Source organism: Ciconia boyciana, chromosome 3 (genome assembly GCF_034638445.1).
Source record: "Ciconia boyciana chromosome 3, ASM3463844v1, whole genome shotgun sequence".
Taxonomy (NCBI): domain Eukaryota; kingdom Metazoa; phylum Chordata; class Aves; order Ciconiiformes; family Ciconiidae; genus Ciconia; species Ciconia boyciana.
The window spans coordinates 20,274,921-20,335,868 of NC_132936.1; the positions used below are offsets into that span (position 1 = coordinate 20,274,921).

Consider the following 60,948-nt stretch of genomic DNA (forward strand, 5'->3'; position numbering starts at 1 on the left):
TCAGTTAAATGAGAGCAACCTGATCTCACCAACCTGATCTCCTTCTATGACAAGGTGACCCACCTAGTGGATGAGGGAAAGGCTGTGGATGTTGTCTATCTAGACTTCAGTAAAGCCTTTGACATGGTTTCCCACAGCATTCTCCTGGAGAAACTGGCTGCTCATGGCTTGGACGGGTGTACTCTTCGCTGGGTAAAGAACTGGCTGGATGGCCAGGCCCAAAGGGTGGTGGTGAATGGAGTTAAATCCAGTTGGCGGCTGGTCACAAGCGGTGTTCCCCAGGGCTCTGTGTTGGGGCCAGTTCTGTTTAATATCTTTATCAATGATCTGGATGAAGGGATCGAGTGCACCCTCAGGAAGTTTGCAGATGACACCAAGTTGTGCGGGAGTGTTGATCTGCTTGAGGGTAGGAAGGCTCTACAGAGGGACCTGGACAGGCTGGATCGATGGGCTGAGGTCAATTGTATGAGGTTCAACAAGGCCAAGTGCAAGGTCCTGCACTTGGGCCACAGCAACCCTATGCAACGCTACAGGCTTGGGGAAGAGTGGCTGGAAAGCTGTCTGGTGGAAAAGGACCTGGGGGTGTTGGTTGACAGCCGGCTGAATATGAGCCAGCAGTGTGCCCAGGTGGCCAAGAAAGCCAATGGCATCCTGGCTTGTATCAAAAATAGCATGACCAGCAGTACTAGGGAAGTGATCGTCCCCCTGCACTTGGCACTGGTGAGGCCGCACCTGGAATACTGTGTTCAGTTTTGGGCCCCTCACTACAAGAGAGACATTGAGGTGCTGGAGAGTGTCCAGAGAAGGGCAACGAAGCTGGTGAAGGGTCTAGAGCAGAATTCTTATGAGGAGTGGCTGAGGGAACTGGGGTTGTTTAGCCTGGAGAAAAGGAGGCTGAAGGGAGACCTTATTGCTCTCTACAACTACCTGAAAGGAGGTCGTAGCGAGGTGGGGGTCGGTCTCTTCTCCCAACTAACAAGTGATAGGATGAGAGCAAATGGCCTCGAGTTGCACCAGGGGAGGTTTAGACTGGATATTAGGAAATTTTACTTCACTGAAAGGGTTATCAAGCATTGGAACAGGCTGCCCAGGGAAGTGGTTGAGTCACCATCCCTGGAGGTATTTAAAAGATGTTTGGATGAGGTGCTTAGGAACATGGTATAGTGGTGGACTTGGTAATGTTAGGTTGACTGTTGGACTTGATGATCTTAAAGGTCTTTTCCAACCTGTACAATTCTGTGATTCTGTGAAATGCAGGCAGCTATTTATACTGTAATAAACGGAACAATTTTTTCCCCAACATTTAATATCATAGCTAAATTGTAAGTTGCATCAAGCAAAGGATTTATGTTGGTCTACATTAAAAGAAGCTGAGAATATTCATTTCAGTATGTTAAATTTTGCTTTCAATTCCAAAGTATTATAAATTCACCATAACCATGCTGACGTCAGTGAGAGTTTTATATATCCAAATTTTATAGGAATAGTTTACTTAAATAATGAAGCCTATCAGAGTTAAGGTGAAATTTTCAATTTCTTCTTCAAAAGAGGCCATCAGAAGAAGGAGGTATCCAAAGAAGGTTTTGCACTATTATTTACCCTGTAATGAAAGAAAACGGTAATTGAGGGACAAAACATCTCATTTGATTCACAGAAATAATTTTCAGCCATATTGTTATGCCTGAGTTCTGATTACAGATTAGTACCTTTCAGAAGTTGTTATTATGGCAGTAATGAGCCAGCAATTGAACTAAATTTGTAATCAAAAATCAGAAAGTTGTGTAATCATAATCAAGCCTTGTACAAATTCTTTCTGCACTAGAAGAACAGCCACAGGCCAGAGGAAATATGTCTTAGAAAGCATCTGAGCATTTTCACTAGTGTATTCACTGTAAAACCTACTTTACAGTCACTTTCACAAGTGTAAATGAGAGAAAAAACATTGTAAAATAAGGTTCTTTGTTTTCAGACCTATATTACATGTTACTGTACTTGGTGTAATGTGAGGCCTACATATCTTATCACTTCATTACGTGAAAAAGAAAAACACAAATGCAAAGATTTTTACTTGTACTTTAGATTTGGAGCTTATCAGAAATTTCCCAGCAGCAGCCAGAAAATAATGGATTTGACAGGATCAAAGCATTCTGCAGGGATATGCCAGTTATGTTGCAACCTTTGAAGAAAATCTACTCATTTTTGGCCACTCTGCCCCCTGCCCATCTCCTGGGTGCTTGGCTGCTAAAGCCCTTTATCTAGCCAATTTCTGCATTGCTTAATCCCTTGAGCTCTTTGGGGTTTTTATAAGCAGTCTGGTTGGCAGAGTTCTTGGCCACCATCCCAGCTCATAAAGGAGCTGGTAAGGCTTACCAGTTCCCTTGGCAGCTGGAAATCAAGATAGTACAACAACAAAGATGAACTCTCTAGAGCTACTGCCTCACTCTGCAGCCAGCTGGCTCCAGCATGCCACAGACTGCACCAAACATGCTAACTAAACAGTCTCCTAAGCTGTCTGAGCTACGTGGGTAACCAGTTCCTTAATAACGCAGCTCTCTGGATATTCCCAGTAGCTTCCTTTATCAGCTCTTCATCTTCCTGGCAACACTGCTACCCAGAAGCTGTTTTACTAGGGAGCTGGTAAAGCCAGGGGTTCATGAGATGGACAAAAATTCGAAAAATGCATTTTAATTTTACCTTTTGTTTCTCCTAGAAATTCTGCCTCATACGAATTGTTGTGCTTCTGAAATTTTGTCTCAGTGATGGATTTATTTTTTAAATTCAAAAAAGTTCATTGCAGGGGCTTTCCATTCCTCTGGCCAACTGGAGGTTGGCTTTGATGTCGATAATTGTCAAATTTCATTGTTTCTCTCATTTTCACCTCATAATTCTCAAAGGATATGCCTACACTCCAAAATATATTTAGCTGTTTTCCTTGTCCAAAGAATAAGAATCCTGCTGATGTCATTATCAAAAACAAAGGGGGATGTAGGAGCAAGAATACAAATATGTTTTAAATAATTAGCACATCCTCTATTGAAGTTTGCTCCCCACAGTCTGCTCAGTTTGACAGTTGAAGTGAGCGGTGAAGGAATAGAGGTTAAATGCTCATAAACTTTCACACCATCTACCATTTCAAAGACTTGACTACCACATTGGTCATGATTTCTATATCTTATTGGTCCACCCTCTAGAGCCATTCATTCTTCCTCTATGTACTTAACGGTTTGATTTTCTTTGGGGAACTTTTGTTTCTTGCCATATTGGATAACAGCTAGAGGTTCCAAGCTTGCAGTGGAGCTCCAGCGTGACACATAATCTTCAGGAGAGGGAGACAGCTTGTCCTACCTCTGCATATAGAGAATACACAGAGTTCAACCCATCTCACCTGGAGAGCTGAGATCCAGGAATAACAAGCACGAGAGGTAAAGGAACATCAGTACAAAATCCTAAAACTGATTGCCAACTGTACAATTGCCAACTTCTGTGTAATACCATGATTACTTTTTCTCTCCTCTACCCCACTAGATTTATTTGTTTTTTATAAAATGCAAATTCTCCAGTCTTGGGCAAGCTGAGCGTCAGCCTACTGTACCTTTAATAGATTTTCTGATGGAGCAAAAAGCTCACCTGTTGTAAACAATGCCTATTAAAAAGAAGAAACCAGAAATTTAATACTTTGTGAAAACTTGTGTCAAACAAAAAAAAAGTATCTACATGTCAGCTTCCATTTACAACCAAGCTCTGTTTCCTTTAAAAAAATCACCTTTTTGTGCCTTGTGTTCTTGATCTATAAAAGTGAACGACTCCTGAAGAGTTTATAGAGGAAATGATAATGTCTGCCAGTGCATGTGCATAGCCACGTGTGAAGTTAGCCTTGCTTTGAGCAGGGGCTTGGACCCGGTGACCTCCAAAGGTCAGTCCAACCTCCTCTGCAATTCTGCATCTCACTGCCAAGGCCACTCAGTGCATAGCATGTCTGCTATCACAAAAACAGCCTGCCTCATAACTTGTGTAATGGGGCCATTGCAGGAACAGGGGGGTGAAATGGCCTCTGATCTCCAGACTGAATGATGGGCTGGTAAGAACATTACCAGTCAGCCTCTTCTCCTCGTTTCTCTGACAGAAACTGCTGTCATTATCCCAGCATCAAGAGAGCCGGATGCGTTTCCACACTTCAGTCACCCCATTTCAGTGTATTAACCCCATCCACTGTAATGAGAGAATTGTGTTAATATGCAAGGTGTGACCAGGAGTGGGTGAAGTGCAGCAACCTGTCCCATTTTGCCTCTTCTGCTAAGTGGTGGCAAAGTCTGTCAGAAAAATAGGGCAGGCAGAAGTAACATTGGAAATTGCTGCAGCTAAATCTGTCAGAGCCTTTCCACAGGTTTTTGAATATAGATAGGAAGGGTAATTTCCAGCCTGCGGTCCCAAAGCTGCATGCATGTTTTCTCATGGTCATCAGCTTCTGCATGTGTAATTCCTACTTCTAATACTTTCAGTTATTTCACATGACATTTGCAAGCAGTTCAGTTCCAAGATACACTTCTGCCTACAACAGCAGCCACCTGGCCTTTCTCTGGCGGATACCAGCTAGTTTGAATTCTCCTCCTTTTGATTTATAAATGATTCAGTAATGCATCATTAAAACAATCTTCTAATTACAACTGATTTTAAAGAATACAGTCTCTCTTCTTTCATGCAAATGGATAAGTGTGAGGTTTCATAACACAAAGCAATTCAGCAGGATGTTTTTTAATCTTTTCATTAATAATCTGTCTCACTTATAGTACAGAATTCCATTCATTCCAAAGGCACCCAAAACCAGATTATGCTACTGACCTATAGCAGTATGGTGACCTATAGCAGTATATGGTGAAGCATAAGGAGGAAAGGAGAGGGTTTTGCCAAACAAAATGTAACTTCCTTTTTATGAGCTCTACTGTAGACTGTCCATGCCCACCCTCAGAAGACAGGAACCTCATTTCCAAGCTTTCAAAAGATGCAATATATATTTCAATTACTTATATTAGCAGAATTTCAACCTGTACATCTCCTAAAACTCCTGAGAACTACTACTTTTAGGAAAGAACTTTAATTAAAGCAAAAGACTATACTGAAAAGTTTCAGTATAAAAGATCAGTTTTATTCTGATCTTTATCACAGGCTTGAAATGATATGGCTTATAAATCTGATGATTTCTTTGTGCCTTAGTTCCTCCCACATGTAAAATCAGATCATTACATAATGTGCAGGGATGTTGAGAACCTTAATTTTTAGAGTCTGTGAAACACTTTTTGATCTTCACCAGGAAACAGAAGTTTACTTTTTTTCCTGAATCTTCACATTCTAAGTCATTCAGATATAGAAAGTCAGATAAATACTGAGTTTATTCTGCTTTGAGATTAGCTGACAGTTAAAGATCATTTGTTTATCAAGTCCATGATTTTTTCTCTGCCCTTTCAGCAGCCAATGAAACTAATATGCCTGGAATTAGTTATTAGTTTCAAAAAATAATTTACACATGTACTCTTTTACCATCTACATGCTTTACAACATGCATATATTGAAAAACATAAAAGGCATGTACTAGGTGACACAGAATTGTAGAATTTAATGTTTTAAAAAGTTATACTTCCCTCTAGGATGTAAGGCTGATATGTACTTATGTTTTTATTGCTGAGTCATATTATCAAAATATACTCTTACCACAATTACAATTTTCACTAGTCAGGGTGATTCCCAGGGGCCTTGACAGGATAGGAAGTGCTGAGCTAGGGCTGCAGGGCAAACGGGGCCGTGATCCATGTCCTGCATGATTTAGACTCTAAGACAGCCCAGGTTTACTCTAGAAAATGTTTTTGTGCTGGTGTAGGACACCATTGTCTGTGTCAGGGACAGAAGCAATAGACACAGGGAATTGCTGTCATCTTTCTTCAGTCAGAGACTTAGTAATTTACTTCCATGGGTTTGAGCATCAGTTGTCAGAACACTGTTTTAGAGGACAACATAAAACTAAAGCGATGAGCATGGGAGGGTCCATGTGGAGGTTGTGGAGCCCACTGAAGCCTTCTAAGAAAAAAGTATCCTGTCTTACCTCTGCCTATTCTTTTGGCTGAGTCCAACAGTTGATGCCATCCATCACTTACTTCCTGAGCAGGAGGACATATGGTAGTGTGGGAAAAGGAGTAGAGCAGCGGCAGAGGAAGAAGAAATAATATGGTCATACTCACAGTCCTGAAACAGGGAAGCAACATCCAAATAGACTAGGAAGAGGGATGAGCTACAGTAGATACTATAAAGGTCTGTGGATTTGTGAGGAGCAGGTGCAATATGGAAAGGACTGACTCTTCATGGTCTCTTCCCATACAAGTACCAACAGCTATCAGATAAAGCTAGCTGGAGTCATGCTCAATACAAGCAAATGTTGTGAAACACTACTTGAAACATTTACAAGATTTCTTTGAAATTACTTTAGAAAACAAATGTTTAAGTTGGAACAAATAATTCTAGTGGAAATACCCTTATATTTCTGTGAAATGTAATTTAGCCTCTCCAAAATATTACTTAGAAACATTTTAAAAAAATATACTTTACGCCTGTTTCCACTCCAGTATCCGCTACAGACAGTCTGTTAAGAGATCAAAGTTAGGAAAATATTACGGAGATCCCAAAGCAAAGTTATACATCTGAGAAGCAAGTAATCACTGGACTTAATATTGATTCTAAAAGGCCAGTCATTGAGAGCTGATGTTTCCTTATTTTGGAGTGATATTGTATGTGTGTGGGTATAATACTTTCTGCAGTGTAAACATGTATGGCTCTTTATATCTTAATATTGCAGCAGTTAGCCTAACATGCTCACAGTGAGATTTCATTCAGGGCACATACTCCTGGCTGCGTTTGGCCTGTGTTGCACCATGCCAGAAGCACAGCACAGCACTAGCGCTTGCATTACCAGCCACAGGGGACGCACCCTGTTATTACTTGATTTGCCTTTGGTGCTGAGCCAGCCCAAAGGTGCCCGAGCTACAAACAAGAGCTGCAAGGGATTTGGATAGGAAAATCAACAAATTCCTCATAGCTACTGGAAGTCAGCATAATTGTGCATCCTGGATGCTGGGCAGGCATAGGTAGGCGGCCAGATTAGCATGCAGCTGACTGAGAAGAAGACTCAAAATCCTTTTTGCACAGTTTTGCTTCACACTCATTATCAAGCACTGTCTATGTCACGCTACAGTCTGCCAGGAAAAGAAGTCATAGCATCGTGGCAGCACAGAAATACGGGCCTGGAAGGGACCAGAAGAAACTATATAGCCCAGTGGCTTCCAAGGGGCGAGGTGTGCCAGTCATGACAATCTCTTATGGACCTTTTGTGTTCCCAGCCACCACTGCTGGAAGTGGCAATTAAGGGGCAAGCAGAAAACAGCAGCAGCGTAGGCTGGTGTGGGCAGGGCAGGACGGCAGCAAAAAAGAAAGAGCAGGGGCTGGGAGGCAGGCAGGGCAGCAGCAGGAGTCAGAAGCGGTAGGGCACAGAAGAGGCAAAGGCAGCAGCAGGGAGGTTTAGCTACAGCAGTATTAGGAATCACTAGTTTAGTCCATCCCTCTGCACAGGGGCCGAATCCAGTTTATCTTGCTTTTAAAACAAGCCCAAAAGAATTTTTTGCATTTAATGAGGGAATATTTCCAGTGAAGAACATGGAAATACTATAATGATGATGATGATGATGATGATAATAATAATAATAATAATAAAGATACCACTGCTTCACTAGAAAACCTGTTTTAGAGCTTAACTGTCCCTTTTGTTAGATTTTTCCTGGTATCTAAACCAAATATTGTTGGCTTCACATTTAGCCTGTTTTTTCATGCCATGTCTTCAGCGGGCATTGGAAATAATCAGTTATCATCTCCTTCATAAAGAGCCTTTACATCCTGCACCATACACTTCCTTACTTAACTCTCTTCTAGATTAAATAGAGCTCTTAGTCTTACTTCACAAGTCACATTTTCCAACTGTTGATCAGTTTTGTCACTTCACCTTTGGATTCCCAACATTTTGGCCATATCCACTGCTCAGGAGTGAGCCCAGTATTCCAGCTGAGACCCCACCTACACAAGGGAAAACAAAGTAACTCCTTTCCATGTCTTTGTGTATGAGTATATCCTAGAACAAAATGTCTCGATAAACCATCAAATCTTCAAATCTTTTGCAGTTTAGGACTGACCTTAACCCTGAAATCTCCCAATCTTTTCTGCCTTTCACATTTTTGGGGGCATTCAGTCACTTTTTCTTATGTACAATACTTTTCCCGTTCTGTTATTGTATTTCATTGGTTGATATCAGGCATTTTTCCACTGAGTGAAAATCAATTTTAAACATGATCCTGTGTCCCACAGTTCTTGAAATCCTCCTTACTCTTTCATTATATCGTTCAAAACATCAGTATATATACTGAGTAGAATTGTGTTCAGGATAAACCTCACACAACTCTGACTTGAAATGCCCTCTCATTTTTACCCCAAAGCACTGATAATGTTTCTTTGAAAGCAGTTTTTTAAGCAGTGCACTTACTTTCTGGAAATTAATCAAGCTATTCCCTGTTTGGCATGTGAGCATCAAGAAATACCACATCTTACTGGTTTTCTACATCTACCAGATCAGCAAAGAAGTCAAAAATATAAAGATGGATTTGACATGATTTGTTCTTGACAAATCCACAATGACTCTCTCCATCACTTTATTATCTACTTGTTGCCTTTACTTAATTGTTTAACCACTTGCTCTGGTATCCCAGTTAAGCTGCCCAATGTGTAACTTCCTTTTTTCTTTTTTTTTTTAAATACAGGTACTATGTGAAAACTTCTCTAGGGCTCTGAGACCTCTTGATCCTCCATAAGCACCTGAAGACAATCACTAACAGTTCAGCAATTGCTTTGGCAACTTTCTTAAGTATTCTGCATCAAATTTCACCTGACCCTGCTGACTAGAACATTTCTAACTCATCTAAATATTCTTTAACCTGCCCTTTCTCTCTTCTGGCCTGTAATTCTCTTCCCCTGTTAAAATTAATTGCACCAAAGATCTGATTGTAATTAACCTTGAGACAGTAAATCTTTCAGCCTTTCCTATTTCATCACAGCAGACAAAAGCTTTTTCCATCAGATTAAAAAGAAATACGATATCTATATAGTACCAACACCTCAGTAAAGCATTGTCATGATGCACCACCAGGCATTTGTCCTCTGAGTAGTCCAAATGCAGTTGTGTTCTCCAATGATGCTGCTGGATTTGCAGGCCTGACCCCTATCTCTGCTGATTAACACTGATTGTTGTGCCAGGACCACACGATGCCTCCACACCCCTCCACAATGGCATTTTTCGCAAGTGGACACTTAAAAGGGCAGAGATACCACACACACAGAGTGTTGTAGGAGATTCTTTGCAGCATATGCCTCCCCTAGCAGCCTAAACCCTTTCAGAAAGGCCACCAAACCCAGATTTTGTTTCACAAAAAAAAAAAAAAAAGACAGGATTTTTTGTCTCTTTTGCATTAAAAAGCTGTTTATGTTATAAATATGTTTATGCTCTGAACATACCTTTCACTAAGGAAAGGCCCTTTGGGGTCTTCCTGTCCAAAAGAGAAACAGCACTATGCTTGCAAGACTTTCTGCCATGAGCACGTCATAACTCCTCCAGAGATCATTTCTTCTCACCCCCATGAGCTATCTTGTCCTGAGAGCTTCAGAGGCTTGCCCTCAGATCTTCCCATCTCCCCATCTGAGTTCTTGCAGTCTCCATGCAAAAGGAAGCTTTTTCTTTTTCCTCTGTCTCCTAGCTCACAGATTTAGATGAAGGGTTGAGGACCAGCTTATAAAAACCCTGTACAGTCCTAGCTAGAGCTGGATTACTGGAAGATGTTTGATTTTACATTTATAAGCAGGAAGTCTGTAACCTTTTTAACACATTCAATACAGTATGTTCCCATCCGGGTTACGGAGCACACCCACGGTGCCTCTCTGTCGAGCTTTTGCTGCTGAAACTGGTCAAGCAAGACACTCTGTGCATGGAAGTCACTGAAATGGTCTCGGCCATGGCTGTGCTTGTGGTTTCTTCTTTCTGCTGCCCATTGTCTCTCCTGGAGGTGCTATTTATTGCTTTGCAGCACAGACTAGGAAAGGCACGCATCACAGGTGGCAGGGAAGGAAGAAACAATGCCAGGCAACTATTATTCTCTCTCTCTCATGCAAGAAAGAGAGGTAAGAAGAAATTCAGCTTGCCTCTAACATAGTGATCATAACTGCCAGCTTGGGAAGGGGAGAAAGTTCTTTTCTGCAGACAGAGCACTGATTTTTTTTCCTGAGTGACTCATGAGTCAGTACCACACTGGGCTGCGTGATAGAAGGGGCATCTGGATCCACCATGTGACAAAAAGTCACTTGTGGCAGGTCATGCTCTTCTAGTGGAGGTCAAATCTCCTTCACAACCTCATATAGCCTCTCTTCATAACCTGACATGACAAGCACAGCTGGTCAGCAAGGGAAACATCTGAGTGGCAGCTCTACATAATGGGGATTTTGGGGTGGAAGCTCCTGAGATTTGATGGGTGGGATTCATCTGATCAGACAGAAATGTCTGCATTTTAGCTTGTCACCTTGGTCTCACCTTAGGGCAATGGAAAGAAATGAGAAGTCAGAACAAGGAACACTCCCATCCCAATTTAGACATCTAAAATAGGACAGATGAATCATACCCTGAATGCACTTATTTCTCCCCACAGACTGTAAAGAGAGACAGTGTGACTAGCTCAGAGGCAGATATCTACAGTGCTGATGTTTAAAACTAGAGGAGACAACTCTTACCCAGAAAACCTGAGCCGAGGGTTCTGGCAAACCAGCAGCAGTCAGAGGAGCAAGGGGATCTGGACACCGCAATTTAAAACTCTCCGTTTAGGTGTTGGCCTATGTGCATGGAGCATAAGCTCTCAGAGCCGGCAGAAATCTCCTGTCAAAGCTGTCGGTGGTAATTAGCAGGAGGCTAAACTGATCATCATGATGGGCTCAATTCAGCTGCCTCACACAGAGGCACCTAGTGCCCTTTGAGGCACCCCAAGACATTCAGCAAATTTATCCACTGTCCTCTGTTCAAGGGATGCAAAAATTTGACCTTAGCTAGGCAAAACATATACCAGGCTAGGTTGTCTACAGTACTGGTGCTCCTAGCACAGTAAACCCTATACACTGTCACTTACAGCAGGTGAACCATCCTCTATTAGGAGACTGGCAATGAAGTCAGGGATTGAGAACATGCAAAGAAACCTGTAAGAATAAGCTAAAAAACAGTACCTAATTTGAAGAAACCGTTTTAAAAAATCAGTTCAGGGTAATTAAGGGTAAAAAAGGCTCACCAAAAGCTACAAAAGTAAGGAACTGCCCAGTTAATTATGCCCCATGATTGCTTTCTCTCAATCCTTTTTACATGAAATATTACTTTCTTCTTTTCTAGACTAATTTCATACATAATACCTTAGTTAATATTTATTTCCACTGTGTGTTTGTCTTTGATGTCTTTTCATTTTCATTACATACCTAGCCATAAACCTAGTCTGCATAATCATTATCATACTCTTTAAGATCTTTAAAAATTTCATAACAGGTTTAAATATTCCTCTCTGTAGTCTTATGACAAATGATTTTTCCCTGTCTGCTCACTATTAAAAAAGGATTTCTGTGAAAGCACTGATCTGTAGCCTCCAATCACACATATACATTACTTGTTTAAACAGCAGAGAAGGCCGGTTTTTTGCCTATATCCCATCTCAGCATAAACAGGGTAAAGAGTAAGGGAAGCAAAATACAGCCCGTAGGAAAAGGCATAAAACATTGTATAAATGCAAACATAAAGCATGCAGCATGCATCCAGCAGAAAAGGTGGGATGCACAGGACTCTGTATTGCCCGACTCTGCCAATGCCCATTCTGCTCCCAGGAGAGCCAGGACAATGCTGAGTGGTTTTGAAAATTCTGTCTTCATCCCTGGTTAGTCATCTCGACAAGGGCGGAAAAAGGCATGGGATCAGTGTGGGATTAAGTAAAAAAAGATCAAACATCACTTACAGTCAAATCACAGCAAAGCTGATTCAAAGAGACATGTATGGAAAATGTTCTCTTCTAGGATAAGAGGTAATCTAATGGTCCCTTTTCCCTGCAGCCAGCATACCATCAACTGGACATCACAGAACAGATGAGTTGTTGTTCTGTGAGCAATGGGGCTGAGAAAGGCTGGTTTCCTACAGTATCTGCCACTATTATCTCAAGTCTTCAGTGCCTAAAAAGGACAATTTCTAATCAAATCTTTTCCTGCGGTTAGGATTTTGTGTATTCTGTCTCCAAGATGACTCTTTGGTGTTTAACAACAGATGAGTTCACACTGCAGCCATTTCCTGAGGAGGGACTGAGGGAAATCTTTGTTCATTACCCACTTACATCTTTACACAAAATGTTTAAAAACTTCAGATCCCTGAGACCTCCTGTCACACCTGGCTGAAAATGGCGAAAAGGTTCAAAAGTTATTAGGAGGAAATACGGCATGCAATCACATTCGCCTCGTTCTTCGAAAACCGGGCTAACACTGGTGATAGGAGCAGCCAATACCTGAGGCAGGCACAGCTAGATAATGATTTGCAAGTGGCACCAGAAATGGAGATTTGGGCCCGTGTAAAAGTGGCCAAAGGTAAGGCCCACAAAGCACGAGAGCCGGTATCCCTGGTGTCAGCTAATAGTGGACATGCCACAGTACAGCCTGCTGTCAGCAAACCCAGGCCCTGCTGTATCTGACCTATAAGGTCAATGGGCACTGACTTCTCATCTGTTAGCAGCCAGCCCATTTCAGTTTAATTTAAAATCATGAAGCAGATTTGTCTCATGGGTTAGATTTGTTGATCTTCAATTTACTCTAAAGCAAAAACTGTCCAGACTTAAAGGAGATTCATCTTAGTTAATAGTATAAAACATATTTTCAAAAATCCATTTTAAATTGCTTATGATTCAAAACAACTGCACAGGCAAATCAATTTCCAAGATAATACAGTACGGAATATATAACAAAAGTATATAATTAACTTCCCTTGTGGGTCTGATGAGATACAAAAGGAAGAGAAGCTTTAAGAAGAAAACTGACACTGTGGAGACCAGGACAGTAGTCGCAAAGAGTATTTTTTAAAAAGTGATGTTATCATTAAGTGTTAGGCATGGTGTCAACACATCAGCTGTAATGCATTTATGCTTTTGCAGTGCAAGGTTAAGGGATCCAGAATTTATCTTCCACTTTCAGGAGCTTCTGAATGGTAAGACATAGCCAAAAATCAGCACAAAAAAGGAATTGCCTACATCAAGGTCAGCTATAGACTTTCTGCTAATCCAGCTGGGGATATTTAGAAGAGATATTGAACTTTACCTAAATAATTCACAAGTTCCTTATATTACATTTTTTTTATCTAGAGGACAAGGGAAGTGATGCTGGGGAAGAAGCAGGGAATGGGATTAAATAAAACAAGCTGGTATGTATATGTGCAGGGCACTTTGTAATAAGGAAGTTAGTCTTTTGCATTTTTATACCTTCTTTTATTTCAGTGTGTACTACAACACAGTGAACTGAACATATTGCTCTATTTCCCTCTTGCAGAATGTTTGTCTGTCCTTATCATTCCAATCCTACTAAAGAATGAAGCAGGAACAAAGTTGGATTTGTGGCTCTTTAGATATGCAACAAATCTTTTCTTCACTAGATGGCACCCGTCTACTCCTATGAATCAATGTTGAGTATGGCAAAAAGCAAAGGTTTAATTTTCAAAGAATAATATAAAATGATAGAGGACTTATTCTTTATGTTGAATGCTTTTACTGCTTCTTTGTTTTCTGCATCATACCCCTTGTGTACTTTCAAGGGTAAAGTTTCACAACATACATCTACTTCAACTATGTTACATTCAATATTTGTGTCACAACTCATTACAGCCCGGAAATTTGCATGAGAAATGTATCCATTACACCAGATCAGACTTTGAATAACAGTGGTCAGAATAAATTATAAACATCAAAATACCTCTCTCTCTCTTTCTTTCTGAAATAAGCATAAATATAGCATTTATGAAGATACTGTGCCAAATCCTCAGCAGGTATAAATCAATTTGGCTTCACTGAAGCTGATTGATGCCAGGTGAAGATCTGCACCTGCAATTTAGATGCTGGCCTGCAGAGCACAGCTTGACTTGTTTTCTTTTTCTTAACTCCAAGGCATGATAATTGAACTCATTTGGGCACACTTCTCACTTCTTAGTCAAAACTCCCACCTGGGTATTGGACTTAAAATCAGTGCACATCTCTTTGTTATAAATCAAAATAATCTTTTCACAAAGAAGAGAAGAAAGCTGACTAAAGACTTCAGAGCTGGGAAATCAGTTGTTCAATACCACATCAGTGGTTGCGCTCAATATCATGATAACTCTAATGCAAGCAGAAGAAAACTACTGCTCGGCTCCATCATTTTGCCCCTTACTGCCACTAGATGACAGTACGGTAACGCACGTATCGTTCAGCTGCACACCAGACCTTCCATTGCTGAATTCTTGCCAGTATTCACACTTTTATATGTAAAGAATATACAGAAAGGCATCAATACTACATAGCTAGCCTTTGACTAGCAGTGCTTAATTATATCCCCAGTGATTTCATATATTAATACACCCAAAGAGTAGTGGCTGCTATTATTTGGCCATAGACCCGAACTGCGCTTTATTTAGACACAGACATTATGCTAAACTGGTCACCTCCCTCTGTTTTTGTAGCTACCCATCCAGAGCTATACTGAGACATTTTGATGGAAAGGGCAGGATAATTATGTTTCCCTAGCAGGAAGCAGGAGGATGGCTGGAGGTAACATTTACATTCCGCCTCATGGGCGTCCCACTCACTGCCGGTTCTGCACATCCACTCGCCGCTTCTCCCACCTTTTCCATTTCATGCTCTCCCTCTTGAGAGGGCTTCCCTCCTCATCCAATTGAAAAGCTCCCGGCTAGGAGGAGACAGGCATCCAGAAAACCACCTTGAGCACACAGCTATCATCCTCTCCACAAACCCCTTCTCTCCCAATTCACATAATTTGTACTCTCCTAACACAGTAAAATTAAAAACAAACTGTTCTTTCTCTCAGCTGCTTTGTAAAGTAAATAGTCAAAACCCTCCACCGCGCATTTTTTTCCCTAAGTAAATCATAAGACTCTGGTTTCTTTTTACCCACAATAGCAAGGTCAGTTTTCCTCTCAGTAGGCTGGACTGCCTCTCCCCAGCCAGGAATATGCACCCCAGGGAATGGGTTGAGTAGCCAGCTCCAGTCCTGCACAATACCTCTCACATCACAGGCAGTTTCACAGACACACTTTCATTTCACGGAGCCTTTCCAGGTCCCCCCGGTGGACAAAACAAACATCTCTTGCTCCGTAATCTGTGGCAGACAGGTTGAGCGACATGGACCTGTTGGCACCAGAAGGCAAGCCAAAAACTGAAAACCAGGATCTCCAGAGAAAAGAGATTGACCCTTGGGACAAATCCATGCACACATTTATCTACGGAGCTAAGTGAGCAGAATGCTTGAAAATAAAGGCTAAGGGGAAGCAGTCCAGAAAGTGCAAGGGGTAGAGTCGTATATAATCAGTATTTGCATTGTAGGGTAATTTTCTACTCTAGGATTTGATTCAGCCACCAGCATCACAAGTCACGGAGTTTCCCCTAAAAACTACACATGGATGTAGACCTAGGGGAAACCTCCAATTTCTGCTTTACTGGAAATTTGGTTACTTTGACATCTTTTTGTTTTAGTTCAGGATGAAAGTATATTTGTAAGATTTTCATATTTAAAAATGCTTGTATTTGTTTTATCTTATTTAATAATTGGACACTTATAATAGTGCATAAACTGCTAGGTATATGGCATAATACTTAAATGAATCATTTTCATAATCAGTAAGAATATATTCTACTTTATGTTGGTTGAACTATCTATTGCTTTGTATTCAGAGTGTTTACAGTGTCATAGCAGTCCCAGAAGGAGAAACCGATTCAAGCATCAAACTCTTTCAGTATGGCAAACAACAGAACTCTCAAAAAGATAACTTGTTCCCATTGGAAATAAAGACACAAAGAATAAAGTAACATATTTCAAGCATTATAGTGAACACTGTTACTGACATGGTGTAAAACATATTAACAATAAAATAAAAATTAATTCCCTTTATGGATCAAGACGAAGCTTCAGAACTCAGAAATGAAATTCTGAAAAATTCCAAAAGGAAACATCTTGAAAAATGTCTACTTCATAACTTCTTTGTCCATCCTGAACCTTCATCATATTTTACAATAAAAATGGTTTTAATTTCATCTTATTTCACTTTTCATCAAAAACTGTAACAAAAAAAGTCCAACCAGCTGCTATTTTGTAAGGCATATTTGAACTGGCATTTCCTGAGCTTATGAAAAACGAAGCACTCCATTTTACTTATATGAATAAGGATGCTCTATATGCTATGTATAAATATTAATTTTTTACAGTTCTTCTCTGTGACATAAGACAGTTTAAAACTCACAGCCAGGTAGAAGTTCTGCTGCTAACCTGCAACCTGTCACAAAACCATATTTTCAGGGATAATCACGTCAGCTGTCAGGGCACAGCGAGGACCAACTGGTCCATGAGGGATGGCGAAGCAGGAGCCGAGCAGGATAACAAGGCAGGTGGGAGCATCACCTTCCACCAAGGAGCCAGGATGCGGAGTGGCAAATCCTGTGAAGCGGCGATCGGGGTCAGACATTGTCCGGTGCTCTGCCGGGACATCCACAGCGACGCAGGGCTCTCACTGGCAATGCAGCTCCCCTTGGACTCAGCCAGCTAAATGCTTTACCTTTGCCAAGTCATCTCCTAGAAGGGGGACGCACGTCTGGCCCTGACATCAGTAATACAACAACACAGCCTTCGCAGCTAAAGGTGTGGAACATAGTTGAATGAAATATGCATTTATGTGAAGAAGTCATTCAAGAGCATGCATGGGTGACTATATAAAAAAAGCCCTGTTATTGTTGCCTTCTTAAAATGTACCAATATGCCCCTTAATTAAGAATAAAATAAATAAGGGCTATGGGGAAATATTTATGAGGAAAAATCATCCATCAAAAGTAAAGGAGATAAGAACAGTCTGGGAAACCTCAGTGCATGCTTGCCAGACAGACGTGTTCCAAAGGCTTCTGTAGAGCCACACAAGATGAGTAATGATATTACAATGCAGATTTTAATGCACATGGAAAATACCCCAAATAAAACTAACTTATCATTTGATTTTTTCCTAAAACAATAGCTCCAAATTCCCCTGAGAGTAATGGAAATCTTACCATGCACATCAGCAGGCTTCGTGCAGGCTGAGCGCTACATGCAACATTGATTTCTGCCTCCAGCAAGGGTCCACCTATGGGGGCCAGCAACTGGAGGGTGAAAGAAATGATGAAGGGCTCATTCATTTCCAATCCCTCCATCATTTCTTGCCCAGTTCCTCGCAGGCACAAATATCAGATATGCAGTCTTTGCTCCTTGCAGGACAGCTAGAGACCTTACACACTAGCCTTGTTCCCCTTGCCCAAATGGTGAAATAAGGACTGTTGCAGCCTTATGCAGAATGTACAGGGTTCTGACGATACAACTGATGTCCTTTATATCTCGTATATCAAAAATGCATCCTAAAGAACACGAAAACTGGGGGAAATAAATGTTTTTTCCATTGCCTTTATTTTTCATCTTAAATTTTAATAGAAACTGGGACTCCTTAAATGCTCTACACATCAAGGCAATCTTTATAAACATGGTGTGACTTCCAGCTAAAATAGGAGCATCTGGCATCTGAAAAAGCTTCCCACCTCCTCAAAAGGCCTCTCTTCATGTTTCTGAGGAAATCGAACATTACAACAGAGACTTGCAAAACCTGGGTGAAAAATAAACAGTTAGCAACTTCAGCACATACATAATGAGGGAGCTCCAGATATCTGCAACTCAGATTTGGACTGGTTTAATATAGCTACAATGATTTGACAAAAGTATGTTGGAAATTTAAATAGTTTCTGAGGCTTTCTATAGCAGGCAGGAAACAATCATGATATTCAAAAGGCGCTATTCTAAACAAACAAACTGCTCCACTGGAATTGTTAGCTCCCTGCAAATTCTGTAAAGAGTCTTTGAATATTAGTGTAGAACCATATTCACATGATTTAATAGATTTCAATATACAGTTGGAAGAACACCTAAAATATAGGTATCATACCTACCTTTATTAGAAAGAAAGTAAAGCAATCAAAGGACTGTTCGTTCCTTAGAGTGATTGCTCTGGAGCTGGGCTGATAATTCAAATTATATAGGAATTTGCTACTGATCTTCAAAATTAATAGCAAACATATATATATATAATGGATTCAAATTCACGGAGTAAATATAGCAAGCAAAATTGCTTGTTTTCTTAGGTATATAATAATAGCATCGCATCAAATATTGTCAGGCTCTGTGGATATGAACAGAATTGTATGGTCATTGATTGTTTATATACCATGGCACTGCAGAGTTGCTATGAGTTGGTCTTGCCTTGCTGTAGGGAAATCTCTGGGACCACATGCCACATCCGCTGTGGATATCCTGTAGATTAATCTCCCGTAATGATCAGATATGTATTTTGATTACTATGTTATACAAAAGATCATTTCTCCTTAAAAATAATCTTAAAACACTGTGCAAGGTATTCCTGAAAAAACACAGTCAGAGATTTTGCAGTCATCTTTCTATGCCTAACAGCAAGATAAGATGTCATGCACTGGCTCTTAGGAAGATCCAAAGTAATTCATCATTTCCTTTGTGAAATTATGTTGCTGGTTTTTTAAATATACATCTCATTTTCCACCACATGCAATTGTAAATTTGGTACATAAATTATTTGTGCAAAATCACTTATTACTGCTATATACATAATCAGGAAAATTTTGGAAACTTTTGCTGTTTTTCAGGGGGTCATCCTTACAATCTGAGTAAACATGGAAGCTGTTTTCCTACCAAAAGGAACTACTAGCTAAACCATTTTTATGAGATTCATTGTCTACTTATGAAGCCTGCCTTAAATTGTGGCGGGCCGGTATTTTGTTTGTTTTGTAACAAGATGCACCAAGATCATCTTATACAAATGTGAAATGTGTTTACTTTAAGAAATTATTTGGGGCCTGAAATAGTTCATGCACTGAATCATTCTCAACTAAAGAATGCAGAAAACCAAAATCTTACTTTTACCTTTAGCCAACCCCAAAACACCCATCTGGCAGGGATCCCTCTTTCAGTACTAAATTATAAGAACTTTGTCCTTCCTCAGCACTAAAACTCAGTTTACTTAAGTGCCTCCTTGTCAAACATCTGTGAACAGTTTAGTAAAGAAACCTTACAAAATTGGTAGGACTCCTGACTTGGTTTGCTTTGGCTGTTTTTCAAAAGAAAGTTGTAACACCTTCACATCCAAAAAACTTACAGTAATATTTGTACTTATTAACTGGAGTATACAAAATATTTGCCTTGTTGCTGAAATATCCCTGTGGCACTACAAGCAATTAACATTTATAACTACAAATTTTGCTAAGATAAAAGAATATCAGGAATCTACTTCTTCAGAAATAATCACTCTAACAACTAGAGGCCAAATTCTGCCTTCCCTTACAGTCATGCAATTGCATTTGTTAACGGTTGTGAGGGCAGAATTTAGCCCCAAACCACATTTTTATCTAAATACATATATTTTCCTACAGAAAAAACAAGCTATGTCTTATCACTGCTCTTCCCTTCTGAAGGGTAAATACTGATATTTGAAATACCTAAATTGTATTTACAGCTGTAATTTACAACACTGATGCCACATACTTGCAAAATATCACTTGTACTCTATAAACATGGAGTAACTTGTACAATCGTCTTAAAAACTTTTCTTAAAATAAAGAAAGAGCAGACAAGCTTAGACATTTTCTTTGTCAAATTCACACACAAAATACATGGTAATATGACACGCAACATCATTCCACCCTCCAGACGCCACCATCTCCACACAGTCCTCCTCGTCATAAGCATTGTTGGGCTCCCCACTGCGCCATTTGTTGAAGGTCTGCATGGGCGATCGGTCAGAATAGACAAAATTTCCCTCTTTCTCTAGGTCGTTAATCCCAATGAAAACTCTGGTGAGCCCGGCTTGGTTGATGTACGAGGCGATCAGATTGTTGGCAGTCTCGTCCTTGGGCATGCTCAGCGTCCCTCCTCTTCCGTGGCAGTAGAGCTGGGCTTCCTTGTATCTTTTCTCTTCCTTCACCAGCAGATATATCTTATTATCTGTCTCACGCACACCAGCAACAGCTGCGGGGGAGGGCAGTGCTGAAAAGTGAGCACTCGCATTTCTATAAACCAACTTACTGTACACCCCAAAATAGCTTCACAAATCAGATGCGGGACGGTGACGCTCTCTACGAGCAATTACACCGGTAAAACGAGGCAACAAGAAAGGACAATATTTATATGAAATTAACCTACCATTTTTTATGAATTTTAGTTCCGTTGTCAGCTGGGCCACTTGGATATCCATTTCACCTATAGCCTTCCTTAGCTGGCTGCACTCACAGGGGATGCCTGTGAAATGATACAGATACACCAAAATCAAAAAGCTATCTAATTTCAATAATTATCTGAACAATTTTATGAAAAGGCCCAGCGGGGCAGCCCTGGAGAGGGCTGTCTTGCAAATAACAGACAGAAACCTAGAGCCTTTGCTACCCTGCTCCATCGTATGGCTCGCATGAGTGTCTGGGCCTATGCAGAACAGTTCGGTTCACTTTTCACAAAGCTTCAGCCCTGCATGATTAGTGCTAACCTAAACACAGACAGATATTCCCTGAAAATAAAACCCAGAATTTTTTTTAACTAAAAACATTTGTCAAAATTTCCCATTTTGAGTAAAATTATTCTCTTCACTCTTCTCCAAAGAGCACTTTTTCCACAGCAAAAATCTGCACAGCACCTTGTTCGCCTGTTCCTCGTGAGGAACATAAAACACAGCAGATCCAAAAGTCTAATATTCCAACCATGTAATGCACATAATTATCTGCAAAATGTAGTTCTGTACTTTTGAAAGTACAGAATTTACAGTTCTTCTTCCAATAAAATGAGACAATAGAAAACCATCTATTAACCCAAATTGATATTGGTTTGACAAAGATAATCTGAATACTAAAAGGATAATTGTTACATCTATGAGCTAAAAACTCAAAACGAGGATCAATTACAGTTTCCAGTTCTGTGTGTAATTATTCAAATCTGCATTTGACTACCCAATAACTCAGCTTAGGTGTCTAAGTCAGTCTAAGCACAGGGTACTTACACTGCAAAACTGTGCTTGATGACTAGGTACATGATACTCTGGCTCAAGAATTAGAGTGACAAATTATGTTTTCATGAGAAAATGAGTTGGTGCACCTCTAGTGCACCCTGCCAGGAAGGGATGAATTGGGTAAAATCTGAATCTGCCACTTTTGTAAGGCTTACACTTCGTATTCCAGGCTTTTGCCTTTTTCTCTGGAAGATCTGTATTCCTGGTAATCTCCTGCTCCTGTAACAATAATCCATGGAAGGGCAGGAGCTTCCAACGTGCTCATTTGTGTTGGCTGGAAGCCAGAGTGGGATATGCAGAGATGTCCCTTTGCACTGGTGATGAATGATACGGACAATTGCACTTCAGTTCCCGCTAGTCTTCTGGCATGATCACGCATCTGAGGAGCTCCGAGACATTGTTTCAACAAATACACTACAAGTCCAGCAACTACTGCAGCTTCAATAATTTTAAGTAATTTGAAAATATTACAGTGAAATATTACAGTGTCTATACAAATATTTAATTTTTCATTATTTCCCCCAGTATGTAAACAGACATGTATTTTTGGTGATGATGCATGCATTTTGTAAAATCCTTCACATACACAAGGTGTGTCATGGATTACCTGGGTCACCATTAGGACCTGGTGGTCCTATGTCACCATTATCTCCTTTTTCACCTAAGGACATGAAAAAGAATATAAATTTAAGGCAGCTTTTTTGGTCAACAGTTCATTTAGCACTATTTAGCACATTTTTTCTGCCCAAGCAAAAATAAAGATTTTTCTGTCCTAGTCATTCCACAACAAAGACCAACCAAAGCTATGAAACTTGAACACAAAAGAATATGTACCAATATCCATTTTTTGACATTCATTAACTTCACAGAACCAATCAGTTCAGGTGTTGTAGAGGGAAAAGGGCTCGATATGCTACACTGGTGCCTAAATCTAGATTCATAATCCAGATGCTTAAGTAAACATTGGTCCAAATAACTTAACCAAAGTCACATAGAGCCCATGGAGTAGGCAAGATTAGAATCCAAGTCTTCTGGCTCTCAAAAGTCTGCCAAAATACAGTGCATCTTCCCATCTGCTTTTCTTAACTGTCCACCTTTGTGTGATGGTGCACAAAGTTCTTTATTTAGCCTTAAACCAAGATTCTCACCCTGGTAAATATACAGCTGTCAGAGCAAAAGGTAACTGGTTGAGAGACCTCAGTCATCTGGCTGACTATGGTGTGAGAAACTCCCTATTATGGTAAACTCTGAGACTTGTTAACCTTTTCAAGCCCCTAAACTTTTCTCAAACATAAATGATCACAGATTTTTCATCTGAAACACAAATGGAGAAACAATTGAACCAAGCATACCTTTTGAACCAATAGGACCAATTTTTCCATGCCGTCCCATGCTGCCTTTCTGTCCTTTGTCTCCCATTTCTCCTATACATAACAGAAAGACGAAAGACACAAAGTAGCAATGTAGTCCGATTCATTCAGATTCTAGCACGCTTGCAACATCAGTTTTTATAATGAGCAAAAACACACTGTATCCTCAGTGTTCATTGAACTCCAGAGGTACAGCTCACTCTTTGTGAAGAACTTGCGTATAACAACCTAGACAGTGATTTAATCTTTGCAAAGCAATTGACATTAATGAGGCATGCAGATGTAAATGAAAATGGATCTTGGCTGAGAGCCACTGGAAAAGCTTTTGCAAACTTCTCTCAGATGATCATGCCAGAATTATGTTGAAAATGAGGGGAGATTGCATTCAAACATGAATCAGTGGATTAAAATTATCATGGAGTCGAGAATCACAGAATCATATAGGTTGGAAAAGACCTTTAAGATCATCAAGTCCAACCGTAAACCTAACACTACCAAATCCACCACTACACCATGTCCCTAAGCACCTCATCCAAACGTCTTTTAAATACCTCCAGGGATGGTGACTCAACCACTTCCCTGGGCAGCCTGTTCCAATGCTTGATAACCCTTTCAGTGAAGTAAAATTTCCTAATATCCAGTCTAAACCTCCCCTGGCACAACGTGAGGCCATTTCCTCTTGTCCTATCACTTGTTACCTGGGAGAAGAGACCGACCCCCACCTCGCTACAACCTCCTTTCAGGTAGCTGTAGAGAGCGATAAGGTCTCCCCTCAGCCTCTGCTCCTCCAGGCTAAACAGCCCCAGTTCCCTCAGCCGCTCCTCACAGGACTTGTTCTCCAGACCCTTCACCAGCTTCGTTGCCCTTCTCTGGACACGCTCCAGCACCTCAATGTCTCTCTTGTAGTGGGGGGCCCAAAACTGAACACAGTATTCCAGGTGCGGCCTCACCAGTGCTGAGTACAGGGGCACGATCACTTCCCTAGTCCTGCTGGCCACACTATTCCTGATACAAGCCAGGATGCTATTGGCTTTCTTGGCCACCTGGGCACACTGCTGGCTCATATTCAGCCAGCTGTCAACCAACACCCCCAGGTCCTTCTCTGCTGGGCAGCTTTCCAGCCACTCTTCCCCAAGCCTGTAGTGTCGCATGGGGAGAAGACCTAAAGGATCCGAGCACAACTGACGGTTTCATCTAATACAGTAGCTCCCCTGTAACTGAGGGCTGAATCTGGGCTTAATGGCTTATTTATACAATATAAAAACTGTGGAATTTTGCATTTGGAGATTACATTAATGAAAAATGAAAGTTAATGGAAATCTTACATAGACATATATACATATACAGACACATACACATGTTCATACGAAGTCTGACTCAAACCAGCGATGTTGAATGTTACTAATTTTAAAGACAGTTCTACAGTATACTTCAAAGTGCAGCTGTAGCAAAGGAGCTGCTAAAAAGTAATTTTCCTCAGCTGTGTTTTTACAAATAAAAGGCAACTATCCACCTCTTAAGGTCAATTGAAATTGTTAACAAATCTGCATGAACCAGCCACTGTCACCTATCTGTGTCCATGAGGCATACCCAGAAATCTAATGTAAGACAGCTTGATTCACTTACTTTGTCTGACTTTGACCTCTTTTCTATTAGTTGTACTTTCCTGTGTGATGCAAAGTGAGTATTAGAATGGCTTCAGGGGAAACAGAATTTGCACTGGAACAGGCAGTTTCTTTGCCATCACTGTCTTCACAAACCAAGCTGAAGCACTGTTACTAATAAAATGTGTGCCACAGTCCAAGTATTGATGTCATTGATCTGAGCTCCTCCAGAGCTCAAATAAAACAGATAAAATATGCCTGTTACATCATACATTTTTTATGGATGGCATTTCTCAAAAATTATGAATAATAATTATCTTAATGGTGTGAATCTGAGAGAAGAACTTTAGCCTATAATAGCAAAGCCTTATTCAACCCCATGTCTACAGAGCTCATCTACAAGTTTAGGGGATCAGCAGTTGAAATTAGTAAGCACTAGTCACCTCATAGGGTAAATACAGGAGGCTTACACATGACTAAAGGTTTTGGCTTAAACCAAGCTGTTTATAGTCAATAAACTCTACATAGTCTAAGCTTGTCAGATTATTATTTCTAAATGATACTTTGGTTCTGGCATTGGTTTAGAGACGATCCTCTGATTTGTTTTAGGTAGACTTTCTAAGACCTATGAAATGAGACCTGTCATTTTGTTACACTCACTCTGTAGTGAATGTGGCAGAGTTTGTCTGATGCTGCAGTTCCTATGGCCCGAGGAGCCTCAGGAAATAATACTGCATCTCAGTCTACATTGGTGATACCCTTTCCTGGGTGCAACACCTGAGCAAATCAATGCTCTGCCATCAGATTGAGGCCTCTCTGTATCATGATTTCAAGGAGAAATGTGGTCTGGAGGCAGCACAGCTGTACAGCTATGTCATATAAGATAGGTTTCCCACTGTACCACACAATATTAATGGAGAGTGGGTATGGAGGGACTACAGGGATGAGAAGCCAAATGCCTTCTGAGGCTCCCATCCTGCAGAAACCCAAGACTGAGACTGCTTTAGGAAATACTGATGCAGTTTTTTCAATGATTGTTGAAAAAATTGTTTCTTTGCTCAAAGCAACATCTGTTATGCACTGTTTGGCTACACAGGAGCAAGGAATCAATAAGACAAGTTAAGAGGAAAATCTACCACAGGGATCCAGCAACTGAACTTGTGTAAGTTGTCACAGCTCAGCCTCGGTTGTGGATCTATGACACCCGAAGAACTGTTGCCCTCTGTTGTTACTGCAACTGAACAGACAGTCACATATTTCCTCTATATATTTTTAAAAGCTGGATAATTTTATGACCCATTTCATCATTACCTTTAACTTAAAAGTGTAATCAGTAACAACTTTCAGAATATAAGCTGATCACCACTGGGCTAAGATGTCCTCTGTATTACTCCATGAAGTCTCAAGCAACTGTCGCTTGATGGCATGAGTCAGGAAGAAATAATTTCCTCTGAACTGAGAGAAGCCAAAAATGTATGGTTCGTGGTCTAATTAATTACTGGCAAGTCCTACAATCAATGATTTCCATTATTTCCAACAAGGATCAAATTCAATTAGGAAATTTTACCAGAAACCAAAAATATTTTTCTTTTATGCTATATATTCCTACTGGAAGAATGGAAGTAATCCACTCAGCCAGCTGAAGATCTACTTTCTGGAATATAGCTTCACTTTCAGAAGAGATTCATGGCTTGCCTTAAAGATGCAATCCGTTGTGCTGTGCAGGTTATAAAGATACTGATGCTACCATTAGATATTTATCCAATATAGATAGTATATTGAGAGGGTATTTCCTTGAAAATCTCTAAAGTATCAGCTTGTAATGAGTTTATCAAGTTGCTCTGGAAGTGACCTTTCTTGCTTTGGATATTTATGAATTGGGATTACCATAACAGATTGTTAGATGTTTGAATACTTTCTCTTTTCAGGCTGCTACACCTGAAATGAAATAAACACATAGATCTAACGCATAAATAAAATATAATATATAAGATGACTTCACTTTCTTTCTCATAAATACTGCCCAGAAAACGAACTACTCAGTAATAGCCAGTAAAAGCTACGTGATCTGCTCAGAAGTGAAAGTGTTTTATCTCAAACAATGAAGACATACATTAAGTCTCCTGTGCTCATTAAAAGAACTGTTTGGATTTGGTTTTCTCTTACAGTGACTAACCCCTGCTTCTACTCCAGGGGCTTGCTTATTCTGCTTCTTCTGCAGAATAAATCACAAGGTTTCAAGAGAGACCCATCTGCCTTGAGGGTTTCAAAAGTTTTAATACCTTCTGTAAAGTCCTTTTTAGTGGCCCTATGATTGCCAAAAATGCAGTCTAAAGAGTCTTAATGAAATCAGGAAGTGAGAGCTGGAAAAAAATGAGGACAATGAAAGAAATTAAGTCTCCATAGACCAAAAGTAGGAAATCTAACAGAAAGTTTGAATGGAGAATATGAAGCAAGTCATCTGTCATCTTTCAGATGAAGGTGGTATATACTGGAACCAATTATAGAAGACTTAAAGGATTTTGGAAGGAACTGAAGAGAAGGAAACTAAATGATCTTCTTGGTGGCCTTTTCAGGCCCACAAACAAGAGAAGAAATAAAATACAGGAGATGAATAGTGGGCTGCACAACCAGTGAAAAAATGAGGGCTTTGGCTCTGTGCAACACTATAAATGGGGATCTTCATACAGTATGGCCAATATCTTCAGACAGAATTAATTGGAACAGACAAGAAGGTATAAAACTATTTAAAAAAAGAAAAAGGTGTCAAAAAGACAAATCCAGCAGAAACACAAACTCACCATGTCACAGACAAATTGAGTTGAATTGTGTCAAAGGGAAGAGAGCAGTAGTTTACTTCCCAAACTTAAGGATTTGAAGACAAATCAGATAGAAATTCTTCATGATTTGACATAGCAGACATCACGGACACCTACCTAAAAACGAAAGTAGAAGTGTACCAAACCAGACCAAAGGCCACTTGAATCTAGTGCCATCTTTGACAGCAATCTGCAGAGGATACTCAGAAAAAGAACGTAAGATACAGACCAAGCTTACAATGTCTTTCCCCCAGTATACCTCCTTAGTCTTGCAGCAGTCAGTATTTCCAAGGCAAAATTTAGCCTGCCTTGAATGAGAAAAGTATTTTTAAATAATATAATGATGTTATGGTATGGTAGTAATCTACATTCGGGACAGTTAACTTTTAAAACTAGTGGCAACTGGAAATCAGAAAATTCTGAATATACCAATAGACTACGGTACTGCTTTACGCCAAATAATCTGAATTATCCACACCATTGCAGGTTGGTGATCGGCCAAGGAACAGTGGTTACAACACAGTTACATCTTATATGAACAAAGAGTGGATAATCCCAGGTGGCATTTTATGTAGTTGGGGCAAATTAATTTCACCCAGCATTAGCCACCTGAAAGTTGGGTTTTTAGTCTAAGCTATTTATCTAAGCCCCCTTGGTAGGCAATGGAGGAATAAACACCTCTCAGCAGTGATCCATCCAACTCATGTTAGACAGGTATCTTAATGACAAAGTGAAACTTTGAAAGCTTTGCATAACAAACAGGAAAAAAAAAAAAAAGATGAAACTATTATCAATCCACACGGACTAGAAATCAGAAAGGCTAGAAAATTTGCAAAGGAAACTAAATATAGTAAGAAAAAATGCAATCTAGGAAGGCAGCAGAAAAGTTTAAAGGATTTTAAAGTACATTCAAAACAAAAGAAATGGAAATAGTATGATCCATTCCTGAATGGGGGAGTTTATATTCAGATGCATACAAACACAAATAACTGCACTTATGAAACATATATCTTGCCAGAATTCTATTACCAACATAATACCAAGCTTGTTCAGACCAGTGGTTCCTCTAGCCCAACACGCTGATTCCCACAGTGGCAGCAAGAGGTGCAATATAGGGGGGTCACGCAACCCCAGCCACTATCTGCAGTCCATTGCAGATGGAGTTGCCAAATCGGTCCCCCAGCGGTTTCAGTGAGTGCCTCCTAGTTCAGGTACGATGGGATCGGGTGAATAGCAAGTCGCCTCACTCACTGCTTTTGTGATTCTGTAACCTTGATCATATCCTCCTCAGACTCCTCCGTACAGATGGAAGAGTCTCAACCTTTCCACCTTCTCCTTACGAGGCAGCTCCTCCATCTTCTTCACATTTCTGGTGCCCCTCTCTAATCTCTCATCTCCTTCTTGAGAGACAGAGGCCAGAACCACACTCATGTCAGGTGCATGTCAGGCTTTTATACAGAGTAAAATCAGCTGCAAAAATGAGCTTCCTGTTTTGTCCTTGGTATCTTTTCTGATAATGCACAGCATTTTGTTGGCTTTGGGGCTGCTGCTAATGATTTCGGAGCAGTTCTCAAGTTTTAAGTGACAGTTCTGGTTTTTGGCATCAAGTAAGTATGGATTAAATTATGTATCCTTAATGTCCCTAGGCAATACAGTTATTTACACTGAAGCCCATCTGCCATCTTTTTGTCCACTCAGTTTAGCACATATTTTCTCAAAATCCTGTTGAGTTCAGGTGGAACTGAAAGACAGTTTTGAACCAGATACCCACTTTGTGAATCCACAACTGTCAATGTCAGGACTTTTATATGGAATCCTGCCTGCAGCACTCCTCAGTGAGCAATAAATTCATGTAAAAGTTGACTCAGAAATTTAAAGGATTGATTGATTACATATTAATGAGCAATCAGTAATACTAAAATATAAATTAAGATATTATTACCTCTCTTTAGAATTTGATTATATAAATGACTGAGCACTCTGGCTCCAATCCAGTTAAATTAATGAGTCTTCTCTCAGACTTAAGAGGCTATGTCTGTACTAGTAAACTAAATGCCTGGGATTGTTCCCTGGCAGTGGGAACCAGGTGGCCGAGAATGGTACACTCCACGATATTAAATTGTCTTACTCTTCAAACCAGCATAATCACTTGCAAGCTGTTCATTGTGTTAGCTCGCAAAATGTGCCCAAGAATTGTCTGGGAAAGTGTTTGCTGGCACAAGATGAAACCATGCCAGGGACTGTGTTAACACTGCAAAGGTAGAGACAGACATTTGAGTTCCATGCCCAAGAATGGTATGTGACTCTGCTTCACATACCAGTATAAACTAAGATGCATAAAGGCTGAAATTAAAATACTAAAATAATGTTTTTTCAAATGGTTATGGCTCTAAGAAAAAATGTAGAATCATACAATCACTGGGTTGGAAGGGACCTTTAAAGGTCATCTAGTCCAACCCCCCCTGCAATGAGCAGGGACATCTTCAACTAGATTGGGTTGCTCAGAACCCCCTTTGCAACATAAAATGTCTTGAAGAACACATTTTTGATGTGCTGTGCCTTTGATTATGCATTCCAACAGTAAATTCACCCTCTCCTCCTTATTTCGATTGCCATAAGCAGAACACATGCTACTCTGGGAATATTCACAGTATTGTATTGTTATTGAAATATCTCAGTGGAATTTGCATACATGGAAGTTTCAGCTTCACAGATAAGATCATGACTCCGTGAAATAATTGAGTTCACTCTCAATGTGGGAGTGAGCAGTAGAGCAATCAGGGCAAGTGGGGAAAGTTACATCTATTAACTTCACACCCCAAAACTTGCACTGCAGTACACTCTACTTTTGTCTGAATCAGCCATTTTACTTGATCCAGCACTCTATGCTTTACATAAGGCCAACACAGTTTTATATTCTGCTGACATGCTATGCATCACAATTGACCTATACAATTAATTAAGAGCAATGAGGAAAGTAAGTGGAATTTAACCTTAATCAGTGCCCAAAGACATCAGGATGTCTGATGTCACCCTGGAACATCAGGGCACTCAGAACCAGATTTATTTCCAGTAAGCACCAGAAAGTTTTAATATTTATCAGTTTCTGAATGACCAAAGTCTGAAAATATCATGAGGAAAGGATATGATAAAAACATTTGCAGCACTTTTGAATCTTGAGATATTTGTTTCAGGTCAAATATACCATAAGAAAACCATTTCTTTTGTATGTTATTTATTCACTAATTACTATATACCTAAGGAGTTCAAAGAAACTAAGTACATTTTCTTAGGATGAACTTGCCTGAGAAATCAAACAAAGAAAGGGGATATTTAAAAAAAAAAAAAAAGATTACTGTGATTCTGATAATGTAAATTAACACCAAAAGTAGAAAACTCTAAAAATGTTGCAGAAGAATTACAGTTCTTCCTCATGTAAACCATCACTTACTCCAATAGCAGAAAAATACACTGAAATTTAGCAGTTTCCATCAACAGAAGGAGCCAAATATTAGCCCAACAAGACAACAATTATCAGGCTTCAATAGAAATACAGGAGGTCAAACATGTTACCACAGTGACTGCAGTTTAACAGGCTACTGCACAGAAACAGAGCTGCTGTGATCACCTATGTGTGCTCTTAGAAAGGAGCAAATGCAAAGTGACACAACAATTTTATCCATCTTTCATTATTCACTCAGCTATGTGTTATGTACCTGGACCACAGGTCTAAGCTTTACACCCACTGAGGAATTTAAAGGACATCAGTGGCGTATGCCCATCAAGAGATCAAAACCAGAGCCAAAAAGCAAAGCCAATAGCAGGGCATGAACAGATATTAGATAATCTGTCCAGGAAAAAGGTGATGAACTGGTTATTTCTGAGATCAACATAGTGAACAAATTATCAGCCTCCAAATGATGCTCAGTTCTTAACCCTCCATAAATAAGATGAACCACCAAATAGGAAAAAGACATCAGTGTGTTGGATATTTCAGTGTTAGCGGCTCACATGAGTTTTCCCAATAATATTGTCATATTTTATTTTTGCCTCAAAGTTCCAGCTTCTGGATAACAAACAGGAAAACCCTTGGACTGCTGGAAGAGAATATACAGTTGAGCCACTCTCATTCAGCTTGAGAGACTAGAAAAATACTTAGGCAGGAGCTTAACTTCAGGTTTGGGCACTACTGTCTGACTCCACTGTCTGTGGAGGTTAACCAGAGACTGAAAGGTCAGAAGACTGAAAGTTTTTTCTAGGTCAAGGCTGGATGTCCTTCTGTGTCCTCTCCATATGATAGAAATTACATCTGTGAAATCTGTTTGCTTATCCAGTCAACACTGTGACACTCAGAAAATACATTGGATATAGTACCATGATGAAATATGGCATCACATTGTCCAAATTATTTTTAAGGTAACAATTTCGTTTTGTTTGAAGAAGCATTTGTGGAAAGCAGTTGATAAAGACAAATATCTACAAAATGTACAGCATTAATAAAAAGATGAGTTAATTAGAATTCATTTTAAACAGGAGCTTGTTTGTAGAAATTTCTTACTATACTAAAATAAAGCTGTTTACCAAATATTCCAAGAACATACACACGTCGAGTCAAATCTGGATGCACAAAGGAAAGCAGAAAAAATATATTGCTAGAGAAGCAGCAAGAAATTTTTCCTGTGCTTAACCTGAAAGCACTGGCTGGAAAAACAGCGATATAGTATGCATTAATATCCAATTTTCTTTCACTTATTTTCTATTTCAAGTAGTCAAGTTTCTTGCAGTGAATTTTCACTTCAGTGTTTCTTCTTTCAGTTTGATCAGAATTTTGGACTTTTGGAGGTATGGAAAACTGGAAAATTACCATTGTTATCAATCAAGCATTCCTTATGAGAATTATTTTCCAAATAAATGCAATTTTACAGGATAAAATATATTAATGAAATGTTACATCATGGATTGGCCTAACTGTAAAAGAGTACATCCATTTCTCTGATGGTGCAAAACATTTTGAATTGATTTGACAAAATGCCAAGCTAGAGAAATATGCACGATGGGAGAGGCTCTCAAGCTCCCCATGAGAAAGCAGTATGACCAGGTGCCCATCTCAAACACTTGTACAAAATTTATCAAAGCCTGAGAAACAAACAGGAGGAACTGGGAGTCCATTTAATGACATCAATCACGCAGGTATGATGGGAGAGCCAGAACAACAGGAGTGCTGCAGTGGATGGATATTGGCTCTTTAGGAAGGTCATGCAGGGAAGACAAGGCAAGAGTTATGCTCTGCACAGTGGGCACCTTGAATGCATGGAGCTTTGCTTCATAACAGGCGACTGGTCTGTTGAAAGTATGTAAGTCAGATTTACAGGGGAGGCCAGCAAGGTGAATGTCATGCTGGGCATCCATTACAGACTGTCTTGTCAAGAACTGGGGCTGGATGTGAAGAATTCTTTTAACAACTGTAAGAAGCTCGATAATTGGAGACTAGCTACTTCAGCATCTTCTGGGAGAGCAGCACCATGAGGAACAATTAATCCAGAAAGTCAGGGACAATTATCTAATGCAGGTACTAGGTTTCCAGCTAGAGATGGTAGTCTCCTAGACCTGTTATTCACATACCCTCTGGTTGTGGATACGATAGTCAACAGCAGTCTTGGCTGCAGTGACCATGACTGCCTTCATGAGATGTCAGTGTTCAAGATCCTGAGGGAAGTGAGGAAGGCAAGCATCAGGATAAAAGCCCTGGTCTTCTGGACTTCAGCTTGTTCTGGGAACTGGTAGGCAGGATCCTACTGGAGGCTGCTATGAAGTGCAGAGGGGCCCAGGAAGAGCTTCTCAGTCTTAAGGAACAATTTCCGTAAAGCATAAGAATTATCCATTGCAATGTGCAGGAAAAGGAGCAGATAGGGCAGAAGGCCAGCTTGGCTGAACAGAGAACTGTTGACTGACACCAAATGCAGAAAAGAAGCATGCAGGAAGTGGGTAGTGGGACAAGCTACCAAAGGGTAATATAGAAGTATTCCCCGGGCATGCAGGAATGAAGTGAGGAAGGCCAAAGTTCACTTGGCTAGGTGTATGAAGGACAACATGAAAGACAGTACAGGTAAGGCAGCAGTAAAAAAGAGACCAAGGATAACATGGGCACTCTGCTCAGGAGGAAGGCAACCTAGTGACAAAGGACACAGGAAAGGCTAAGGTACTTAGTGCTTTCTTTGCCTTGGTCTCTGCTGGCAAGGTTTGCTCTCTGGCCTCTCAGTTCTTCATGCCTGGTAGCAAAGATTTGGGGATGACATGTTACTCATGGTAGAGGATGACTGAGTTAGGGACTACTTCACCTGGATGTACACAGGTCCATGGCACTAGCCAGAAGGCATTCAAGGGTGCTGAGAGGGCTGGCTGATGCTGTTGCAAGGCTGCCAAAGTCTAATCAGCGGCTGATAATGAGTGCCATTCCTCAGGAACCAGTCCTTCATCAGTGACAGGGAGGAAGAAGTGGAAGGATCCCCTGTGAGTCTGCAAGAAACTCCACGCTGGCAGGAGTGGTTGGTGTGCTGGAGGGCAGCGCTGCCAGTCAGGAGGAGCTCAACAAGCTGCAGGAATGTGTTGACAGGATTATCATGAGTTCAGCCAGACGCTAAGTTCCTCACCTGCAATGCATTGATGAAGGCTGGCCAATGGCTGGCTAAAAAACTCCTTTGCTCAAAAGGACCCAGAGATTTTTGGGCCCTCATACAAGAGAAACAAACTGGAGTCCAGCTGAGGAAGATGGTTTTATTTAGCCTGGAGCAGAGAAAGGTAAGGTGGGACCTAATTGCAGTCTTCCACTACCTACAAGTGGTTTGTAGAGAAGATGCAGCCTTCTCCTCTCAGAGACACACAGCGAAAGGACAAGAGGTAATGATCACAAGTTACAAGAAAAATTTCAGTTGCCCCTAAGGAAAAGGTCTTTCACGATGACACTGGTGAACAAACCTATCAAAAAGGATGTGGAATCTCCATCCTTGGAGATTTTCAAAAGTCTACTGGACAAGACCCTGAGCAACCTTATCTAAATTTGAAGTCTGCCCTGTTTTAAGCAGGAGATTGGACTAGGTAAGCTCTTTATGACCTTTTAACCTAAATTATTCTGTGGTACTTTAACTTCTCTTCATGCTGCATTACCTTGCAAGAGTTGAAATTTTAGTTTCCAATATTTTTTATAAGAGTCATCCTTGAAGGGCACATCTCCATAAGGGAAATACACTGACTGAACACACACCTACCTCATGAGAGTTATAAATTTTTCAATACATTGTAGAGGGAAGAGCTTTAGCTATGGATTTTGGTCCCAGGGAAAACTGCAGGTATCTGACTCCCATAATTGCCCAAAAGAACTACATAACGGATCATGCATCATCATAAGGAAGTGTAAATTACCACTGCGATTGCTTTGAAAGGAAGCTTGTAAATTCATCTTAGTAAAAACTAACTCACTCCATTGTTCTGATGACAGGAATGTCAAATGCTTAATTTGACAATATTGAAATAAAAGGTTTTGACTACTCCTAATGTGAATTTTTCAGAATCTGCATCTCCTGGAAAACTTATGAAGGTCAAATTTCCTCCTTGCTTCAGGAGAAAAACAAATGTGAAAAGACAGAATTTCCTGCAAGACAGAAATGCCACTTTTCTCTCAGCTGTATAACTGAATACTATTGAGCACCATTCCTCTCAAGAGCTCCAAATATTTTGAACTACAACACAAACAGTGTTACCGCCATCTTTCCATAAATATTACTGAACTGTGATCCAAGAAATGTGGAATCACTCACGGCTATCTCTGCCTATTATGGTTTACTGCCTTCCCTCATTGGTTTTAATTAAGGTATTGCGAGTGTTCACACTTACAAACAAAAAGAAACAAGGAAATTGAGCCTCATGATTTTTTCCCTCTGATCTAATATGAAGTCTGCATTTGCAGAAGGCAAATTAAGAAGAAGACATTATGTCTATGACATTATATCTTTCTTCACAGAGAACTTTCTAAAAAATCAATAATTTTTTTTTTCCAAAATGAATCTTTTTGACCAGAAAGCAATAGTTAGTCTACAAATGAGTGCATACAGTTGTACTGGTTTTGGCTGGGATGGAGTTAATTTTCTTCATAGTAGCTAGTAGGGGGCTATGTTTTGGATTTGTACTGGAAACAGTGTTGATAACACAGGGATGTTTTAGTTACTGCTGAGCAGTGCTTACACAGAGTCAAGGCCTTTTCTGCTCCTCACCCCACCCCACCAGCGAGTAGGCTGGGGGTGCACAAGAAGTTGGGAGGGGACATGGCTGGGACAGCTGACCCCAACTGACCAAAGGGCTATTCCATACCATATGGCATCATGCTCAGCATATAAAGCTGGGGGAAGAAGAAGGAAAGGGGCACGTTCGGAGTGATGGCGTTTTGTCTTCCCAAGTCACTGTTACACGTGAGGGAGCCCTGCTTTCCTGGAGATGGCTGAACACCTGCCTGCCATGGGAAGGAGTGAATGAATTCCTTGTTTTGCTTTGCTTGCATGCGTGGCTTTTGCTTTACCTATTAAACTGTCTTTATCTCAACCCACGAGTTTTCTCACTTTTACTCTTCTGATTCTCTCCCCCATCCCAGTGGGGCAGGGTGAGCGAGAGGCTGGGCTGAGCTGCCTACCGGGGTTAAAACACAGCAACAGTACATGAAAATGCCCAAGGATGATTTAGTCACCCAGCAAAGGGAGAGGATCCCCACCATCATCGCTTCACAAGAAAAGGCAGCATTTGGTCAGGAATGACTTTCGAAACGTCTTCTTTAATGAAATCACCTTTTTCTCCTGGAGGCCCAACTCTGCCTGGACGACCTGGAGCACCCTTCTCCCCCTTTTCTCCAGCCTCCCCTGTTGATACAAAACAAAATAAAAAGAAGAATCATATTAAACCGGGACTATTTTCTGTTGGTGGCAGTGACAAGACTGCAATTCTCCCCACCGAAAATAAAAACCTACTATAGCAAGAGGGGAAAAAAATAAAAGCAGATAGGATCTGACTTAACAGCTTTCCTTGATGCACGGAGAACAGTTTCCTACAATTGGCATAGACACTGACAAAACCCCAGTCAATACATTACTGAAGTCTCATACAATGGGTCTAGTTTTGTGGATGTTATATCATCAACCTCCAAAAAGCCCAACAGCACAATTCACTTAAGTAGAAGCTTCAGAATTAAGCCCCAACTTAGCACATAAACTTCTGGGTCTGTGTTCAACAAACATTTCCTGAGTATCTGCTAAGGACATGCTTAAGTCTCAAATGAAAATGGCTTAACTATTACCTCAAATTTAAAAAAAAAAAAAAAAAGAAAAAATGTATGCCATTTACAGATTAAGGATAGATCAGGCCTATAAGAAGGCATTGCTACATCCCTCATTTAGAGGATCATTTTTACGCATGAAAGAGTATCCCCTAATCCATAGTCTCAGTTATATACTGTGCCTTTTAATCTCTGTGGTACGAACCACTGTGTACTTACATGCACATGGCTCATTATTATATTCAGCATATTTAAACATCAGTTTCTGTAAATGTTTGCCTCCCTGGTGCCTTTCATTGGAAATTTGGGGATGCTTACCTTGTTTCACCCCCTACTATTGTACTACTATTGTAGTTTGCCACTGACATAAAATTAAAATCTCTTAAACAAATAGAAGTTTAAAGAATGATTTACATAGCCACCTTTACAAAAAAGATTTATATGAAGGACAAGAAAGCTCTAGGGCTTCACAGCAAAGAAAATGCCAGGATCTAAAAGCCAGAGCTGAGCTAGCACAACACACCTGATGCCCCAGCGCTGTAATTTCTAGAGAGGAGAGCGAGCACTAGCTGCTCTCCAGGAGGCTGAAGGGAGCACCGTAGCAGGAAAGCCAATGGTTATCATGTACCCCTCAAGCTCTGCTCTCTGGCATAGCTGGCAGCTGTGGTTCAGAGAGGAACCATAGAGATGACGTGTAAAAACAAGCCAAAACATGGTACGTTTCAAATATGCAGCCTCCAGCTCTCTCTTTCTCCTTATTGCAGACATAGGTGGCTGTGAGCTGACCTCGGCCCTCCATCTGTTGTATTTTCCTTTTTCAGGCTGCCAGCAGGCTCCAGACCACCTTCCCTGCCTTCAGACATGCAAAAATAGGCCATTCTCTGACCTTAATGAGGACAAACTTCACATAATCCCAAGTGAATAATATTGTTAGTATGAAACAGGCTATTATTTAGCACATTTGGGAACGTCACTTTTTTTATTGTCAGGTAACCAATAGGCTTTGTATGATTGCCTTTCCCCCCTCAGGGCTGGTTATGAGTTCTTTGCTTCCCAAAGATAAATCCTGACAATGACTTTTTCCTGCTCTCTGGAGGCCGAGAGCAGGCTATTACAGCCTATTGCTTTACACGTTCTTCAGAGCAAAAGCTGTGCATTAGGGATCAATAAAATAGATCACTCTTGCTTCAGGCCATTACACTTGCCTGCATTTATTCCTATAATAAGATGACACTGCATTCCTTAGTGTGGGTGTTTAAGAAACTTTCCCTGGGAGGAGATTACCCCATTAAGGCCCGGCTACAGACCACTCTGCATTTTTTGTTATCAGCTGTTTTAAGTGGCAAGACCTTGGCCAGTTCAGCTTTGCCAGGCTTAAGTCCCTGGTTTTGCTCTATGCACGCTAAGCACTATGCAAGTGAGGAAGCAAAGCCTGTGCAGGTGTTGTGGGCAACAAAACAGTTTTCTGTCAATGAATTTCAATCAATTTAATTTATCACCAATTAACACTAACTTTTAACTTTTGATTCCTGAATTAGGAAGAAAAAAAAACAAATTAACTTAGAGAAAGACACCTCTGCTCCCCAGTTCTGTACTCCAGCCTGTGCCGCACATTACAACCAGTCCCTTTGGAGCAGAAGGCTGGGGTGAGTGCGTTGTGGTCCCTACCCAGCTGCTCCGGTGTTGCCTCCTGCGCCAGCCACAGTCCCTTTGCAGTCGTACCTCCTGCTCAGTCTCCTCTCCATCCCTTCCCGGGTGGCTCTTTGCTCCAGCCCTACTGCATGAAAACGTACCTTCTTCCTCAGTGCAGTGCAGCTCTTGCTGACGCAGCTGAGACGGGGCAAGACATGCTCAGTGGTGCTCCACAGTGTTGTGATGCCCCACACCCCCAAATGAAATTTAGCCCTGATACCGAACTGAGCTGCAGCAGGATCGCAGGTATCAGGTACAACCTGGACACTACTACAAGCTTCTCCTGTCATCTCTGAGAGCGATCTTTCAGAATTCAAACAATATATCTTACCATTGCTGTCAATTTACCTCCTTTTGTGAATTCTTTGGGAGATAATTTGTCTCTGATTATGTTTGCATCCTGCCTACCTTGAGCTGTACCATCTACTGTAATGAAAACAGCACACCAAATATTAACTACATGAGTTATTAAGCATTCCTTGGCTGGTGATAACTCTCTTCCATTACTCATATTCCCTGTGTGAGTATACGCATCAAGTGTGGGCATAAAAAAATTGGGTTTATTTTATTTATGTAGCATCAACTTTTTCATGTATTGTATGCCATTGAGACTATTAAGACAATTCCTGAAGGGAGACAAAACAAGGTGGCAAACTGAGAATTTAAACTTTGAAGGATTGTTCCATGTTATTTTTTTCTCCACAATAGTAGTAACTTCAATCTCATGGGCCTATCAAAAGGAACAGGACTTTAGGAAGAATATGAGTGAGCAATGTAGTGAGGCTTCATCATCCATCCCTTCTTCACACACAACACACTTTTCCCATTATTAATATCGTCAGCTGTCTAAAATACGGATCAGCCTGCTGTCTGGATTCTCAGAGCCATGCTATTTTTCCCTTCTGCATTTCATCTTATTCCTTTATACTGTCGAGGTTATAGAAAAAAAAGAAAAAAAGAAAAAAAAAATCAGTCCCTAAGACCTAAGCTTCTGACCTTAAACTCATTTGTGCCTTTTTCTGTTCTTGGTGTCTTTACTGGCTTTCTTCATCTTCCATTTCCACCTCCATTCTCATCTCATCCCCCTTCCAATTCCTCCTTTTATTCTGTGGGGTCCTAATAGGCTTTGTGGTTTTTTTTTTTTTTTTTTTTTTAGTTTCTAGACTCTCCACTCAGTTTCATTCTTTGTGCTCTTCTTTTCTCCTTTCCCTTTATTTCTTCCTGTTCTTCTAAAATTTGTCCATTTATGCTCCCCCACTTTTGGGTACTTTTCCCTGGTGTCTCTCCTTTGCCACGCCATTTGGGCTCCGCTTTCTGCACCACCTCTTAGGCTTAACCCTCTCCTCCTATTTTTTCCCTTTCACACATCCCATGCTCTCCCTCATTTCTTTCACTTCTTCCCTGTACCTATTTTTCCCAAATCCCGACAGGCTTGTGCCCAGCAGTGGTGCAGGGCTCTGTTCCTCCAGCACTGAAGATGTTGCTGGCAGCCCAGCAGTGGAGAACATGGGGCAGATCTAAAAGCTGCAGTGAGCAAATCCCACTGCATGGGAGCTGAAATTTGGGCACGTGGCCACATATACGCTCAGTTTAGAGGAAGCCTTGGCCACCAAAATGGGTTGGAGTTGTGCCAGTGGGGGACAGCAGCATCTCATTACCAATTCTCTGAGCCAGTCCCCTGACAGCATAGCTGGAACATTGATAGCTTTTTAGGGATTCCACATTAACTAGGGCTGTATCAGGCCATTTTGTGCTTCACTGAATTTGTACATCAATCTCTCTCACTTTTGCAAGGCTTACATCTCATGAAGCAGAGTGAAATCATTAACACATCATGGCTTTCCGATCTCTCTGTTGTCTCCTGGCTTAGGATTGCCTTCTGAGAAAGGGCCAGGGTCCCGCACTGTTTTTACATTTTAAAAAACTCTGCTGCATATAATAACAGTCCTTTCATAAAAATGGTAATCACAGATGTTAATTTTGACTGAGTACACAAATAAGGAAACTAAGGCAAAGTAGCTACAAAACTTGTCAAAGCCTGTCAACTTCTTTGAAATGAAAAATCATTTCAAAGCTTTGGTCCCCAGTGCTGTGAGGTCTGACCCTTTGACTGATATTCTCTGTAACTTCAGACAACATATATTTAACTTGATTGTGCTCTTCTCTGAGTCACATCAACAGCACTATCTTATGCCTATTTCACAGCAAATATATCAAACAAATGAAACAACTTCACTCAAGGCTTAGTCAAACCTCAGAAGACCTGGATATAGTGTTGTTCTTTCTAACAAGAACATCTGCAGAAGGTGTAAATATTATTAAGATTTCAAAGGCCACTTATTGAAGTAAAAGAAAAAAATATAGATTTTGGTTCAGTTCAGGCATCCAAAGCTGCACCTATAATAATAATAAACAAAACAGGAGAGGCTTTTTGGTCCTGAAGCCAATTGGCCAAGCACAACCCACATCCCTACAGCCCAATTCTCTTGCTTCCAGCACAGGGCAGCCACATGCAAACTGGGCCATGTCTGGAGAGGGCCGTTTACACCACAGCCAAACCTGCGGCCAGGCTGCGCTTGCAATTTAACTATATGAACAATTGCAGGACAGAACTGAGCCTTGCCCTCACCCATCAACTAACCAGCACAAACACAGCCTGCAGTCCATAATACGGTCCTCAGGCAACTGTGTGAAGCCCAGGTTTCCACTAGATAATGTTAGTGGCATCAATATTGTTAGGTGAGTTTTGTAATACTACAATGCATAACTACCAGAAAAATTGGAAGGTTAGTTGTGCAGTTCTTAAACAATGCATTTTTTTAATCGTTAATGATAAACTGGTGGTTTTCATGGGTTTGTTTGTCCTTAGTTGACAGGTATTTCCCCATGCTCACAGGTGTTACACTCCAGTAGAAATACCATAGCCTCCATAACGAGAATTACTGTTATTGACTAAACAGGGCTAGGATTTTACACCATAATGGATGCTGTTGCTTTAAAATGCTAATTCTTCCCAGCTGTTGATTTCCTATCTAAGGCGCTTTAATACATTTTTTGCTACGAAAAGATCAATAATTTATTATGCCATCTTTTTTGGCAATAGTTTGGGGCGTATTTTGTAAAAATGTTGCTTTTGTTGACAGAAACTATAAAAATGCCAAAAATCTAATTTTTATTCTTCTAAAAAGCACTTGAGCATTTAAAACTCAAGGGAAGACAAGCAGAAGACTAGAAAACACAAAATATTTCCTATTAGTACATCACAAAATGGCAATGAAAACCTTTCCAGATATAAAGTAGGGACTGGTCTTTGGGCATGTGCACCGTTCATGAGTATAAACACAGACAAAGCAATCAGGCAGCACATCAGAGTAACAAGCACTACTGATCAGCAGGAGAGTCTGGGAAACTTTGGCATGCATTCTCTGAACCGTGTTCATTTTAACAGACTTAAGTTCATCTTACGAACCTTAAAACTCCATTTTTAAGGAGGCTACAAACTGGACAAATAAGAGGACAACTGAAAAGCACCTTCTTTGTCTCTGTTAGAAACAGTCAGTGGTGCACACGAGCCTGTTAGAAAGAAAGGATTAGTATTTGAATGATGGAGTAGACTTCCACATTACCTTTGAGGCCTGGAACAAGAATTTGAACAGAGCAGGACTCCTCTGCAATATGTTGAGGATATCCAGACCTTAGCAGTGACAGGAAGGCAAGGCTAATTAGAGTCACCAAGAAAACCAGATCTCTCTTCATAATGAGCACTTACAGGTCACTGACTCCTAAACAAAAGAATGAATAAACAGTTATAAGAATTCCAAAGACTTTCAACAGTTTCTGAACATATGCAGCATCCTACTACGAATACAATATATTTTTGCGTGCCATAACCCACATAGCATGAGAAGGACGTGTGCAGGTCCTCCAAGCAGGTTGTATGTTCCACAGACATACATGAAACATGCATCAGTGCATTCAGCAGTTTGTTTTCGTGTTAGACTGGGTAAGATAAAGCTCAGAAGAAATTTAGTTAAGAAAAAGGAGATTAAGCAATGCTAGTAATAGGGAATTCTGTGTTCATGATTTCTCATTGGAGGCAGGGATCTGGAAAGGTCAAAGGAGAAAATCTAGTACATGGGCTTGCATTGAAAGATGTTAGTACTAAGTTGCCACTTCGAAAGAGTGCATACTGCTCTAAAGAGGCAATTCAGTAGATGATGAGACCAACCTAAAGGCCTGAAATTTCACTTCCCATCTACCTGAGCACTGAAATTGTGCCCAGAAAATTGTCCAATACAATAGCCCTCGTGTAACTCATTGAGGGTGGAAGGGAGATAATATTTCACTATATTGTGCAATGAAGTTACATCAGAGCCTTCAATAAATCCTGAAAAGATTCACCTCTGAAACTACCCTTGTCTAAGCCAAGTGAAATGGCTTGTCTGATATTAGGCTCTGAAGAGATCTCTCAGAAAACAACAGTACAGAAATGGAGTTTGTGTGAAAGGACCATCAAAAGCCAGGATTTAGGGGGTCTGTAGAAATACTCTTTGACAAAAGTGTTATTTACGTACTTCTGATATGTTTTTCCAGTCCTTCTTTCACTAAGGCTCTGTACTACACAAACAAGCTGAAAGTCATATCAGGGTTTCAAGAGAAAGTACCTGTATATCATCTTTTATTGCCATGATACAGACGTGTGCGTTTTACATCTAGAGCAAGAAGATTGGGCTATATTACTCTCCACTCCCTGATTTCCTTCAAAAATAAGCCCAGTAGGATTAGGCACAGGTGTGGGGCCAGTACATGGGTCTGCGTCTCTCAGCGTGCTGGGGGTCTAGAAAGGTGGATCTATTATTTTGGCGATGGCCTGAAGGAGTAAGCGTGCTTCAGCAGGGACAGGAGAATAAGGAGCTTCAGGGTGAGAACGAGCTAGTGAAGCAGATACCAAAACATAAGGGATGGAGCAAGACGGGCAGACTGCCCTCCGCATGCAACCAAATTAAGTTTTGCCTTTACTATTAAAAAGCCTCGCTCTAATTTTAAACTCCACCATCAACTCTGATATGTTTAATAAATGTCTTAGCAGTAAGACTAAGTAGATGACTTTGGAGTTGGGGGAATAAATTATCCCTCTGAACTGCTGTCCGTTGTGTGCTTCCATCATCCTCTAGGAGATAAAATCAGTAGACTGCAGCAGGGGGGTCAGATGGGAGCAGATTTTGTCTCCCTCCTCATGTGGGGAGGGCATGGCATGAGTTATGGGGGAGACTGCTCTGCCTTACAAGACCCTTGCTATACCATCTATACTGCAGGGCAGGGGTGCTCCACAACACACTCCCCAGTTCTCACTGATCATCCAGATTTGGGGCACAGACTACAGTATGCTGTGAGCCCTTTTGACTCAAATCTCTTCCCCAACTTTCCTTCCAAAGGAGAGTGAGATGCAGCTGGAGGACCATGCCTAAAAAAGGTGGGGTGTATGCTTGGACCTGGGAAGAGCTCCTGGGCAAGGGATCACTTGATAGAGTTGTAGTCTAATGGGCTACAGGGAGGCTGAAAACCCTAGGGAAAATAATTGGTGCTGGGTAATCCTCCCATGGAGCAAGGAAGGAACAGGGATTATCTGGGCATTTTCACAGCCACAACATGCCACACTCCTGGAACAGGACAGCCCTGAACTGCTTCATACACAAGCTTTGCCAACCAGAAAGAAGACCCAGGACAGCATGGACCAAAAAAAGGAAGTTTCCACTAAGCTGTAACGTAACAATTTTATTTTCAGGGCCTCTGTCTCAATTTCCTATTACCTTTTAGTCTAGCAGATCACAATATAGACAATCTTACTAGAGATGCATTTTGTACCCTCACAACATTCCTGTCACACTGCTAAGCACTAATGTAATTTACAAAAGTCTCCTCTTACAGCTTAGGGTGCAGGTTCTGGAGGGACAACACTAACTCATATACAGATGCTTACGGGTTGTTTTTTTTTCCCGCTTCAGGAGTGCTCAGCTCCCAAAATTTTGCTTATGCTGCCACAACTAAGATGACTGCAGCCCATATATACATGTCAGCTTTAAAATATCTAGCTCAGGTATTGCTAGGAGCACACAAATCCACAGAAGTACAAACGTCAGCATGCATTGCTCAAATATTTAGGCCACATTAAGTTTTGTCACAATTGCAGCAACATCACTCAAGACTTACAAGAGTGCAGGCAAAACTGAATTTTGCCACCCCAACTACGGGGAACCAGAGCTGGAGGAGAAGGCACATCACGAACGTGGATCTAGAGAACAGCAATAGTTGTGGGGGGAAAGGGAAGAGTAATGGAAATTTGCATGTAAAGCTTCTACTGCCACAGAGAAGCAGCAACCAGCCCAGCTCCCCAGGGCTCCGACAGACAAAACCGACAGGAAAATACCTGCTGTGTTACTGTCCTCTGCTTTCTCGGGCTGCTGCCTCCTTTGCCTATACACAGAGCCAGCCCTGACTGCTAGAAACCAGTCGGGCCACTGGCCACCTTACACCTATTTTCTAAGGTTATACAAACTACTTGATCACAGTCTTGATATAGTTTTGAAGTATCAGATCTCTGTGATAGAACTCTTTGCCCGCATATCCTCATGTGCATATCAAATTACTTCACGTACGTTAAGCTTGATTATGGCCACACCACCCCAAAAGAAGATTCCTAACCCCAAGGTACAAGGCACTGACTACATCTTGGTGTATTTTGTGGCCTAAAGGAGTTCACGGTATCCACAGTGGATGGTCCTGGCTCTTTTTGTCAAGTCCATGATCCACAACAGTCAGCAAGCAAAAGAGGGAGCAACAAAAGCTAGCCAAGAGGAAAGGCTGAGAAGAACGGTGTTTCTCCAGAGCTTCCCTTCAAAGGCTTGTAGGGCCAGACTTGGCATTTGAATAGTCAGGCTTCACAATGCCAAGTTAGGGAACAACGTTCCCTATGTGGGAAAGCAGTGAGTTGCCATTGCCTCAGCCAGCCAGGAGGACGTGGCAGACCCTCATGCCTGGAAGTCTCTTCCAGACACCTGAATGTAGGTGTTTAACCCTCAGCAGCAGCCACTTTTGAGGGACAGGGAGCAGGACCATCCTGGATGATAGCCACGCTGATGCTCTGCGGGCTGAGCAAACAGAGGACGTGGGTCCTGCCTGCCTGCGCCTGCAGCTCCTGCCCTACAGCCCAGGAGAGCACCTGGCCATTAGCCTGCAGGACATCCTAGGCAGGGTGTCCCACCTTTTCTTTGTAGGTGGGGCACTTTGGGATCCAGAAGAAGATCAAAGAGGCTTTCAAACCAAGTGGTTCAGATACTCAGCTGAAAGCCTGGAAATTAGGCAGTTTCAGCATGAGCACCCAGCAGCCTGGTGATAAGGATTCTCAACAGATGAGTCAGAGAGGGGAATGAAATGGCCTGAGACAGAAGAAGGAATTGAAATTAGGAAGGTGCTCCAGCTTCTGCATTAATGGATAAGAAGGCAGCATCACCTCCTCTGGTTGCATTTTATGAGGTGTTAGATGTATCCAGACTACAACTGAAAGATCAAAGCCTCCAGGTATGTTAAATATTCATCTGCCTTTGCAAACTCCTACACAGCTCAGAGATGAGACAGGCATCGAGCAGCAGAGAAGCGTCAGGGCTGCTTGGTGGCTCTGCTCAGCAGCCAGATATGAAGGATTTTCTGGGGAAAACAAAACTTCCAACAAAGCTTCATCACATTCCCCACTGCCTGCTGCTGCTGCACAGCTTACAAGCCTCAGAGACACAAGGGATACACCTCACCCTACCTCGTGATAGCTTGACTTGTAGAGAAAATGGACTCATTCTAGAAAACCGAGCTTCTTGGTGTCAGTTAGGTCACAACACCTGGACCCGCATGAATACTCAGGAAATTACCTTGGTCTGAAAAGAGCTGCTAACAGAGGAAATCTCTGAAGAGGTTGCAGATTAAATACTTTATTGAGTCTGCAGCTGCAGTAAAGGGACACACTAGTAGTAGAAATCAAACCAAAAGCACTTTGGATATCACTTTCTCCACCTTCTCCTGCTTTAAAAAGAAACCTCTTCTGCAGCTAGAATTGCCTTGTGTGATTGAAATGAGTTTGATCTCCAGGTATGTGCTACAGCAATACCTTTCATTTTAAAATCCTGGAAAATTCCTTGCCTTTCTGACCTACTTTCAAGTCTTTTCAGACCCAGATTCATAAACACATTTAGAAAACTAAATCCCACTGAAATTGGTCCTCAGAAAAAGGAGCCACCCTGTTATTTCAAATACTATCTTAGGCCTGGTATTTGGAATATCTTCAGCGTTGGTAAAACCAATGCTAGAAAGAAACCTAGAGACGTTCAGCACTTGTAAAAGCGTGAATATTTTCTTGCTGTCTACGCAGGGGTCAGGAGTCAAATTTGCAGCACTTATAACACTGGCCATTAAATCAGCATAAGCTGAAAGCTTTGAAAAAAATGAGAGGAAGAAGAAAAGGCAGCATTTACATGGCCTTTCCTTTAAAAAAAAAAATAGCAAAATGCCTCTATTCCCGTTAGGAATGGAAACATACCAATGCAACCAGCACAATAATTTCAAAACAACTTTTGAGAACTGTCAGCTTTAGGGAATCTGCCTCAGTTGCCAAGAGAGAAGAGGTTTATTAAGCCAGGCTTCAAGTGACAAGTCCTTGAGAGGTCATCGGAGAACCCCCAAGGCACCACAGTCTTGCTCAAAACCGCTGCCAGACCAGCCAGGCCAGCTGGCACCCAGCACTCCTGGAGCTCCCCGCTTCCGCCCCAGCTGCGGATGGAAAGCTTGGAGATCCCTTCAGCCAGCAAACGCCTCGTGCATGAAGACCCTGTATCTGCCAGCGGCTGCTCCACAAGGGCCAGCGGCTTACGGTACGCCGTTATTTTGGACCTAGAAGCAACAACGCAGATGATCTGCCTAGTTGAATCCAAATGGAATGCAGAAGGAAAATGATGCTCGCTGGCAGTAGTACTCAGCCAGCCAACAGCTACAGAGTGGCTGTAATCCTCTGTATAATCCCATGGGACTCCTCTTTGAGCTGTTTTTATTTCACCATTACTGAGTTGTTTTCACTCTTATTATGATTCTTTATTATTATTTTTAAAACTATACTTCATTCTCAGGGATCTGAGCTGAATTATCTATATTCTGAATTGAGTATGTTCCTGGTACAGACAGGCACACAAATCTGCAGAGCCACAGCCACATTTGGTGGGTGATTTTCCCAAGCAGGTTTGAGTCAGCACTACAAACACATCAACAGCTTTCAACAGTTTTCACTCCCCTGACTTTTCAAGTCCTCGTCAACCACATCCCGACACCTCCCAGAACTATCTGGCAGCCTGTGTATCCTCAAACACCCCGGCAGGCCCTCAGCCGCATCCTAAGGGATGCAACACATGCCTACAAAATCGTGCCAGTGAAATGCCAGTCTGTCAGGCTGTGACACAGACCTCACACCATTTGAAACATTTTGAGCAGATAAAAGCCAAAAAAAAAAAGTAATTATGTCCCAGGGCTACAAGGGTAACACCAGTGCAGATCCAGGGATACATTTTTGGGGGAAGCGGGGAGAGGCAGAAGGGACAAGCCTCCAGCACTGTGCATGCAAGATACTTTTCACCCCTTGGCCTGAGGGCTGAGGATCATTCCCTGGAGAAGATGTCTTTCACACAGGAGATGAAACCTGTGTCACTGACCTCTTCTTTCTCCATTACAGCCTTGCTGATCATCCTAACCTACAGACATTTTGCGTAGCTATGCTTTTACTTTATCTAAGCGCTCTCTCATTTGTCCTCCCAGCTCCCCCATGCATTACCTTGGGTAATGAAGACTTCACCATTCAGCCGAAATATAAAAATCAGAAACAATAATAAAACTGCTTAAACAATGGGTGATCATTTTTGTAGCATTGCAATACTCCGAAGTTAAATGCTGCATGTTGATTTAAAGGTTAAAAGGTTAAAGAAATATTGAAAGATTTTTTTTTAAAAAAGTAAATGTTAATACCATAGAATTGCAAAAATGAGGACCATAACTGCCGTGGCTATGAAGTCTCTGTGAAATCTATGGAGCATGGAGTAGCATAAAGCAGAGACATAACACATTTCAGGTCCTGATGATGCTGAAGAACAGCGAGGTTTGCTGCTGAGGACAAAAGAGTGAGTCTAAGCTGCTGGGAAGCTAACATCACCTAAAAGCCTAACTGATAGGAAGTCATTGGTTACTCCCCAAAGTGCACTTAATTCTGGCTCAATAGAGCTATTTCCTCAGCCGATATTTGTGAGGTGTAAGAGACTATTAGTTCTGACTGTACAACGTAGGTGCACTTGTCAGACATAAGAATAGTAGCCTCACTTTTCATCAAGAATGTTTTTTAAAATTGAGACAAATTTCTTTCTGATGTAGTTCTGCTGAACTCAATGAGCTTATGTCAGAATTAACTTACTGTCATCTGTGCTGAAAACAAAATCAGGGCTTCAGGAAGGGTGAGATGAAAATAGTGCCAGAAGGGGGCGAGTATGTTTTCAAAACCTGTAACTAGAGGGAGATGGGACCCACGGGATTTCTTGCCCCAAGTGCCAAATCTCTCACAATAGCTCTGTATGGTTTTTTCGATGGTAGAGAGTAACACTCAAGTCAAATTTTATCTTTGTCCTGTATCTGTCAGAGATAACTAGAAATGCTAAACAAAACTTCTCCCACAATGTTTTAATTGAAGTCTCTATTAGATGACAAGATCTCTGCTACAGACTTGTTTGCAGTTGTAATTTACAGAAATAGTTTGTGATTTTGGGTGCCATCCTTGATGTATGTCAGATCAAATTTTCAGCATTCTTAACCACCGCAAAATTCAAAAAAATACAGGGACCAAATATAGGTGTTGGTTCTTCTACAACCTGTATCTAAATTGTCTCAGTTCAGCCCTGCTCCTATAAAGCATCCACATAAGAACCTGATGATACCCCCACACACCAATTTGTAGGAACTAAAACACCAAGGATTCACCAAGAATCACTGAATGATTTTGAGAATGCTGCAGGTACATTTCTTTACATGAATAAATACATATTATTTACATATGCATTCGTTGTCTTATTTCTGAAGCTTTAGGGCACCACTTTTCAGCCCTCCACATCCGCAGAGGCTTAGGACTGGCAGAAGTTGGGATATTTGTGCAATATTTAAGTGCTTAACACCCATTCAACCAACTTACGCTTTCCAACATGTTCTCACCCTCCAGGAGCTTTGAAGTTTTCCAAGTGGGCCTGACAGTTGTCTTCTTGAGAGCACTGGCCAGGCTTAAAAGGCAAACTTAATCTGGCAGGGTGACCCCAGTCGCCCAGCTATGTTCTCGGAGGTGCAGAGATGAGGCAGAAAGGTCTATCAAGGCCCCATCCAACCACCCCACACATCAGCAGTGGCGCATGCCTTTTGCACAACAGAAATGCCACTCAAGTATTGATCCGAAAGGTGAGAAGTACCAGCTATGGAACATCTGTAACTTAAAAGGATTTGAACTCACAGCTCCAGTTCCCCAGGAGAGTAATTGCTCCCATTGGATGGATGCAGTAGTTGACATTAGACTACACTCAGGCATACCACATTAAAGGATGGAAGGCAAGGAGGGAAGAAGCCAGCTCAAGCCCAGTGGTAGGACACTAGACTCAAAAGGGGGAAAATGAGTGTTCTCCCTTCCCTGCTTTCTGTTTTTATGTCCCACAATTGACTCATGTATAAAGACATGGACAGGTCAGGAATGCCCAGACAGAAGACAAAAATCTAAGCAAAGCACTTTACGAGGCTAGGGAAGAAAGTGAAGACAAGAGAAGAGACACAGGATGTAGACTACTAGTGGGAGAAACACACAGCAAAAGTGAAAAACCAGAGAGACCTGACCAGGGGAGAGTGACAGAGAAAGGACAGAGGGAGAGATGGCACCATCCCGGAGTGCAAGTGGATGGGAGAAAGGTTTGCTTTTGGTTGCCCCAGCATCCTACTCCTCACTGAAGAGGAGAACAAACACAACAGGGCAGAAACAGCTTTTGCCACCATTGTCTCACACATTAGATATGCGACAGCTACATTTAAAGGAGGTGCTAATAATAAAGGGAAGCCTCTTGACTGCTGCCTAGTCCTTCCCAATGTTGCAAGTATGACACCTCAAAAAGTGAACCACAAGACAGAGCACAGCTGGCATTAGGAGATGCCTATTTATCAAGGCAACTTTGCTTAGATCCAGCTCTTGAGCTAGCAGAAGTTACAAGCAGACCCTTGGATGGGATTCAACCATTCTGGCTTAGGTGCTCAGCCTGAGAAAGTCACCCTGAGCTTCCTGTATAACCAAGTCAGAGAAAGGCACCTTGGCGTGAGGATTCATTTCATCCTAAAACAGGACAGATAATTGACTCTGGAGGTACCTATTAATTGCCCAGTATGACTAGCTCAGCCTTGTAGGTATGTAAAGTTAGGTGAGGGGAGTCCCACCATGGCTACTTAGCTAAGCCCATCTATGGGAGGGCTAACAGCAGCCTGGCTGCCCCGCTGCAGTCACACGTTACCCTCCTCTTCTCTGTACTGTCACCAACCGCCAGCTGATCCCATCATGAGCTAGCACAGGCTGCTACGCCAGCAGAAAGCTATTCTTCTATTTGTAATGTTATTTTTCAGTTGATTTAGTTCCTTGGTTCCTGGTGAGGGTAAAATGGCCATCATTCCTGTGAAAAATGTTGCCAGCCAGGGAAAGAAACACCCTTGGCAGCAGCTGAGATGGCCTTCAGCGTGTTACAAAACTGTGCCCTCGCATGCCAGCAGCATACAGAAAACAGAAAGGTGCGTAAGTGAAAGAATCAAAGGGACTAAATTCACCAGAAAAAAGCCCAGCACGTAATTAGAGTGGGAACATTTTAAAAGGAGGAAAGATATGGCAAAATACCAGGCTGCAATGGAAAATAATATCCAGCAAAAGATACAGAGCATAGGAGATACAACAACATGAGGCATTTTGCAATAGCATGCAAGCCACCAAGAGTCATGGAAATGATCCAAGAGTGTTATCCTCAAATGACAAGGACATACTTCTCTGAATGATATCCTCAATATAACAAAACACCATGGTATATAAGCATGCATGATCAAAATCTTGCATTTGAACTGGGGCAGTGTCAATGCAATTTCAACAAAAGGTTATTTTTATTCTCAGCTGGGGATCTGCAGAAACCAAATAACACTCTACATGCGATCCTATGCTGAACCTTTCATACCAGCTTTCAGCAGCCTGGGAAAAGGAGGGAAATAAGTTATATTGGTGACACAAAGACCAACAATACCTTCAGTAAAACGGCCAAGCCTCAGCATAAGAGAAAAATTAAGAGCATCAGAGCAAAGAGCAAGCCTCACAGGAATCACAGCCACACATCTTCACTGGACAAGTGAAGGGTGAACTTGATAGCAATAGTACTATTCAATGTCATTTCAGTCTTAGAGCCTTGAAACACCTTTCCAAATGCAGATAAGGGAAAAAAGACAAAAGGAAGGGGAACCTACCAAAGCAGCTCCCCAGATTAAGAGAAATTATATGGTTGGTACATAGAAACAGTTGTAGAAGCAAAATGCAGTGGAAAAAAAACAGGTTTCTATGGGTCTAATGTGACTTAATAAAAGCGCACGCAAAGCTATGCGATTCCTGAAGATGACTAGACATGCACAAAGTTCTCAGAAGTCAAAGTATTCTTATACTAGTATGCTACAGCAGACTTTCACTAATCAGTCTGTATCACTGGCAATAGTCATGATCCTACTTATAAGGTATGCCAAATGGAAGCCAGCTGAAAGAATATATTTTAGTGGCAAAACATTTCCCAGAGCAGCTCTTATATATACCACAACACGTGCATTCGAAATCCTTTGCCATGTACAATGCACTGGTCTACAAATATTTTAAAAAATTGAGAAAGAGCACAAGCAATTGCATGCAGGTTTGAGATGCTTTTGACAATCTCATCTCATTTTGAAAAAGAAATGTGAATTCAGAAAGAAACAGATAGAATGTGTAGAACACAATTTGCAAACAAGGGTGTTTATCTGAATTCACATAAACTGAAGGTGTTACTTCCCTTATTCGTATAACATGATGCTTCTGCTACCAAAAGATTCTTGAGGATGACAACTCCCTTTGGGAATTTTTCATTAAAGTCTTTCCATCTAACCAACTGCCCTGAGAGATTTCTTTATTTTAATAATATACATTTCTAGGGAAGAATATAACAAGCTATGTTAAGCAAGTGATAACTACTGGCATCTCCACCTGCTTTGGTACTCAGCAAATTAACAATAGCAGCAGATGTATCTTTCACACAGCTAGAACATGACCAGAGGCCAGTTGTGCTCAAATTAAGAAGCGGCACCTCAGCTAAGCAGTGATCACTTGAACCTCGGCATGTATCTGTTCAGCAGGAACAAAAACTAATGCTACTGCTCTGATTACGCAGCTACCGGTAAAAGAAAAGGCTTCAGAGGTGTTAAAGACTACACTGACCTTGCCCTGGCTGAAATCCCAGCATCTGCCAGTTGACTCAAGCAAAGGAAGGATGAACAACAACAAAAGCGAGACTTGCCACAGTTACTCAGCGCTGCCAAAAAGGTACGGAGGAATCATCTCTAAATGCATCAGAAAGTCCATGTATCCAACGCTGTAGTTGCAACATTTAAAGTCATCTTCCCTCAAATCAAGGAAGAATATGAATGCAATCACGTGCAAACTAAGTCTAAATGGGCAAACATATGTTTAAATAGAGAGTTGCTTAGAAGACAGAGTAAAAACTATTATGACCACAACCATTAACAAAGCACCTGACAGACCCTGGCATCCAGTGCCAACAGATTTGTTTTACATGAGGACGCACACATGTTGTTGTAGCTAATATAACAGCTTCCCTGGGTGTATCAAGTTGGTGTTGCTTAGGCAAGCTTGACACACACCATCCAGAAACTAAACTCAGGATTTGCAAGACATGGGATGCCAAACAGGTCTCTTTTTAGATGGGAGTGTTTCAAGTTGACAGTAAAACTGCCCCAGCATCTATAGAGAGCAGTCTTTTTGAACAGTGTACTAAGTTCCCATTATACCCATAGCACTGTGGAAGTAGATGTAGCAGTGGGCACGGTCTGCGTAAAATCAGTGGTCATTTAAAGCACTTCTGGTATATAACCTATCTCCACAGACCTTGTAGAGATAATACAGTTGTCTCCGCATATGACACACAGACAGTTTAAACTCAAATAGTCCAACCTGAATAATTCTGGAGACATGATACTCAAGACATGAAGATATGTGGAAACTGCTAGAAATTCTCATATTCTACCCAAGAAGGACATCACAAGGACTTCCTTAGACAAGTTAGGTTACTCTTCGCTATTTCCTCAACAAAACAAGCAAAGATTATCTGTGAATGCTCTGTGAAGAAATATGCCTTGTCCCTTCAAGGACTGCCCTTGAAAATTCAAAAGAAAGATGGTACTGAAAAATCTATAAATATCCCTTGAAGATTTAAGATTTAGGATTATGTTCAGAATTATTTAAATGGAGCAGACATAAGGAAATAGCTATGTATGTTGTCTAAGGATTTTAAACTAATTTTGAACTATTTAATTATAAATTACCATTACATGTTCATGCATTCATGAAGGTTTTATGTAACATTCATAAAAAAGAAAGGAAAGTAGAAAGTGACTATAGTTTTTGGCACTCCATAATTACATAAAAGGCAATTCTGACATGACAGTATTAAATAGCAAAGGAAGAAAACCTCCAATAAAGAGGTTTTTCAGCTGCAGCTCATAACATGGCTCTTGTTAAATCATCTCACCTCATCTCTGCATTGGCTTTAAACTGCAAGTTCATTGCACAACTAGAGATAAACATTGCAAATGCATCTGTGGATGCTGCTGGCAGATCCACCACCCTGCAGCACGCACGAGCAGCGCTTCTCTTGCTCTGGCACTTGTTCTCAGTATCTGTTTCCTTAACATTTCTTGTACGTAACTCCACTAACCAGACAGCCATCAGAGACCTGTTTTCTCATTAACGCCATTCGGACGAGAGAGCTCATTGAGGGACATTTTTCTTTTCCTATGTAATAAGACATTTTTTGCTGTTTCCTGTGCTAGGCCTTCATTACATTCTTGTCTGATGTTTTTATTTTGATTGGGTGTAATTACCGTGCCATCTAACATTGCCAGTTCCTTCACATTAATTTTTTTTTAAAGGTCTGTAATTCTCAAAAATTAGATGATCTCTTTATAAATCCTTCTCTGATGATAATCATAAAATTCTACTTATATTAAATAATGTCCTTACAAGGGCTTTCATGTCTGCCCTTAACTCTGATATAATGAACAGTCTTTGGTGTACAAGATTCATTTGAAGAAAGAAGTGCTTGTGAAGCCTTTTTAAATGGATGCAAGTTATTTAGGTGCCTTCTTTAGCGACGGTGAACAATTTATGAACCCTTCAGTCCCTGTGCAGTGCGTTCTTTAGCCAGCCAAGCACTGCTTCATGTAAGCTTCATTGTCCAGCCCTCGCAGCACAGAAATGAGCAGACTGCCCCCAGCATTCACAACAGATGCAGATCAAATCAACCCCTGATCCGTGGTTTCTTGGAGGCTCATAGACTATTTCTAAGGAGTCCACTAAAGATGAATAAAGCATGCCTATTATCAGCAAGGTTCAATATCTGCTAAAATCATCAGCACCATCACAGGAGAATTTGGATGGATCCACAATGAAGCCTGAAAAATCACTCAAATTAAACTGAAAATCTTAGAGTGCTATCTGTAGGATTTCTTGTTGTTATTATTTATGCTTATTCCTCTGTTAGCAAATCATACTAACAGGACCAAAAAAAAAAAAAAAAAATCACAAAGTGAGCCATGCTTAAGAGCAGACAAAGACAGGCACCAGGAACCCGAGCACAGCTATGGACACAGCTTCATTCTTCAAGGTCCCCACTCAAAAACCAGCCAGAGTTGAAGCAGTTTCTCTTTCCACTCTCTATCCTTTGCCCGCATTCTTCACCCCTACACTGCCAGATGAGAACTGCTTAAGTCAACACTGGCAACACTACCACTGAATCTGTATCTGTGGCCTCTTCCCAAGTCCAAACAAAGCATCCAAATCCATCTCCTAACAATTCAAGCACCTTAAGAGGCAGGAGGTACCTGTGGTTTTGCTGGAAAACTTACTTGGATGCCCAAGCTTTTCTTACTGCACGGACCAGAGATGGCCAACATCTTGCCTTAAGAGAGTAACAAGACACTATTCTCCCACCTAGTCCATTTATGCCCATCAAGGAAACACATCCAAACTCCTTCAGTCTCCCCTAAGCACACTATAAGCAGGAAGGTTAATAGAATACACTGCCATTCCCTTCCAAAACATGGTGGGGAGATGCCTCTCTCTTGCCGACTAGCTTCTTACGGGACTGCTCATGCCAAAGGAATAGACTTCCCTGGACTGTTTAGGCTTTCTCTTTTTTCTTTTCTAAAATCAAAGCAGTATCAACATCAGAAACTGTCTTGGGAGCTGTGGACACAATCTTGGATGTTCAGTGGTCCCACTTCCAAATGACTGTGTCGGTTCGTGACAAGGGCACCTTTCCAGCACACGGGAGGTGGGGGTTTGAAGCAGTGCAGTGAGCTGCATGCAGATCTCCCACTTCCCAGGCAAGTGCTCCTGGCCAGTAGATTATTACATGACAGCTGGGTAGCAGCAGTCCATTTTTCAGAGAGAACTGTAGAAAGCTGCTTTTTCAGAGCCAGTTTTCAAAGTCTCCATGCCTGAAGGACAACGGGGCATACACATTCAAGGCGAGGTTCCAGCTTCTGTAACTCAAGTTCCTGCAGGCACTTGGCACTAAAGGTGGTGAATTTATCCACTCCCACATCCAGCAGAGGGAATCCCGGAGCATTTCCCTCACAAGCATTTTCCAGACAGCTGCTGTGGCCATCACACACTTTGCTGGCTGTGGCGAGTCACTTTCTTCAGCACTTAGCTCTCCTCCATTCACTCCCTATAGCACGTAAACATTGCAGATTCTTGGTCTGGAGCCAGGTATCTAACCTGCAGCACTGCAAAACTGTTTATTCATGTCCATGTTTCATTTACATGCTTTATTGTTGCACTAGATGATCTTTAAAGGTCCTTTCCAACCCAAACCATTATATGATTCAGTGTAGAAGGAAACCACTTTAAACCCTGTCTTATTGCCCTGTTCTGGCCTCCAGGACACCCTATGGACCTCCTAATCGATCTTCTGATACAGTTTTGAGGAAGCAGCATCCAAGCAGTCGCAGCACTAAGGATCCTTGGATCCTAATAAACAAGCAAGAGACTGGTCTAGTGATGAAGAACTCGAGCAGACCAACTTCCATTCTCTTCTTGCCTACAGACATCTTGTACAACTATGGGCAAGTCACCCAGGACTAGATTTTTCTGAAGAAGCACTTAGATGGGTGAGATAAGACCTTATTGGATTTTCAAAAACACCCTTTCTAAAGCTTCGGGCTCCTAGTAGCTTGTTTCCCTCTTGACTTAAGAGTTTACCTTGCTCTTAAAATCCAGCCATACTCCCTTGCGGCTTTCAGTTCCAAATATATAAAATGGAGCACTTTTAGCACAAAAGTCAGCAGAAGCACTAACAAGGCCTTAGAAACATTTTTAAATGTTCTCTCCCTTGTACAGGTGTTTGCATGGCTAAAAACATCAAAAGGCTTTAAGCCTTCTACTGACATATCAAACCCTCTTGAAGGGTCCTATTCTCACGGCCCACAAACAGGATGGTCTGTGGCTCATGTGCAAACCAGAAGGAAGCGCTGCAATTTTAAGAAGCTGCCAGCTAGTTATTGACCAGTAATCTGAGGGGCTTTGCCTACAGTTGATGCCTTACGACCCCAGTCTGTGCCTGTTTCACTAGACTACCTTTCCCAAAACACATCCTAATGCTCCTCTCATCAAGGGAAGTGAAAATAGCGAGACCTTGACCACACGGCCTTACGGGAAATGTGGTTCAGCTGTGAAGTCCAGCCAGTAGTGAAATGCAATGCAAAGCACAAACTACACTTCCCAGGAGACACCATGAGAATATTTTTGGCTAAACTCTTCTGGTTTTCAGCCAAAATACTTTGACAAAAGAACTAAACTACCCCGGAAAACTGACACTTTTCTTTAAAAAGCTACTTTGCCAAAAGCCTTCCTACTTCAAAAGGATTCTGGTTCAAGAGGTTTTGGACAGTCCTAAAGATGACTAAATAAGAGCTTTTGAAACAGTGTGAAATTACTCAAAAGTAATCAGAAAAAATAGCCTTCAACATAACATACAATTTGTAAATCACACAGTAGATTTCTGCTGCTTCCACAATGCAATTCTCTGCTGACTCTAGGACTACGCCATGTTTGAAATGCCATTTTGACACTGAATTTAAGTTACATAGTCTCTTTCATATATTCATTAAAACATTGATTTCATTTTAACACATACATCTGAGAATTTTCTGACAGTCAATCCAAACATTTTTAAAAGGAATACTCAACTTGGAAGTATTACTTCTTGCCTACATCTGCATACCTTATTTACGCCGCAACAAAATTTTAGGGATATGTGTAATGAGTTGTCACGGATTAAAAGATCCTAATATCACTGTTATAAGTGAGACCTTTAAATCAGTGTTTGTTTTATATTCTCTGATCACTATAATGCCTTAAACATTCATGATCATGTAAATGATCATGTAGATATGAAACACAAAAGATCTCAGCTACAGAGAGGGAAACATAGGGCAATAGTTTTTACATTTGCTACATTTTTTAAATCTTTCAATACCCAAGGATCAAAGTCATAGTATGTCCAGTCCAGAGGCTCTTTGTGTTTCACTGTATGACAAGTGAAGTTGGGTATTTCAGTTCTCCACAGTGATTTGATTTTGCTAGAAAACAATCCCCCTCCTAAATTTCACTGCCTATATTGAGCACATATGTATGTATGCACAGAGGTCAGAATGGAAACTTGCAAGTCCCTTTATGAGTCCTATTTTTCATTCCGCATGACTGAAAAGCAGGCATGTGGCCTTCTGGTTACTGAAGTACGGCTTACTGTCATATTCCAGCTCATTTAGACCAAGATTTTGTATCTTTACACATCCTTAAATTTCTTTAAGCATTCCTGTATACTACTACTTCCAACTTGATTTGGTTTTCACTGAGTTTGCTCTTCATTACCCAGTGGTATAATTCCAGCCCTTACTGGGTCTTCTGTCATCTGCTTCACTTCTGCAGTCTCAGTCTTCGTTCCCTGCTTTGCAGCTGTATTAAAAGCTCACTTTTTAAAGTAGAAAACAGCCAGCCGCTTAGGAATAAAAGTGGAATGATGGAGAAAAACACTTAGCATTTCCAAAATTAAACTGATATTATCTGTTACCAGGAATTACAACCCATTAATGAACCGCAATAAGTTTCAGTCGTAAGAAAAGTTAAAATTCATATACTGTTTTGTCCTTCCCTGCTCAAAGGAAAGCAAGCTCTGCTCTTCCAATGGCATTTGTACATTTTAAATACAAACCTCCCACTGAACAGGAATTCAGTGATCTAACCCACATGGGTGCTTCTCAACAGAAAGGTCCAATGTTATCTGATAGAATCAAGAGAGCTCTTATTTCCCACTATTTGGGGATCGTCAATCATATTCTGCCACTTACAAGGCAGCACCCTAACATCCAGGCTTTTTCTGCTATGTGCTTCTAAAGAGTGAAAGTATAAAAGTCTCTTACCTTATGGTTGCTGAGAAAATGGGAACTGCAGAATGCTCTGTGCTTGCAGGGACACTGCACAGATGAACCTCATTGCTGCTGTTTACAGAAGTCTGACAGTTTTTAATTTGAAAAGAGGTTGTCTTTTGCTTTTCGACAGTTCAACAAATCAGACAAAACAGTTGCAAGTGTTATCTGTAAACAGCTTCCTGTTTGAAATAGATCAGCTGTCCTGCAGGACAATAATTAGGAAAGAAGTGTGGGAAAGCTGAAGAGGTCCATGATGTAAGCTTTTTATTTTGGGAATGTACTTTTTTGGGAATGCACTCTTAATCTCCCCTCCTCCTCGCTAGCAGAGAACCCCTTTTTAACCATTTACATCTATTCAGCTCTAAGCCATGCATGCACACTGCCCCAGCACACCACTTTTCCTGCTTTCCTTCAGGAGATATAAAACCACACAAAATACAGCACTGAATGCGAGCATCTTATGTGGATAATTAACACTCGCCCCTTACTGAAATTCTCTCCATTCTTGCAATTCACTGTAGCATTCTTCACTTGTTGAGTGAAACATGCAACTATTTCAGAGCTGAGTCTCAGTGCTCCACAATAATGTAAAAGCTAAGTTATCTACATGGCAGGCTTCTTCACAAAATTTTGGGGTTTGGGTTTTTTTTAAACACCTTTTGATATCACTTTGTGTGTCAAGGGTAAGAGAAAAAAAAAAAAAGAGACAAATCCTTCACTATCGCTTCCAAATAGTTGTAAAATTCCGGTTTTCATCTTAAACAGCTAGACTAGTTTGAGCCCTGGGGAAACCGCAGTAGTCCACATACGTTCAGGCAGGAAAAAACTGGGGCCAGCTGACCGTGGGAAGTGGGATTTTAAGAACACCTCCCTCTCCTTGTTACAGCAGTTTATACTTCAACAGATATTACCGGCTTCACTCTCAACTTCCAGGGCAAATACAGAGTACCACTTATGACTATACCAATTAATACCTTCTAATGAATAGCTGGTATATTTGTAAGGCTGTAGCTCTGATAAGCTGCTTCAACAAAAAAGGCTCACAAACCATCTGCCCCCACGCCGTGCTCGTGCCACTGTTCCCCCCTCCCACGTTCTCCAGCTCAGGTTTGAAGGGTTGTGCTGTAAGCGAGCACCCAGCGGGGACGGCAGCCTGCGTAACTCCCAGTACGCAACCTCTTTCGGGAAGACCAGGATGGTAGCTAGGGCAGTAGTGGGAGGCTCCCTGTCTATCTTCCACAGTCCCAAGACCAGAGAAGTATCAGAACACCAAAAAGGTTTTAGACTGAGGGACTAGAGAAAGAGGTAATAGGATCACATGTGTGCGTGTGTTCACTTCTTTACCACCCTTCTGAGCCGCCCTCGTGGGAGGTGTAGGTCCACTCCATTGAGGATTTCATGCTGTGGTGGGGGTTGCAATACAAGTTGATGACACACGGTACCGATGCACTCTTTTCCTGCTCTGCTCACCACATGTCATATCCTCTCCCGGCCCTGGGGAGTGCAACCTCCTGCCCCACCACAGCTCCCGCTCTGCCAGCCCACAGCACCACACACTGAGCAGCTTTGCTGGCGACGAAGACAAAAACAGGCACTGCAGGTATCACAGCACTGCAGAGGAAGCAGTGCCTCGTTCTCAGGGCTCACTGTGGGCTACCTTCATAAAGGCAGACATCTCCTAAACCACCCTGTTTCCATGTTGGGCTGGAACCTAGCTACCCTCCTCCACGGCTAACAGCTCCTGTATTTTAACACACACCAAATGGTCACAAAAAGTTAAGAACTG

At 41.2% G+C, this 60,948-nt stretch overlaps 1 protein-coding gene across 1 annotated transcript; it reads right to left on the bottom strand.

Annotated features, from left to right (window-relative positions):
- Positions 1–18,470: 18,470 nt before the first annotated feature.
- COLEC11 (collectin subfamily member 11) lies at positions 18,471–59,255 on the bottom strand. The gene is made up of 7 exons (XM_072857786.1): positions 59,154–59,255; positions 41,915–42,070; positions 36,112–36,183; positions 22,840–22,911; positions 22,095–22,148; positions 20,635–20,730; positions 18,471–20,460 (listed from the first exon to the last, which is right to left on the bottom strand). The coding sequence occupies exons 2-7, from the start codon at positions 42,042–42,044 to the stop codon at positions 20,069–20,071; spliced, it is 816 nt and encodes a 271-aa protein (XP_072713887.1). The 5' UTR covers positions 42,045–42,070; positions 59,154–59,255; the 3' UTR covers positions 18,471–20,068.
- Positions 59,256–60,948: the final 1,693 nt, after the last annotated feature.

What these genes read in the sequence shown, in the direction of transcription:
- COLEC11 (XM_072857786.1), bottom strand. Translation starts at nt 42,044, where the DNA reads ATGAAGAGAGATCTGGTTTTCTTGGTGACTCTAATTAGCCTTGCCTTC. An exon ending in TGGTCCTATTGGTTCAAAAG is followed by an intron (nt 22,149 to 22,839) that starts GTATGCTTGGTT and finishes TCATGTCCTTAG; the next exon opens with GTGAAAAAGGAGATAATGGT. An exon ending in AGGTCCTAATGGTGACCCAG is followed by an intron (nt 20,731 to 22,094) that starts GTAATCCATGAC and finishes ATCATTTCACAG; the next exon opens with GCATCCCCTGTGAGTGCAGC.